Source organism: Orcinus orca, chromosome 4, assembly GCF_937001465.1.
Source record: "Orcinus orca chromosome 4, mOrcOrc1.1, whole genome shotgun sequence".
NCBI classification, from domain to species: Eukaryota; Metazoa; Chordata; class Mammalia; order Artiodactyla; family Delphinidae; genus Orcinus; species Orcinus orca.
Genome location: NC_064562.1, coordinates 126,059,699 through 126,131,787, shown reverse-complemented (window position 1 = coordinate 126,131,787; position 72,089 = coordinate 126,059,699).

Sequence of the window (72,089 nt, the reverse complement as noted above, 5' to 3'; positions counted from 1 at the left end):
ACCAATTAAGGTTTTGGATGTGGTGTGGCACAGGCTTATTTTCCATTGCCAGTTCATGTATGTCTGAGACAGAATGTTGCTCTGAACATGGGCTTAATTTGTCAAATGTTTTGCACCTTTACACTAAGACCTGGAAAATATCTATAAGTATTTTTGTTTTGCTACTCATCAAAAATTTCGGGTTATGTATTTGGGGAGGTACAATATTGTTTTTTATAGATTTTATATGTGAAAGGTGAAAGTTCATAAATCACATGACAGCATTTTTACAAGTTTGTTGAAACTTAAAAAAATTTTTTTGAGTACTATTAAATGAACTTTCCAATTCTTGTTAGTTGTTTTTTTGTTTCCAATTCTTGGCATTCATTAGCAAAGATAAAATAATTTTTTTGGTGGGGGGAGTCAACATTCAAAGTCCTATTACCCTGAGAACAGCTGCTGTGAGACTGTTTAAAAGTCTTCAGCCAGTTAAGATTATATATATATAAAATAGCTGTGTCATTCAAGTCTTTCCATTTATAATTTATATTCTTTGAGCCTCAACCAGTGTCCAACTCTCAGCCAGTCCCTGAGGATAATATTTAGCTTGACTCAGAGTAGCCTAACACACTTATTGTCAGGTATATGTTTTTGCTAATCAAATTTGCACTTCTAATCTAGGGGACTCAAGGGATAAATTTCTTACCCTCTATTTTACTTAGCTTATAACCCCATGGGCAAGAACAATTTCCATTATCTGAATTTTGTTCACGATTAAGCTACAGCAGGAAGAGTAAAGAGCAGAAAAGAAAATTCTCTTTTGCTAATGCATTATAATATACAGAATTATGTTTATAAGGCCTCCTTTAAGAAATCATCATGCTTTGATGGACATTACTCATGGCCTCCACACATTGTAAAAGTTATTTACCCTACGGTTTTAATTTAAATATCTTGAATGTTATTGTTTTTTGTTTTTAGCCATTATTAAACCAAATGCATTTCTTCCCAATTTGTGCATTCTTCTATTAATCACATAGGTTTATTTCATGATTTGAGAAAAATTATTAAAGTACGTAAGATCTGATTCATCTATTTTAATTAATCTTGTTTTGAGTTCTAATGTTCAAATTGTTGTGGTCATGATCTCAAATTATTCTAAAACAACACCAAGGGCATTATTGTGTGTTTTTTTGGCAGACACAAATGTCATGTCTACTGAATTCTTGAACAGCAATTCAAAGATAATGTCCATGTAAATTTGTTCCCTTTGCCAATGATAAAGTTAAATGCTTATAAGAATCTGCCCCTAACCAAAACCTATATAACGAATAGCTGATTCTCCCTTTATATTTACTTATTCAATGTCTTTAAACATACCTACATTTTAATGTATATGAATACATTAATAATTATACAATCTGATTTCTATTCTAATTATTTTAGTCTTAGATAATTTATTTTATTTTTGCCTTCATTCTATGCTTTTATAATAGTTTTTACAGTGGTTTTTCTTTTATAATTTTTAATAATTTTCTAATTTTGACACTTCTCCATTCTTTTTTCTTTCTCTGCTGCTTTTTAAGTTTACTGAAAGTAATGCGTTTCTGGGGTCCTCAGCAAATTCTAATGCCTCCGCTTACTTCTAAATGTTCATTTCGGCTGTTAAATTGTACTCTGTTGCTCTAGGACAGATAATTTTTCTTTGATGACACTAAATAAGATTCACTCAGACAACTCAGTTTATTTTTTCAGCTGTTCTTTCATAATAATTTTAATAAAAACTGTGAAATGATTCTAGTTCAAGGAAGTGGCTAACCCAAGAACAATAGTGTACCAAAAATGCTTTTGTCTGATTTCTCAGATGGGCGTTATCACTGAGACGGCTTTCGTTTCAGCCAGGATGACGATGATAAAGCATGAGCCCTGTGGCTCTGAACTCCCTTTGGATAATGCTTCGTGACATATGGAAAATGTTTCCTGACTTAGGAAAACTAATATCAAGGCAGAATTTACTAAAAGGCTTGGGTCACTGGGGTGAAAGAAGCATTAGCACAATCCTTAAGTACAGTCTTCAAATTAGAAATATCCTACTAATGAAAAGGCATAATTATTTTACCTTTTCTGAGTTAAGAAACTGTAAGCAAAATAAAGATATAATCATATACCTAATAATTAATGGGCAATTTTAAAATAAATAATTCTACTTTCTTGAAAAACAAGTACATGTACTTATGAAGTTAATAAATTTAATACTCAGCATTGATATTTTTGATTTTTTTAATGGAAAGTGTTTTAAAATTTGTTTTTATAAATGAAAAGTTTTAATTAGATTATTTCGTTAGGTAAAAAACTGTAGTACATTTTCAAATGACAGCAAATAAAAAAATGTAATGGCAGGAATTCCCTGGTGGTCCAGTGGTTAGGACTCTGTGCTTTCACTGCCATGGCCCGGGTTCAATCCCTGGTTGGGGAACTAAGATCCTACAAGCCAAAAGAAAAAAAAAAAGGATTGGCTATTTGAGTTGATATATGCTGTACACTAGTGTCACTAAAATCAGGCTGATTAACAAGACATCAGCTAGTAACTCATTTAAAATTCTTGGGACTCTATGTCAGAAATTCAAGGTCGCTGCCACTACATAGTTGCAGTGCCTTATTTAGTCCCCAAAACTGTTTCACCAGCCAGGAAATTTGACATGTTGGAAAGTAAAACTACATTCAGATTTATTTTCCATGTTTGCAAATACAGGGCTTATCACTGACTCAACCGGCCATCATCACTGTCTATAACACATCTCATGCAGATTTCTCCCCAAATGATTGACAATTAAATCCAAAGTGCCTTCAGAATGACAATCTCAAATACTGGGTTATCTACAAGGTTGCCTTACTAGGACAGCTTCAAGGAAGTAATAGTGTGGCTAAACATCTAAACCCTTTGCAAACATTGAAACTTTTTTTGGTTTTTCTATGTTACTTTTCTAGTTAATTCTAATTTAGTTTTATTTATTTCCTCATATAACAAACCTAGTCAGCATTAGCATTGAAAGCGTTTTGCAAACATTAATTAAAGACATCCAAGTTACTGTCTCTGGGTTTTGATCAGAAAAATTCTGGACAGTTTTAGAATTTATGGAACTTTAAAAAATTTCTGCCTCAGAGTGTGGACAAAGTTCCCCAAGTGGTATAGGTGCCAATAAAGTCTTCAGTGGAGGGTCATCTAAGCTACCTGATAGATGGAAGGAGGAACACCAACTAAGAAGGAAGACTTTACCCCGAGATGTCCCCAAACTTTACAATTCTTCTGAAAAAAAGGACAAAGCTACTCCATGCAACAGTTTGCTATAAACCAGGCAGTTTTTTTTTTTTTAGTAAGACTATGGTAGGATTGAAACCCTGATGCCAGACTAAGGCAGCCCAGTTCCGGGGAGTTAACATCTAACTTCAGGATTTCATTGCAATATTAACTTTCAACTGGTGGTCACTAAAATAAAGGCTCAGCATTTGATCATGTCAATTTCATATTTCTTCTTGTTTAATACCTGTTTTATCCACTTATTTTACACACACACACACACACATACATTTCACCTCCTCTTCTTTTTCCTTATACTCACATAAAGTATTTCGACTTTACTTTTGCTTCCTTCTCTCCTATACTTAGACAATTTTTAAATGTTCCCTTTGAGGTCTCTCTTCAATAGATGATAGGTAGATAGATGAATAGATAGATAGGTAGATAGATGATGCTGTCTTGTAACTTTTTTTAAAATTAATTTTTATTGGAGTATAGTTGCTTTACAATGTTGTGTTAGTTTCTTCTGTACAGCAAAATGAATCAGCTATGCGTATATTCCCTCTGTTTTGGATTTCTGTCTTGTAACTTCTTGATGTTTCTCTCCACACTGCTAATAACTAAGCAAGGTTAGCCTACCTAGGTAAACAGATTTTTAGCATAGGGTATCACTTTCTCTGACGGTGTGTGCTATAAGGGGAAGAACATAAGATATGGAATAATAAAACTTGGCATTTGATTTTAACACTTGCTTGCTCTGTGACCTTAATGATGTCATGTCATGTAATCTCTTAGATATAAGTATTTTCTATACGTGAGTGAGGAGTAAGAGTTTCTGTTCTACATGTCTAATAGGGCCACTGAAGAAAATAAATGAGAGCAGTATTTTTCACACCGTTTAAAGGGGAAGGATCAGGCATTAGTGTATGTTCATGTGTGTGTGTGTTTTTATTCTGGTACCTCTCAGACTATACTTTTGTGAAATACAATTCATGAAAGCTAATGACTCTAAAATTTTTTTAAAAAAGAAAGAAAACTCAAAATGTACAAAATTCATCACTTCTTTATAATCGTTAGATTTAAGTGGCATAAAATTACTCTGTTGATTTGCCATAAGAGTTTTTTGTACTCAGTTTTTGTACTTATTTCATTGGAGACTAAAAACAAACAGTTACGGTTACTCTTTTCTGTTTGAACAATGTAATATATAAGCCATACGGTTATTTTCTTAAGGAAGTCTGTGGTTGCTTTTTATTACCAAACAGGGCTTGTTTCCTCCACAAACTTTTAAACATGCAAATATGCACAACATAAAACAGTTTCAACTCTGAAGACTACTCTTAATAGGCTATTAACTGCATCTCTCATTCCAATTTGAGCTCTTAAACTTAGCAATCATCGACGTTCTGTATGTGTAAAAGATTCAAAAAGAAAGCACTATCTGTAAATGAAACTCACAAACAATTAAATATGTCTAATATAATAGAGGAAAGATCTTAATTATGCTCCCCCAAATGTCAACTTTGTAACTACCTTGTATCTTCTACTTTGAGTTTTTTACGTAAGACTCCACTACACCTGGCTGTTTTCAACTAATACGATGGTATATGATAAAATTTAATCCACTAGTTTTATTTTAAGCCTCTGCATCTAAGCATGAATCTGTAATTTGGATAACACGTACATGCCAAGTGGTTTTGGGGGGGAGCATATGAGCACCTTATTGCAACAATATAAGCAGTTATGGGAGTGAGGTGTGAGACATTCTCATAGAACTAAAGGGAATCTGGGCAAAAGAACAATGCTGCTTTCTTAGGAAAAAACAGTATAACGTGATGATAATAATATCCTAATGAGGGAATTGACACCTTCAATTAATTTTTTTCTAAAATAGACATTTTGTAAAATACCATGTGATTCTATGAACCCAAATGCTACACACTAAGGTGGGTTAATATTTCAGTCTGAGTGTGCTTGTCTCTATGAGTCTGAGTGTGCTTGTCTCTATGAGTGTGCTTGTCTCTATGAGTGCTTGTCTCTATGAGTCTCTATTAAATCTACATTTAATCTACATTTATGCAACTTTTGTAGTCAACTAAAATAAAGCACAAAATAATATATTTAAAACTTGAAATAACTCTTAGAGATAGACATTATTTTTTAGTATTTTAGTAGTTTTAAACATGAGCTCAAGTTCACCCCCTCAAGTCTCCAGCTTGTCTGTGGCACAGCAGAATCCTGAGTCCCTTTCTTTCTGTGTGAAGTAGCCTCCTTAAACACTATGCCACATGGTACCCCATGTAATTACAATGCTACCTTGAATTTACACAACAAATTTCTCTAAAGAATTCAGAGAAAATTTCTATCTATTATTCTCTTTATACTTTCTGTTAAGATTTCAAGGAGTTTGAGATTTCCATTAGGCAAGCAATGAAAACTAAAATTAGGCTTACTTTGAAAATGGAGAAGTAGTGATATGGTTATGTAAAGCGATTTGCTCAAGGTCAAAAAGCAAATCAATAAGAGAATTCAAACTACAATAAGTTTTATACTTTTCCTGTTTTATAGTTTTTCATTGGCATATCTCTTACTAGTTCTTTTCTTTCCTAGAGGCTAAAATGTTGCAAACAAATTAGATTGTTTTTAAAGGATTTGTTATATAGCATTCTGGGAAAGTTATAATGTATAAAAAGGTCAGGGATATAAACACTCTTTTATACCATTTAAAAATCATGGATAGAGATAGGTTTAAATTTACTGTTAGAGTATCTCCAGGACCACACACAATCTGCCATGCATTACACATAGCAGATTGTTAATCAGTGCTTGCAGAATAAAGTCATACACGAAGGTGGTCAAGTAATAAAAAAATGATATTTACATAAAATAAAATAAATTGTCATGTTTAAAATTACTCACTCATTTGTTTGTGTACAATACATAGCAGGCAATAAATTAGTTACTCTGAACACAAGGCTCATTTCATGCTCTCCATGAGCTTATAGTCATGCCAGAGAAACACACAATAAAAAGCCAATTTTTTCATAGACTGTAAAGTCCTGTGACCTAGGTAAGCACAGCCCCCCTAGTGGGATGTCCATAGCGTCCTGGAGGAAGCAAAGTCTGCTGGATGTTAGGCTTTCCAGAAAGAGGTAAGTGTGTGTACAGTCCAGAAGAGAGCAGTAGAGGCAGTAATTCACTGTGCAGGGAACCTAAAGTTTGAGAAATATTTATGCCTCATGGACACACGTACATGAAGTATCTTTGCATTTTAATTAACGAAAAGATCTTGAGGAAAATTTTGAGCATTTCAGTATAGGCACAGTTTGTGGCAGATGTGGTGTGCTGGCATGCCACCACTATCCCTATCTTCTTCTAGTGGACATCCCCAGATTCCAAAGTCTGGAAGGATGAGAAGTTTATCTATTTAGAGTCCTTCAAAGGTGGAGCTCAGGATACTAATTAGATCCCACCAGTTTGAACTTGCATGAGATTGTAAAGACAGAACTAAAGGATTCTATTCCCACTGCTTCAGCGGCTGCTGCCAACAGGCATGATCTTGGAGACATTGGGTACCCTTGCCTGAGCGTTCAAGTGTCTAGTCATTAGCTCAGTGGGTGTCAAGGGGCATTGGTAGCTGGGCTGGCGGAACTTCCCTAGTCCAGGAGAACAGCTCTGGCAGAGCCTTCTTGAACACAATTCTCCCCGTGACCCACCCTCCTGAAGACTGTAGGGCATGGCCTCCCGGTGCTGGGGTTCTCCAAGTCTTTCCTGGGGGCCTTGTGGAAATTCCACTCCTCCAGCATTATAGGAGCATGTTCCTGTACTAAATCCTTGTCTACCTTCACTAGCTAGAGTTGTTTATTTCTTGCAACTGGCCAGATACTTAGTTGAGCATGGTTTCATGAAAATAAGAAATAAATGAATCTGTCGCCATTCTGTAGGAAATTTTGATTTATACGTTTTGATTGTTCCTAAACATACCACATCCTAAGCCAGATATATAAAGCAAACTATGGGCTCCTTGAGGGAAAGACTGATATCTTATTACCTCTGGTGTCCCTCATTTTAAATGGCATCTAACTTCTATAGCTGCTTAGGAAATGACTGCTGATTGGGTAATCTAATCAAATAATTTCGTCAATTTGTCCAACTTTTTAAAAATTTTATCTTTTAAAAAGTATACTGATTGGTGTAAGTTAATTATAGCTGTGACTATTTAGGACTTTTCATATTCAAGTTAATAGATTTTTACCTTTAAAATTTCTTAGTATTCTGTGTAACAAATTGACTAGTTAATTCGCTTATTTTAAGTTGTGATATATACACTAAACAACAACAATTTCTGCCATATTAAAGGCAGCCAGGACTTCTCTGGTGGAGCAGTGGTTAAGAATCCACCTGTCAATGCAGGGGACAGGGGTTTGATCCCTGGTCCGGGAAGATCCCACATGCCACAGAGCAACAAAGCCCGTGTGCCACAACTACTGAGCCTGTGCTCTAGAGCTCGTGAGCTGCAACTACTGAAGCCCACACCGCCTAGAGCCCATGCTCCGCAACAAGTCACCACAATGAGAAGCCTGTGCACTGCAACAAAGTGTAGCTCCCGCTCGCCGCAACTAGAGAAAGCCCACCTGCAGCAATGAAGACCCAATGCAGCCAAAAATAAACAAACAATAAAATTTTTTTTAAAAAAGGCAGCCATTCCAGTCAAACTATGAAGAAGACTGCAGAAAGTTCAATAGAAGGTTGAAAATGTTGAGACACTTGCATGTTAACTTATACATAGCTAAATTTGAGTTCCAAGAGCATTAGAGAATGATTACAAGGTAATTGCATCAGAATATTGGCCGAAACGGATGGCGTTTTGTCTTTTCTAGTCCTCTTCACTAACAATTTGAAGTAAAACTGTTTAAGAGGTACCAATTTTGTTATTTTATAAAAAGGAGACTTTAAATCACCACTAGTCTGAGTAATGAATAAACTATTCAGGACAGTCAGCCAAGATTATTTCTATTCATTCTTGATTGTACTATATTATAAATAGAACATAATATAAAAACAGAAAACTAAGCATATAAGACTGCACAGATCATGTTATAATTACTATGGTATCATGGATGAATGACAGGCAAACAATTTTCTGCCCAAAACAAACCTCTATACATGACTCAAGATATAAATATCAAACTAAGATCTAAATTATATCTGTAGATTCACTAACTGGGCTTCAATCTCTTTTCTTTACTAACTTACTCATAACAAAAGTCATATAAATAAAACAAGACACTCTAGGCCTTCAGTGAGAAATGGGCTAAAAACAGCTCTGCCGAGCTCTCTTTCCCTCTCCATAGCTCTCCCTTTATTCTCCACAGAAGTCTCAACTGACATCTTGGCTAGTTTCAACATAGTTTCCTATGGGCACATAACTAACAGCAGCAGCAAAGCCAGCTCCTCAGGCCAGGCTTCACATTTGCTGTGCTGAGCATGACATGCTTAACAAAGTCACAGCCAGTGGGCTGCTTTCATCTCATACCTAGGGAGGCTGGGCTCATTACATGTTTGATGGGGAAAAGATATATTGATGAAAATACATGGGCATTTCTGGGGGAGAAAGTGTCAAGGGCAGTGATATGAAGGGAGTTTAAAAAATGGAAAACACTCTATCTCTCCATTCGATATTTCTGACAGCTTGAGACAATGAGAGCAGACAGTGTCATGGAGAACTGGTATGCTCTGGGAGACTTCTTAAGGACTTGGGTAGAACTGGTTGAGTCTTGCTTATTGGTTGGTGAGAATTATTTGATAACGTTGCACTTTTGTGGTTCTAGCAATTCTATTATTTATCTCTTTCAACATCTCCACCTCATATATTTTATTGATACTCATACATTATAGAATGACCTGAATTAATAAAAAGAAGTTGGCTCCATGGCATTCTCCAGGTGATATGAACTGCCAAAGTCTAGTGAGTCAACTGAAGGTTTTGATTCATGGTGTGATGTTAGTAGCCCAGGATGTCTCTAAGTGAAGAGAAAAGTAGATTAACTACCAAATATTAAGTGTGCATATAAAGACTGAGGCAGAAGAAGTGAGGCTGAGAGTGACCCACTACTTCAGCACAGAGCCGGAAGTTTGAGTTACCACGTTATAGGCAAGTCAATGTTCAAAGATGAGACATCTTCCTTTAGTCAAATAAGATAAGACATAGAGGCATAGCAGGTAAGGAAACAGATTCCAAAGCATCAACAGGCCCTACAAAGTAGCTCTAATTGCGTGTCAAATGACGTCATACTACCGATTGTTGGTATGATAGTCCAGTGTCAATACAATTAGTTGAAATGTGAAAAATGTCATTTGATTTGTCCACATGATGTCAAAGTCTCTTTGCCAGTTTCTCATGGATCTCAATAAATGCCTCATTAAACTATAGACTTCCCAGGCTGTTTCATATAAATAAAATTTTATGGGACTTAGTCTTGAAATTATTCCATCATCTTTAAAAAAACAAGTATTTTTTGGTTCATAAATATTCATGGAAACATAATTATTTTGTCTTCCCCTTAATCAATCATGTTTGGTCTAAGATGAAAATGCACATGAATAAACCAAAAATATCTCCTATAAGTCTTTCATATTTAGTGTTAGGCTTCAACCATATTTTAACACACTTTTAATGTTTCTCTGATACGGGGTCCATCTTATAGCAGACCCACCTGTTTGTTAGATGCTATTATTTTATTTTCCTGATTCAGATGAAATGCTGTTCACAAGATTCAATTTCTAAAATAGCCTTTTGGCAAAAGGTTGGAACCATTTTTATATCTTATCTTGTGTCCATTGCAGCATTGTTATTACACTGTATATGCAATTTATATATGCATTTGTTAGGTGGAGTCCAGCAAAAGGAGGAAAAAAGAGAAAGCTTTAACTGGGCGATTTTCAGGTCCATACTTTCCTTGGAAAGCAATATAGGCAGGGATACAGGCCTCTTCATGAGATTGCATTATGATCTAGTGACCCTGAAAATAGGGTCAGAAGGAGGTCTCCCTGCTAACTGGAAAACTAATCAATATAATTCAATACAAGGACTGGTTCCCCCAAGTCACATAACTTCTCTCCTTTTCTGTTCCCCTCCACTACCAGCCCTGAGACGCCAAGTCTCCTCCACCTCGTGGTTAACCCCCATGGCTCATAGACTCATAGTCCTGCATGTAGGCAAATGCTCACACAAAAAAACGGTAAGAACCTTATATTATTGGTTAGGTGTATAGAGATCAAGAACTTTCAACTGAATGTCATTTTCATATTCGACTTGTTTGGTCTGAGATTTATTTGTTGGAAATGAGATTTAATCTACTTAAAACAATAAATAAATAGGGAACGTAGCTTTCGTTTCAAGGTCAAATAAATGTATAGAATTGTATTTTTCCCTAATACATCAACGTTATTGCTGATACCAAAACCCAGTTATTTAGGTTTGCAGCAGGTTATTAGAGAAACTTTTCTGTGGATCGGTCTGCATTTGATTCAGATCAGGTACAGTTACTGAGAAGAAGAGCAAGACAAAGGGTAAAAGGTCACTGGTGACTAATTTTCTGAAAACTAGCAGCTTGTGTAAGTAATAGAACATTTATTGCCTTTCGATGTTGTCCCGGCAATGAGCTAGAAAATCCATAAGAATTCCCAGCCCTAGCCTTTATTAAGGCATAGCCCTGGATTAGTTTAATGTGCAATTTAAAGTCACTGCCTGCCAATACTTTGCTTAGGTTTCTTAAGTAGGGCCATTTTCTACCCCACTTCCCCAATCAAGTTGTCAAAAAGATTAAAAAAAAAAAAAAGGTGTGCTTTTTTAAATCACTTGAGAGAGAATCTTTTTCCAATCTAAGGTATGCATTTCTTTCTTCTTATATAGTATAGATTCTGATAAAATGACCAACCCCAAGTGAAGCTCTGATTATTCACATAAATTCACGAACATGGAAGGTGAAGCCTGTTTCCTTTGTGCCCATCGGCTACCTGCCCAGGTCTACCAGGTCTTACTCTTCCAGTGTTTATGAAACATTTATAAATCCATGGACTGTTTTATTTAAATATTTTAAGGTATAATTACAATACCAAAGTAATTTTTAAGGCTCAAAATGTTTTTAAACTAGAGAAATTTAAAATATTTAGAAAAGAATGAGTCTTAACATTAACACTATCAGATAAGCGGATAAGAAAGAAAACTAACAGTATTTGATGCTAAGCAGTGTGTATATTTTATCTCTGAATCCACTAAGCAACTTCATAAAGTAGGCTGCATTATCATTTTTTTAAGGATGAGCAAACTGTAATTCTGGAAGTTTAGTAAACTAGCCAAAGTCTCAGAACTAAAAGAATTAATCAATTTTGCTGTAACCCAAATATCCCTAATTCTTTTTACATGACTCTACACTGTCTTGCAGAAGTATGTTGTGGGTCAGAAAATCCTTCGGGCTTCTGATAATGTCTCTTATTAAACTAGATCTTTTCAAACCTCTGAAGCATGTTTAAAAATGCCAAACAATTTTTTTCAAGTATTTAAAACAATGCTGAGTCCAAGCTCATAGAAAGTAAAAAGAGAGTTTTATAAATAGATGGTTTAAAAGGGAAGTTTATTTTCTTTGGTCATTAACCCAAGAAAATGAAGATCAGGGCATGAATGCAGGTATCAAATGAAGAAGAAAAACAAACAAATAAACAAAATTACACTGATGCTTCTTTGCTACTTTTTCCTGATAGAAGTTACTGTTAAATCGTGTTAAAAATTTTAAAGTCAAATATTGTTGAAATAATATTTCAGAGTTAGAGTATTACTCTGGCATTTGTTTTGCCTTCATCATGAAAATAACAATGGGGTAGGAATCTGATTTTAATCATGTTGGCATCCTTGTTACCTCCTATAGTTCTTGGCACATAGAATGTGTTTCATATCTGGGACTGTATGTAATGGCCAATGAAATACATACTCCCATCAAAGTCTTCATACATTTGAAAGACGTAATACAGACTATTAACATAGAACTGTTCCTCCCTTAGCTTGGACTGAGGTGCTGATGAAATAGATATCAGATATCAAAGTAAGAAAAATTTTCAGTACAGACTTTTCAAAAGAAATGTTTTAGAGCTGGGAGGGGTGGAAGGGGGACCCTATCTGAAACAATTTAAGCCTAATGATGGGCTCTTCCTTAGGAAGACTCAGAGAGCTAGATAAATGAATTAAGCGAGACAGTATTTGTGACTTAAAGGCAATGCTGTCTGACATTTAAAAGCTGGACATTTTGAGCAGTGACAAAGGAAGACTGAACCCTCTTGACTCTCAATCCTGGTGGATAGGTTAACATTAGAATACTGTCCCTGCTAGGTTATTTTTTCGACTACTCTGTCAGAGACCACATTTACCAACGGCTCAAGCGTGAAAAAAGTGTTCCTCTCATTTCAGTCTGGAGGAAAGCAGTTCATCTCTGCTCTTCAAGGATGTCCTGTCTATTAGCACTGCGTTTTTATGGTGCATTTCGGGACGGCTTGCTTCCGCTTTCTTATGCCGTCAGCATAAAACATAATGGGAACTCAGATAATGAGAAGATTTTTGCTGCATCAGAGGATATCTAGTGGGGTGACTAACATTTTAGTTAGCTTTACAGTTTGTGTAGATGTTCCTCTGGCTGTGGAGGAACAGTGGGGGACCCAGGAGGTGGTAACAGCATGACAAGATGTCATGGAGACAGACAAGTAGATAAATGTGGTGCTCACTTGGAGAAGACAAGTCTCTCTGGCTTGACTACAAAAGTTATCTGTTCGTAAACTATGCTCCAGCTAACTTAAAAAAAAAAATCTATTCTACTGTTGATGGGTATTTGGATAGTTTCCAGCTTTGGGCTAACGCAGAGAGTGCTGCTCTGAACATTTGAGTCTATGTCTTTAGGTAAACGCATGTACACATTTCTGATGGGTATAAACCTAAGAGTAGCTAGGTCATGGGATGCAGATATGTTCCACCTTACTAGATATATTTATCGACCATTTTGGTGTACTCTTTTGTAGAGTGTATGTTTAGAAAGAACTTTGCCCATTTTCTAATTGTCTTTTCGTTTTTGCTTTTCTTCCTATTGACTTATAGGAGTAGTCCATTGTTAGAGGATTTCTAAAAATTATCTCAGAGGGACTGTAAAAGCTATGGGACCTAGTTGAAATTCTGTGCAGGTCTGGGAAAGAAAGTGTCGACATAGTGAATTCAACAGGGAGTGTCAAGAAAGAATATTTTTTCATGATTGAATCTTATTAAGCCCAACTCATTTAATAAAATAGTTATCCTTGAACACATTTTATCTTTATACTAAACATTTATGTATATATACATGTTTTGTTTATTTACCGAACTGAGTTTGTGTTACAGACACCAATTTCCTTTTCACTTAATTTACATTATTTTATGGACTTCTCCAGGTAAACACATAGACATGCTTCACTATTGTAAATACTTGATGGCCTAGATTTACCATAATTCATGGAAGCATTCTTTTACTGACGGGAGTTTAGGCTGTTGCCAAGTTTTTGTCCTCACAATGTTGCTATAAGTATTCTTGTACCTATATCCCTATATGTAAATGTACATGTACATGTGTGTGTGTATATATATATATATATATATATATATATGTGAAGAATGTTTATAACAGCAGCGTATTTTGTTGTCATTGTTGTTGATAATTGATATAGATTAAATTCCCAAAGTCAGGTTGCTTTATCAAAATTTGTAACAGTGATGAGGCCCTTGGCTCAGATACAGTATTTAAGTACTCTAGTTCCGGGAGCTCACTTAGTCTTTTATATTCTATTAAAAGAATAGATCAAGTAGCTCTCATAATGATCAGTTCTGATGCACTTTCTGATTTTCCTCCACATGCTCATTTTTTATACTTGTCTACGTTTGAAAAGCCCTTTGTGATTGTGCTAAATAGGACTCTTACCAGGGCTAAAGGTGCATGGTTTCCCTGTCCATTAGGAATGCCTTAAGTGTGGTCTGGCAGCAAGTTTACTCTTCTTAAATGATTTCTAGGTGAAACATATAATGACAACAGGTTGCATTTGCTTCTGACTTGACAGCTGGTTCAAGGGAATTGGCTAGGGAATTCACCTTGGAATCAGCTCACTAGGATTTAAAAAAAAATTGCAGGCAAAATATTGCATTAAAAAATCTGTATTACTCATTCTTTAGACATTTTAAATTCAATTTGTATAATATTTAACATAAATTACTTAATAAGCATTATCCCACAGATATTTTTATTTATGCCTTCCTTTCTCTGTATAAAATTTTGATGAGTGATGAAGGAAACATTGTAAAACAAGATATTTAGAATTTTTAAGTAGGTCTCTGTTGAACTCCAGACCAACATATGGGTGATCCGCCCCATTCCTCCTGTATCTGTCTATTCCTCCAATAGCATCTTCCACCAAATCTTCATTTGCTTCTGGTGGTTGTGGCACATTAGTCTTCATTCAGCTTCTTGAACACACCGAACTCTTTGGGTTCAGGGCCTTTGCATATGCTATTTCCACCCACGGAAACTCTCCTTCTTCCTATCTCCCTAAACTCCTTCCATCTGATTAATGCCTACTCATCTTTCAAATCTTTCATATCTTGACTCAGACATTACTTCCAAGGAAGGCTTTCCTAAGCCCCGGAAACTAAGTCAACTTCCTGTCATACTCTTTCAATGCATGCTGACCCTTTTCTTATTAATACTTATCTCAGGTTATAATAGTATCTATTATTTGTGTGATTATTTGATTTATAGCTATTTCCCCCATTGGTTCATAAGCTCACGAGAGGTTTCCATTTTTTCTTATTAATATATCCTAGTAACTTAGTACAGTGTCTCTCATATGGTAAGAATTCAATAAATATTTGCAGAAAAAATAGAATATATTCAGATTTTCTTTGGCTCTCCTAGATCCATTTTGAGGTAATGTGATCTTCTAAATGAAATATGCAAGGCAGGAATTAATGTAGACTTTGTGTTGGGAAATGCTCTTTAAAAAAAATAAGGCAATCAATAGAATATAAGTTTGTATCAAAATAAAATAGGAAAACACTGATATCAGAAAGGTTACTCACATGAATGAAAAACCCTACCTACAACTTAGTTTCTCAGGAATGTTCCAGACGATGGCTAAAGGTAACATATACCAACATTTCACTGGACTTCCTGACCTTGACATCGACTAGGATATTTTAGTTGAAGGGTTGGGATACCATAGAAATCCTATAGCAGCTAGACAGAGAAGGTCTTTCTAAACGTTTTAGTGTCCATGTTTATATTTCAGACATGGGAAGAAGCTTGGTTTGCTGAAGGAAATAAATGCAGGTGGAATGCACTGAACAAGACAGACTGTGCTGTGAGAGGCAACAGAGGCTAGACCACCTGGAGGTGGCAGCCCATTGTAAGAATTCTGAATTTTACCCAAAAGTCCTAGGAAGCCACTAAAGACTTTAAAGTGAGAAGTACATGATAAGACTTACATTTTTCAAAGATCTCCGGTTGCTCTATGAGAATAAGCAACAATTCGTTCAAGGAAGCATGTTAAGTTTTATTGGTTTTCAGGGTGAAAGATGATGGTAGACAGGGCTCGTGTGGCCACAGTAAATATATAGAGAAATGTATATATATTTGAGATGAAAATATCAAGGAGGAATCTTAGATTTATACCTTGAAGAAGTGAGTAGATTAACTGACACCGTTTGTGGCAATGAAAGTGACTCAAGAAGAAATAAGATTAGAGGAAAATCAAGAGTAGATTCTGGACAAGATACTTGTTAGACATCCAAGTGGATCTATGGCTGTGAGGCATAGATGAGCAATCAAGACTGGAGATACAAAGGTAAGTAACACCCAGAGCTGAACATCATTCAGAATGATGGAGCCACATAGGAGACTGGGAAGGGGTTGTCAATGTATTTTGGAGGGAAGGTTAGAAAATAGGGCACCACTAGGAAGGAATGGTCATGTTTGTCAAATGCTGGTAAGTAAAAGGTAAGATGGAAATAGAAAAAAATGAGTTATTTTATTTTGGAACTTGTCTTAGCCTGGGCTGCCATAACAAAATACCATAGACTGAGTGACTGAAACAACAGAAATTTATTTCTCAAAGTTCCAGAGTCTAGAAGTCCAAGATTTCAGCGCTGTTCCTTGTGAAAACTCTCTTCTTGGCTTTCAGATGGCTGTATTCTCATTGCAGTCTCGCATTGCTGAGGGATCATCTTTCTCATGTCTCTTCTACAAGGACACTGAAATTTCATTCATGAGGACTCTTCCCACGTGAACTAATTACCTCTCCCAAACCCCACCTCCAAAACCATAGCATTGAGGATTAGAGTTTCAATATATGGATTTTGGGAAGACATATTCAATCCATAGCAGATCTGGTAGCCTAGATATCATGGATCATTTTCAATTGAATGACAGTGCTTGGAAGAGGATTGCTTAATTATTCTCATTGAAATGAGCTGAATATTCCAGGCATACACTTTACAGTTGTGGTTTTAAATTTTTCAGTCTGTTATGCCACACTCAACTTGCAATATTTTTTTAGCATTTAATTTTAAAAATTGTTGTCAATGATTGAAAATCATATTTCACATAAAAATGTTCCTGAGGAAAAAAAATAACAAGATCTGGCAACCGTGTGTCTATGTTCCTACACGGCAATAATGAGCTGGAGCTGAGTAGCTCACTGTTTACCCCATTGGATGGTTGCCTCTGCTTCCAATTTACTACAGTCCCAACCCCTCCATGTCATTTTACACCACCACCTGCTCCGTGTCACCTTCTGATCTGCATTGCTGCAAGCAACTTAAGGGAGGAACTATGTGCCCCCTTTTTTTGTACTCCAAAATGCCTAACACCACAGGACGTTGTACAGAGTAAGTGCGCAATAAAGTTCTGTTAAATCAAGTCTACTCAAGTTTTATAAAATTGAGTAGCTTCAAGGAGACATTGATAAACTCATAAGAAGAATTTTTAAGGAAGCTTCAAGGAAAAACTAACTTTACAATTTAGTCCACATTTGAGTTGGCCATTTTTACTCTTACAGACAACTCGCTACACAATTCAAATTGTGTATTTTATTTAGTTATTGTTTCAATCTGTGATCATATCTAATATGGTTAATACTTTGAAAATAATTTTTTTGCTTTTAAGTAATTTCTAATTTGTAAAATTTGTCCTTGGTGTATAACATGGTCAGTACAATTTCCAAAGGTTGTGTCAAAGTTTTGCTCCTTCTTATCCTGATAGATAATAGGAGCAAATTTAGTGACTTGAGAGAGTGAGATGGATTCTATGCTTGAGGACCAGAAAGACATGTGGTTCCAACATACATCGGGCAAGAAAGAGGTCTTTTATGTAGCCCATCCTAGTAATGTAATTGATGGGCAGAGGACAAATTCTCAGCATCAAGTTCCTACTACATATGTCCTGGATTTGCTTCTACATTGTGGAAAGAGTATGTATATTTACATCTTTTTCACAAATACTCTGAGAGCTAAAAATTAAAACACATGATATTAGCTTAGTGCCTATCACTACTTTATTTAATGCATATCCTGTCCTTCTTTTAAATTTTACCAGTTAGTCATTGACAACCTTTTATACATAAACCATTTTGGAATGTAATCAGTAACTCTCACATTAGTGTGAATCACATTGTTATTCTCTTGATACCTAACAGCAATATATCTCAATGCTCACTGGAGTAGAGAGCTAAGGCCCAACCCAGAGAACTGAGCCATCATAGAGCAGAAAAGATGAGATGCCAGAAGACTTCAAACTACAGAGGAGCAGAGAAAGAGATGGATGGGCAACAAAGGCAAAAGTGATTATTTCAAATTTCTGTCTTGGTTTGTACATGCCCAGGCTAGAGGACCATCAACTAAAGTCTCTCCACCCTACTATTGTTCATGATTAATCTGTTTCTTTCACATGGAAAATCCAGATGTATTTGTTTCCTTTCTACATCTGATGTGTATTATAGCTTGTATAAATGAACTAACTTCCTAATTCTATAGAGACGCCTACGTTCTAAGATGTGATCCAAGAAGTGTGTGTGTGTGTGCGCGCGCATGCAGTTTGACCTTAAATGGTCAAGTATAGGTGGGATTTTGACAACCTACTCATGTTCTACAGATAATGGTTTGAGTACAATTTTCTTCACATGTGCTATCAATTTTTCACTTCTGATATTGAGATAGGCTTAAGAAACATACAATACAAACCAACCCTACAAATAAAAAAATTCCCAAATAATTTATTTTAAAATGGGCAAAGAGCATAAACTGACAATTTACAGGAGAAGAAACCTAAAGGATTGATAAATATATCAACCAACCTCATTAGTAAATAAAAAATTCACATTAAGCAGCATTATGCCCAATAGATTTAAAAATCTGACAATACCCAATATTGTTAAAATGTAGGGAAAAACATAGTTTCATACTCAGTGGAAGTGAACATTGTTACAACAAATTTGGAGACTTGACTTGCAATATCTGGTAAGACTGAGAATTTGCATCTCTTAAGACACAGCAATTCCACACCTCAGTAAATACCTTAGAGATAGTTTTACTCTTAGAACTATAGACAAGGAAACAAGCAAGAATATTCATAATGGCCTTGTTTGTAATAGCACAAAATTGGAAGCAACTCAATATTCATCATCTGGAAAACTGATTAGTATATAGTGGTATATTCACATAACTAGATGTGTTTCAACAGTGAAAATGAATACACTTTGTGGCAGACTAATCTCTCAAAGATAACGTTGAATGATAAAATAAGTTGTGAACATTTAAAAAAATGCCAGGCTATGATACATGTTTCTCCTTGATATAAACATATGCAGTCAAAGTTTCAAAAACATGCAAAGAATTAATACAACTTCTCTAGATGGTTTATCTTCAGGGAAAGGGGGAAAATGGAATACAAAAAGGAGTTCAAGTTTACTGTAATACTTTATTGAACATATTTGACTCAAAATTTTAGGAATTTCTAATAGATAAACCATAGATAGACTGTGTTGGTAATATTTAGTCTCTATAATTTTCTTTATGTATGAAATACTACACAACAAAAGTATTGTAGAGAGTATTTTCCATGCAGACTTAACATTTCCATGACATGACGCACAAGCGTCTGTTATAGCAGTGATCATGTTCCATTACAGTATATCTCCTTAGGACATTATCGACTCCACAAGCTTAGGACTGTTTCTTATTCAGTTTTTTTTTTATAATGTCTGTGAATTTATTGCCTCTATAATTGTTATTGAGTGTCTATAACAACTTTATTATAATATTAGAAATAGAGGTTACAAAATTGCACAGAAAATTAATAGTATACTGGTCAACATTATAATAAAGAGATTATAAAGAGAACTGTCTCTACATGAAGGTATTCTCCTTCCCCCAGCCTCCATCTCAATTATAGGATGTTATTTCATTACACTGACTTTTGCTGATGGTATGAGATGACTTCACAAAATATCATGTATTTGGTACATATGTATAAATGAATTATGCAATGTAGTCCATAGTCATGGCTATAAATGAATAAGCAAACATTTTAATTGAATTTTATAGTTATATTTTCTCTGAACAAGGCCAATATTTTAGGAGTAGTAAGAAATTAAGGAGTCCTTCAATCACTTTATTCTTAAAATTTTTTTATTTGTTATTGAAGTATAGTTGATTTACAATGTTGTGTTAGTTTCTAATCAATCATTTTATTCTTTATGCCTACATGTAAAATTGAGTTATGGCCATGATAAACCACTCACATCAATTAACCCTTTTATATTCTACATTTCATGTATATCATTTTTGAAGCATTGTAAAACAACTTGTGACAAACACCTCTAGTTAGATTTCAGCTTTTTATGATCAGAAAAGTATTTCATTATGGTGGACTGGCAGTTAGTTTTCGATTTTTAAATCAAGAGAAAAAGACTTAAGGACAACAGCATCATTCCAGAAAATAAAAAACTAAAATGTTTTCTCATGCAAACATTTGATGCATTGGAGTACATATATTGAGAATTTGAATTAGCTAAGAGTGTCCTTCCATAGCCTTAAAGACACTTACTACCACTCCTCATGACCCACCATGCATTGCTGCCACTGGCCTTGATAACTCCAAGATGTTCTAATAAAGGTCAAGCATTTAGAACCAAGCATGGATCAGCAACATTTCTGGATAACCCAGGAGTATAGCAAATGAGCAATGTTCCCACAGGTTCTGCCATAATATGATCTTTGTAAACATATTCAATTAGAAAAATCAGATTAAAAAAAAATTATGTTTCCTAAACTGGAAACTATTCCTGAGACTAGAAACATGATTTTCAGATAGTAGAATATTTTCTTCAAGTAAAATACTAAGAGAAAGATCAATATGTAAATGGAGTAATTTAAAGCTACAGAAATATAAATGGAGGGTAGTAGAACACCTTCTTATCAGATGGTGACATAGCCTTTCTGAATCCTTATGGTTCAAAGAAGTAGGTTTATAGATCACTGGTCCATAGTTTCTGTTTCTGATAATGGTGGAAAAGCTTTTATTGGACTAATTCTCCCACAAAGAATAATTATAAACTCTGGATAAAATATAAAAACAACTCTTTGAAGGTATCAAAATCTGGCAGAAACTGTATTCTGCTTAACTCTTAAAAGAAGAAAAACACAGTGAATGAGACATAGGATGTACATGGCTTTTTCTGTGAAGCACTTCTCAACACACATAAATGAATCAGTTAAAACAGAGAGCCACAGTTTTGTTTTTTTTTTTTTTTTGCTGTACGTGGGCCTCTCACTGTTGTGGCCTCTCCCATTGCGGAGTACAGGCTCCGGACGCGCAGGCTCAGCGGCCATGGCTCACGGGCCCAGCCGCTCCACAGCATGTGGGATCTTCCCATACCGGGGCACGAACCCATGTCCCCTGCATCGGCAGGCGGACTCTCAACCACTGCGCCACCAGGGAAGCCCAGAAAACCAGTTTTAATGGCCATAGAAGTTAAAGGAGATGTTTGCAACTGCAAAAGCAGTTAGATATTAAAGAAGGAAAATCTGGATACAATGGACTTACAGAGGAAAGAGCTCCAAAATGTAAGTATAAGTTTTCTTCAAATCCAAGGCTTCCCCATAAATTATGCTCACTTGGGCAAGGATCCAAGAAGTCCAGATTTTTCAGCAACTGCCTACCATAGAGGAAACACAATTTGAAGTGTGAATTCTGTAGAGAAGCTTGTTTGGCACATTAAGCTTTCTGTTGAAAACTGGGCAGGGCCACACTCTAAATGCAAAAACTATATCCCAGAAATAGAGGGTTTTCCCTAGAACTGTGATCCAAACCCAAGACCCAATTAACAAACTATGAAACCAATATCAACAAGTTCAAGGCCATGTGCCAGTAATTAACTGCCTGTTAGAACAAGATTCTTCAGAGAACAAGAATATAATCAAGAATCTCTACAGTGTATCACCCACAATTTCTTGTACATTATTAATGTCCTGTGTTTGTTGCAAGGCCTAGTGGTAAGGCCGGGTAAGAATCATGGGATTGGAGATATATGAAATGTAGCCAATATTCAATTCATGAATCACTCGGTTTATTGCACACAATTAGCACACAACACAGGTTAGTCAAAATAGGTAGAAAAGAGAGTAACAAATGACTCCAAGGAGAAGTCCAGGAAGGAGGCATCTCAGCAGGAGCAGTGGTCTCCAGTCTGGCAACTGGTCTTGCAAAAACGTGAGTAGGAAGTCACCTTCTGTTCCGACAGAGCATCCAGCGGTGTCTGTCCAGAATAGCCCTCAGCAACCTGGAGTGGGGTCTTCCAGCAAAGAGCCTTCAAGTAGCTTGGCTCAGTGGTGTCACTGTAAGGAATCTGCCAGTAGGGTTAGTGGTTGTGTCCCAGCAGGTCTTGTCTTTATCAGTTACTCCTTCAGTTCCAGTGAAGTCTTTTTACAGATATCACCAAACAAATTCCTTACCTAAAGTAACACTCTTAATTTATCACTCACACACAGTTCTATACTGGGCATTTCAAAACAACTAATATGTAAGTTCACATTGGCCACTTTAACTCCATTTCTAACTACTTAGCATAGCTTAAATTCTATGTGTTTCACACAAGATGAGTAGAAATAATAACACAAAAGAAACTACATCATAATAATATGCAACAAAACAGAAATATGTGAACCATAGTCAAGAAAATAATCAGTTAGTAGAAACAGACCCACAAACATCCCAAATGTTGGAATTGACAGCTAAAGATTTTAAATATTTAAAATATTTTACAAAATATTTTATAAAACCTAGAGTAAAAGATGGTAAAAATATGAAGATTGTCAGGATACATTTGGAAACTATGAAAAAGAAACAAATGAAGATAACTAAACTCAAAAATACAACATATGAAATAAAAAGGGATTGACAGCACATTGAAAAGAACAGAAGGATCAATAAACTCAAAGATAGATTAACAAAAATCATACAAACTGAAGCACAGAAAGATAAAAAGAGTATTAAACTAGAGTCTCAATCAATTGCTTGTCAGGTAATATACATTTATTTTCTAACATTTGTGTAATTGGTGTCCTAGGAGTTGAGAAGACAGAGAACGATGGAGAAAATGTATTGTAATAAATATGGGCCTAAATGTTTCACATTTGCTAAAACTACCATCCCAAGGACCAAGTATCTTGATAAGCCACAGTAGAATAAATACAAAGAAAACCCCAGGTTGACACACTGTAGTCAAATTGCTAAAAATAAAAGATGAGGAAATAAATCTTAAGAGCAGCCAGAAGAAAAGGACAAATTAAATAAAGGGAAACACATCATAGAATTATTGCTGACCTCTCATCAGAAATAACAGCATAAGAAAATGGAATGACATGTTTAAAATGCAGAATAAATAGAACCTATCAGCATAGCGTTGTTTACCCTGAAAAAAGTAACCTTCAAAAAATTAATGTGAAATAAGGAATTTTCGGTATTCAACTGAAAGCTGAGGGGAATTGTCAGCTGCATATATACATGAAAAAATATGCTAGAGGATGTCCTTCAGATAGAAGAAAATGACACCAGATGGAAAACTGGATTTATTAGTAAAAAGGAAGATCACTAGAAATCATAATAAATATCCCTTTTCTAATTTTCTTTTAAAAACTCAATTGCCTATATAAAGCAAACATATAACAAAGCATAGGAGTATATAACATGTAGCGAAATAGAATAAATGACAATAGCAACATAAAAAATGGAAGGCTGTGAAAGGGAAATATAGTACTGCTGTCTTAAGTTTCTTATATTAAACATTTGGTGTTATAATATTATTAAAATATAATACTGTGATAAGTTAGAATTCAGAGTAAAATTTATAGAAAAGTCACTAAAAATAATACAAAGAGATATAATTAAAGAGGTAATAGAGAAATTTAAGTGGAATAGCAAAAAATACTTGATTAATCCAAAAGCAGACAGGAAAGAAAGAACAAAAGAAAAAAAAAAGAATTAAGAGGACAAATGCAAAGAATATTTACAAGAGAGACACTTTAAATTTAAGGACACCACCAAATAAATTAAGATAATACATAAAGATTTATCACAAAAACAATAAGCTTGTGAAAGATGAGTTGCCTATATTTATATCAGAGAAAGTAGTCTTGAAGAAAACATATATAATCAGAAAATATCACTTTATGATTAATAAATAACCTCTTCTTCAATGAGACATGACATTCCTAAATGTGCATATACCTAATCACCAGGCTTCAAAGTACATAAAACAAAAATTTGAAGAAGTAAAGAAAAACAGAGAAATCCACAATGATACAGATTTTAATTTCTGTCACTCAGTTATTATTAGAACAAGCAGAAAAAACTAAATAGAATATTTGAATAAAATATTAATCAACAAGAATTAACTGATGTTTATAGACTTTATATTAAAAAGAAAAAAGAACTATGTAAGAATGTTTATGGCAGGATTAGTCATAATTATCCAAACTCGAAAAAAAGCCAAAACTCTATTAAGGAAATAATGGGGGATAGGAGGGAATGTGGAACACTGCTAAGATGAGGAAATAATAATATTGCTAAGATGCATATCTTTCCCAAAATTATCTATAAATTCAAGACCATCTCAATCAGCAGGACAATTTTTCTGGTAAAAAATGATAATCTGATTCAAAGATTTATATGGAAATACAAAAGAACATCAATAGCTCAAGTAATTTTGAAAAAGGACAAAAAATTGGATGAATTATATTGTTTAGAAGACTTGAAAACCACAATGAAACAGACTGTGTGGTACTGGCCAAAGGAGAGACAAGAAAATCAATGGAATATAGTACAGAGTCTAGAAGCAGATCCACATACATGTGGTCAATTGACTTTCACCCAAAATAATTTCATTGGGAAAAGATAATCTTTTCAACAAATGGTGTTGGAACCACTGAATGTCTCTATATACAGCAAGACCCACAATTCTTGTCTAATACCTCACTAAAAAATTAATTTGAGGGCTTCCCTGGTGGCACAGTGGTTGAGAGTCTGCCTGCCGATGCAGGGGACACGGGTTCGTGCCCCGGTCCGGGAAGATCCCACATGCCGCGGAGGGGCTGGGCCCGTGAGCCATGGCCGCTGAGCCTGCACGTCCGGAGCCTGTGCTCCGCAACGGGAGAGGCCACAACAGTGAGAGGCCCGCGTACCGCAAAAAAAAAAAAAAAAAAAAAAAATTAATTTAAGGTAGATTAGAGACTTAAATATAAAAGCTAAACCATAAATCATCTGGGGAAAAACAGGAAAGAATACCTTAACAAGTAGCCAATATTTCTTAAGACACAAAAGCTCTAACAATTTAGAAAAAAGATAAATTTCAAGTTATTAAAATTAAAAACCTATGCTCTTCTAAAAACTCAATCAGAGAAATGAAATGCGATGCCATAGATTTAGGGAAAATAGTCTCAATAATTATATTTACAAATTACCTCTATCCAGAATACATACAGACCTCTTACAATTCAATAAAAAATTAAAAATCCATAAATTTAATATTAGTAAAATACATGAACAGACTTTTTTTCTAAGAGGTATACAAGTGGCCAATAAGTATATGAAAAGATCTTCTATGTAGGTGACCATGAAGGAATGCAATTTAAAATCACAATTTGAATAAATAAACTAAAAAGATTGACAATATCAAATGTTCATCAGGATGGGGAGAAACTGGAATACTTAAAATATTGTGAAGAGAATGTGAAATGGTACAACCACTTTGGAAAAATATATGACAGTTCCTTGTAACTAAGCAAATATCTAATGACTATTCCGTTACTAGATGATTACTCAAGAGGAATGAAAACTTTGGTCCATAAACATCCCTGTACAAGAATGTTTACAACAATGTTGTTTATAATGCCAAAAACTGAAAAGACTCAAATGTCCATAAACAAGGGAATGGATTAACCAACTGTGCTATATCCGTACGATGCAATACATTCAATAATAAAAAGGTTCAGACTATTGATATATTCAATAATATAGTGAATCTCACAGGTTATGTTAAGCAAAAAGAAGCCAGACACAAAAACTATGCACTGTATAATTCCATCAGGTAAATTTCTAGGAGAGGCAAGACTAAGCTATGATGATGGAAATCAGAAGAATGATATCCTTTTGAAGTGTATGAGAATTAACTGGAAAGCTCTGGAGGGTATCACCTGAAGTGATAAAAATTTTATTTATCTTAACAGGGATAGAGATCTGATAAGTGCACACATTTACCAAAAATCCATGAAGTAAACACTTAACATCCGTGCATTTTGTTGGGATTCAATCATACCTGATTTAAAAAATATTAAATTCAAAAGAAAATAGCACTGGCCCAAGCACCACACTTCACCTCTTTGTGGACCTTGCCTGGCTCCTACTTTTTCAGTGCCTAGCAAGCAAAAACGCAACAAGAGTTTAAAGTGCCTAGAAGCCCAAAGTTCTAAAAGGGACAAAGTCCAAAAATAAGAAGTTACTCCAATGGCCAATGGGGGCTTTCTGATATAATGTGTTTTACAATAACTCTTACTCTTTTTCTCTTTCCTGAAAGGTCCACTTTTAAACATTTGATATTTGTAGCTTAAAAAGAAAGGAGTAGAGAGAAGATCCATTCTTTTCAAATAAAATTGCAATTGCTGAAACCACTGGAATAGTGTTTGAGAGGAATGAAAACACCACAAGGTAAGGGCTGGGAATACCATCGTGTGGTCCTTGGAGTCTTCCTCCCTGCTTGCCTAATAGGACATCTCTTTGGGAGACTGGGGTAAATGAACTGAATTGTACTACTAATAATTTAGGAAATTCAGTCTATTTATAGTTTTTTTACATCCATTATCTTCAGACTTACAATAACTAAATGAAGTCAATTGTGGAGTCTCTATTTTACAAGTGGAGAAACTAAGGTAGCAGTTATGTGTTCTTCATCAAAAGAACTGGGACTATACTTTAACGTTAACACTGTTTTTAACTGTACAAACTATATGGGCACAATTCTGTGAGGCACCCATCTTTTATAAATCTAGAAGCTTTAAGTATCTAGAAATTGCCTAGTAGAGAAATTCAGCAGATCAATTTGTAATTAGAAATTCTTCTCAGGAGTCCAAATTCAATAATAAAGCTTTTAAAGAGCTGCCACCCAAATTTAAAAATATTTTTCCTTAGTTTAAAATTGTATGCTCAACATTTTTATAATGTAACACTATATAAATCAACACACGTTCTGAATTAGTTTAATTAGTATTTCTCCTTTATAAAGAAATCATTCTGTCACTTAACTATTTCTCGTTGATCCATTCATATGTTGATCATGGAATCCCCTGGATTTGAGATCTTTTAACAAAATTAGGACACCAACATAGAACATCACAAATACTTACTCTTATGGGTTGAGTCATGTGCCCTGAAAAAAGATAGATTGAAGTCCTAAACCCAAGTATCTGAGAATTTGAACTTATTTGGAAATAGGATTGTTGCAGCTGTAATTAGTCAAGATGATATCATACTTAGTTATACTCCTAATCCAATATGACTGGTGTCCCTATAAGAAGACAGCCATGTGAAGACAAAGACACACAGGAGAACATCACGTGATGATGAAAGGCAGAGATTGTAGTAATGCAGCTGAGAACCAAGGGACACCAAAAGTGGCTGGATTACGTTTTTCACTTTTCTACTGTTGTTTTGTTTTTTATGAAGTTGTAACTTCTGATTATATGAAAACTTGAAAAATTCTTCCTACTTTGTTTTTTCCCTTAGCATACTAATTATTAGATATAAACCTGATTTCTTCTGTTTTTTAAAAATTTTTGCAAGAGCTCACCTGAAGAAAGCCAGCCTCAGTTCTCTCTTTCTATTAAGCATTTATTTTTTGAATAAGGAGATTATAGGGGTCAAATAGATTTTTCAAAACTTTAATTTTAATCATCCATCTTTGCATGTTTTCATTGCTGAGAAAATTCATCCGTTAACATTTTCTTAGCCCTGCACAGTCTCGTGATGATGTTATGAACTTCTGACCATTGAAAGGAGTCAGCTATTTGGCAAATCTGCTTAGGATCTGTTTTCACAACGTGGAACTTATTTCACACCACCTTTCTTGTTCAGGATTGCACTGAAGCTTCCCTCCCCTTGGGCATGAGTAACAGTGTTATGATACTGGCTTCAATAAGCAACTTTTTATGGTGTCTAATCATGTGCAAATGTGTTAAAATTGGTAGTTTTTAGCAAACAGTTATGGAACATATTACCATAAGGCATTTGTTCATGGCGTGACAATGATTGGCCCTTGGCCACTTAAATGTTTTATTTAATAATGTGGGAATTTCAGTGTGTTTTCCTTTCATTATTTTTAACTTGAAAACAGAAACAGAAAGCCCCTTCTTTAAAGTTAAAACTTTACCGCCTACAGTCTGTCAAAAGCAATATAAGCATCTGGATTTTGGAGAGGGGCTTTTGCAAGATGTTAATTTAATAGACTGGCATATTTCATGCATTATTTTTATATTTTGTATGTTTAAAGCTATCTCTACAGTGACCACCCAGGAATGATAGACTTATTTTCGAGATTGTGCACCGAAGAGCAAAAAACCTTGTCCAAATAGTAGTGCAAATATTGGATTCAGCTTAATTTCCTTCCACTTAACACAGTGCTTGAAATGCCAGATAGCCATCAATGTACACTAAAAAAAAAGGCCATAAATTTTTAATATCAAGCTTTGCTTTTTCACAAACTGCACTAATTTTTGCTTCCCTCTCTCCATGCTATTTCACAGAGATGGTTCTCTATGAAATATTGAAATATAAGATGTCCTGCAGATACTCTATAAAGTGAATTTTCAAATAATTGCTGAAAATAATCTTGTGTTTTTCAATAGAATTTTTAATCAAAATGGAATACTGTAATATTCTGCTTGATGTCTATAGGGGCAGAGCACTATATATTTTAATGTTTACTGAGCTCAAAGAATAAAAATATTCTTTATTTTCAACATAGCTTAGTACTGTTATTTAGTATCCAAAATGCATCTTTCAGCATGACTTCAGAGACTTTTCATGAGATTTAGCTCTTAGGTTTAGACTTAGATCCACTCTATTAAAAATCATGATTAAATATAAGGAACCAAACTTAAGTTTTAATATGCATATTAAACTTGCTTAGTTTCAAATTTTGAGAGGTCTGTTAAAAATTGTTTTCCATGTACAATTTATACAAAGCACAAGTTTGTTTTGGTAGTCTGCAAATTCATTTACAGAGCTAAGCTATCAATCCAAAAGGAACAAATGGGAAAGAAAACATTTACATTGAGGCTATTTGGCTATTTTAAGACTGGCGTACTTAGAGGCCTTGATCCAATTAAGTGTGTGTGTGTGTGTGTGTGTGTGTGTGTGTGTGTGCGCGCATGCCTAGGGTAGGAAGATGACAAGATGAGTTGTGATTATCAGACTGGAGAAGCTGAACACATCTAGAACTCCACATGCAGATCAGCTGCTGGTAGCCTTGGGAGATACCACTTAACACTCTTGACAATTACCCAGGAAGGCCCAACCCACATGACTAATAATCCCTGTAGACAGTCACTGCCAGGAAGATAGAGAGAGGAGCCTCTTAACATCATCCATAGGTAACAACCCCAGAGCTTCCATCTTCAAATGGAAAACAAGGGCTACCTCTGCTAAGTGTAAAATGCAAAACCTAAAATATTATAACCAACTCAGTATATGCATTCTGAGGAATTACTTAAACATTTAAGCCATTGGACTTCTTTATTAGACTTTTAAAGTGATTTTTCTATTGATGCTTTAATAGCAAGATTTTAAATATTATAGAAAATACTACTCAAATGAGACAAATTCTTAGACTAATGTACATATGTTTTTTCAAATATGCATTTTATTGTTTGATAAATTATTATAAAATAATATGTACTAATTTTAGAAAATTTAAAGTCTGTTTTAAAAAGCATGAGGAATAAAATAAAAGTCACTTTTAATCTTATCACTCAGATTGAATAATGATAACATTTTGGTATGCTATAAAATACAATATGTATATAAATGTAAAAGTTACAAATATATTATAATGTGTATTTCATAATATACCAACATGTTATATATGTGCATACATGTCTCTACTCATGTATATGTAAATATGCCTCTATATTACAGGACTAATGAATTTTTAATGCAAACTATGTGTTTCTGTTTTTAGAAATCCCTGGTTCCTAGTTTTCTTACTACATTGGTAATAAGAGAAGCACTTATCTGATAGGCATATGCTCTTTCCGTCATTAAGGGCAAACTGTGAGCTCTAATGCCCCAAAGGAAGAGGAAATGCCCTTTTTAGAGAGGAGGAGAGACTCTAAGTCCTACCTCTTCTGACCTAGAGTAGTACAGAAAGAAGAAATAAAGAGTCAAGAGGAATCAGGTGTTAGCATTTTATTCCCATCCCACCTTGGACTAACTTTGAAGGTGGATGCCATTGAACCATCCAAATACGTGTGGGGTGATCTTGAGAACACTGGAGCTACTGTCCACTTCCCTGGGCAAATATGGGGAAAAAGGTAAGTGGCTAGAAGAAGCCCAACTCCAGTTTGGTACCACAACCAACAAGGTAAATGACCAGTAGCATAGCACTGACAGTGGGAGGTGAGCCTGACACAGAACTTCTGGTTCCCCATGGCCTTTGGGGAGTCAGAAATCCCAGTGAGCTTCCTTGAAGGGATGCATAATTATAAGGTTGGCTGGGGGACCAGCAGAAGCAAGGTGTATGGACAAAGAGGCCATGGTGATCAGGGACTTTGAAACTTGACATGAGCAGCCAAGGCTGTGAACATGAATGGCAGGTAACAGTGTGAAACCCCAAGAGGACAGGTGGGGCTAGTGTCTCCTTTATGAACACCAGAGCAAGGGCAGGAAGAAATGAGCTGCAGAGACTAGTACAGAGAAAAAGCCATTGTGTGGAAAGGAGGTCTTTCTACTCAACAGCCAGAAAGTCATATAATTTTCCATCTACCCATATGTCACCTACAGAGCATCAGTGCACATGGGTATGTGAGGGAGAAGGGGGAAATTCCAAAAACTAAGCATTTCCCCCATAGATACTGGAACTTTTGAATGGACAATTAAGCTGGAAAAACCTGACTGTTACTAGCAAGTAAATTTATCCCCAATCTATCTATCTCTTCCAGCCCAGCAGCACGGGAAATAGTGAGGAAATTAGATCAGTTGTAGAAAATAAAGAAGCTATATTTATTTTCCATCTGTGAAGCGGAGTTAAAATATGCAAGCCTGGGGCTTCCCTGGTGGCGCAGTGGTTGAGAGTCCGCCTGCCGATGCAGGGGACACGGGTTCGTGCCCCGGTCCAGGAATATCCCACATGCCGCGGGGCGGCTGGGCCCGTGAGCCATGGCCGCTGAGCCTGCATGTCCGGAGTCTGTGCTCCGCAGCGGGAGAGGCCACAACAGTGAGAGGCCCGCGTACCTCAAAAAAAAAAAAAAAAATTTATATATATATATATATATATATATATATATATATATATATATGCAAGCCTGGTACATGTATGTGAGTCTTTCAGTCATCTGTGTGTGTATGTAAAACAGAAACTAATAGAACATATTATTTTCAATTTGTAAATTATCAGTCTTTCCATGTCTCTAGCTTTATACGATCATATATTAAATGTGCCATAACTTATTTAACCAATCCTACTTTATTATACAGTTATATTATTTACTTTTTTGTTTTATAAATGTGAACATTCTAAAATCAGCATTTTTCAAAGGCTAAATTAGGTGGTGATATTTCACAATGTAAAAGGATTAGATGCATAAAAGCTTCTTACTTAAAATAATGGTTAATGTTTTAGCATTGTGGTATAAATTCAGATTTCCATAAGATCCCACTATTACCCTGTCCTCCAAATCCTTGACCAGCAATGCCTTAAATGAAAACGTCCTCTCAGAACTTTAGAAAGTAGTCTCATTGAATAGCGTCCCGAATAGACATGGATTATAGCGTACTTCACTATAATAGCAGAAATACTTTTGTACTAAAGATACATTTTAGCAATAAGGAGGATGGGAAATTGAAAGTAAGGTGTTGGTCATTATCAGAAGAAGGAAAGGATGGTAGGATATTTAAAGGCAAAAGTGGAAGAGTTGCTATCATTTTCAGTGAGCATAGCTCTAAGGGCAATTCTTAGATCAGGTTTCTAATAGCTAAAATAAAGGGGGACTAGATACTCAGGGAAAACTTGTTTATACATACATAATTTCTATGCTTCAGTTTCAAAGAGGAGATGTCTTTTGCATATCTTTTTTCCTGCCTTTTCTTTTACTACATTGCATATCAACTGTCTTAATTTACCCCAGAGATAGTCAGTGGCCACATGGGAAGCATTGCTTTGATTCATGCACTTTAATTCTCATTAAAGCAAGTGTCAGTTTGGTTACGGCACATTGCTTTGAAAGCAGTTGGGATGGTGGGGGACAATGAGAGAGTGTGTAAAAGAAACAACTGGTTCATATTCTGGGAACACTGCCAGCGTTTGATTCAAAACCAGAACAAGTGCTGGCTGTCAGCTGAATCTGTGCTTAAAATAAAAGGAGGCCCATAAGAGCCTAGATTAACAGGAAGGAGGAACAATGTGATGCTGAAATCTTAGTACAAGTAGCTGAAAATGGTGGGTGCTATCCCTACATATTTTTTGCCTTTTAATATGATTGCAGAAGACTTAGCTGATAAAATAGGATATAGGATTTCCCTATCCCAAGTGCCCTACGAAATATTTATTTGATAGTATTTATGAAAACTGAATTTATGAAAATGAAGAAGGACCACAAATAAAATTATCATAAAACATGTAAAATTAGCTCAGAAATGGGTGCAAAGCCATGTCTCATATTAATTCACTGCATACAAAATCGATGAATTGTAGGTGGCCAGTAACGACATTTTAAGAATTTGCTATAACCTCGTTAATTCTGATGTTTGAGGGTTAAGACATGAGCTGGGCTCAGGTTCTCTTATATACTCTTCAGTAAGAAATCAGTTTGCTACACCAGTTAATTTTTTCGTAAGCAAGTCTGTAAAGGGAATAATTAATTCACACAAGAGAATAATAAATTATTTTTAACATTTTACATAATAGGTATATAAAATTGAGAAAATAATTACAAATCATTATGTGGATGCATGAAAACGGGCACAAAGGAACATATATCTGACCATATCTTGCTAGATTATTTTAGGTTGTTAAGTATATATACTTGGAAATAATAGATATGCATTTCTTTAAAAATATTTTTATTGAGATATAATTGACATTATATTAGTTTCGGGTGTGCAACATAAAGATTCATTATATTTATATGTTGTGAAATGATCACCACAATAAGTTTAGTTTGCATCCATCACCAACCACACATAGTTACAAATTTTTTTTTCTTGTGATAAGAATTTTTAAGATCTACTCTTTAAGCAACTTCCAAATACATAATACAACATTGTTAACTACAGTCTCCATTCTGTATGTTACATCCCTGAGACTTTTTGTTTTGTTACGGGAAGTTTGTAAGTTTTGACCACCGTCACCCATTTCTTTTAAAATATTATGTAAATCAATTTCTCTAATTCAGATCGTCTCCCCAAGTCCCAGCTACTAAAGATTTACAGTGTCAGTTAGAAGATACCTGCCTTATTTGATTTCATAGACCTTCACTGGTACAGCAAAGGTCTTTATTACCAAAGTAATAAGTTCTTTATTACCAAAGAGTCCTTTATTACCAAAGAAAGCAATGAGAAGGGTCACCCCTTCTTATTCCTAAGGGTCGTATTCAGTGATTCACATATTCAATGATTCAAACTAGCTTGTGGGTGGGTGGGAAATCCCACACAATTCAGCCATCACAAAGTTGACCAAGATGCAGAATTGCTTTGTACTGTTCTGCTTTAAATAAATACAGATAATTAAATAAACCTTTGCAGCAGTAGAATAAAGCATAAATCCAAACTTTGCCCAGCCGAAGGCTTCCTTGGCCACTAGCCAGGAGCCAGAGGGCTAGGGCTAATTTGCATAAAATTGAACAGATTGCTGCAGCTGCCGTCCTTATTAATACCAAGGCGTAATCATAATCAGGAGACATTCCATCCACAGCAGAGCCAACTCCTGTGCAGTGCCACCCATTGCTTTGTGGGACCTATAGACGCAGATATGTGATCCCACTTTAAAGAGAAAAGCAATTTCTAAAAAAACAAAACAAAACTTTTTTCGATTTGCTTAAAAAATATCCCCAGCTCTTTCACTGAGTAGACTTACCAAGTGTCTTGGTCCTTTGACTTATCAATGTAAAACATTACAGATATTTCTGTACGTTGTCACTACTTGGCTAAAATCAGTGTGTGGAAATTAGTGAAACGGTTGATTTCAAATTTTCTTCAATGGGATCGTGGTGAACTTTTCACAATTTCATTTTTTTTACATGTCTGCAAAATATTATTTATGATACAGTGACTGCTACCAGTTGCTGATGATGTCACACTTGGCTTTTTAAATTCTGTCACCCAGATTTCAACTGCAGGAAACTCTACACGGCAGTGAAATGCAGAGAGATGTCAAAAAGCATGTGCTATGACTTATCACGCCTCAAACATGCTGAGAACACAGACACTATGTAATGCCTGATAGAGTGCTTTTGCATCAGGATATCAACAGCTCTCTCTTTGTCAGAACTACCAAATGAATCGGAAGATTGCTGTTCTACAGTTTCTCAGTCAGAAGGGCTGTCAGCAGCTTCATAAGGGCCATCTGGGGAAAACAAACTCTTGGCCCACAGAAAGATGACGTAGCAGACAAGGAGCACTGACAAGGACGGGGTGGATTATATTAAAAATCTATCATATTTGTTAGCTAACTGTGGATGACAGCGGTGGAGCATACAAAAAAAAGCTTTTATGGTGCTCTGAAAATCCCATGAGTTTACCACACGAGAATACATCTTGAGCTCATCTATTGGTTTGGACACAGTAGAAGTAGAGTGTTGTTTTTCTCTGATCATGTAATATGCATCTATATACTAAAAGAAACTCTAAATACCCATTTAGCACAAAATTTTGTTGGTAAAGTTTTAAAATTTCCCCATCCTTTCCCAATCCCTATTATTTGAGCATGTTTGATTTTACAGTTAGGATTCTATATTCACCACCATGGAATTCTCAGTGTGCAGAGGGCTATATCTCTATGCTAATCCCTAAACCAAGGATTAGGGATTTCTTTTTAGCCATTCTCAAATAAATGATTAAAATATAAATACATAATCCACATCCTATTAGAGAGAAATAAAATATCATATAGTTTTTTTCTCTTTCCACTCAACATCATTCTTTCCTATGTCTTCTATTATCTATATGTGACTAATTCTTACATTTACATCTCCAGTTCTAAATCCCCACTTTTTTATTCCTTATGCATATTTCTATTTTGATATTGGAATTTCCCCATGAATATCATGGAAAGACATCATCTTTTGATCTCCCAAAACTCTACCTTGAATTCCAATGACATCTCCATTTTTTAAGTTTTTGCCTTAATCCTCTACATTTGAGCCTGTCTGTATCCCCATGGTCTTTGCTCTGGGTGTCAATAAAAATGAGCTCAAATACTATGTCTGCACTTACAGTCACTTGCTTCTCTTTGATGTGCTTCTGACTTGATTAGACTTCTCTCTGGCTTGTGCCCACTACTCTTTGGATTTATCAGCTTGAACTTGGAAGCTTAAACTCAAAAACTTTCTGAAGATTGTAAGCCGTGTTTGTACCGTTGGCTTTCCCCTTCCCAGGTGCCTGGGGATAGGGAAGCACAATATAGTTTTAGCTCAGATCTTAGGACTTTTAAGAGGGAAGGCTCTTATCATATAAAGAGAAGGTATACTGATCTGCAGAGGGATGAAAGTCAAGCAACTGTTAAGCCACAGTATTGGTATTGGAACTTGATTCTGATTTTTTTTTTTTAAAAAGTATTAAAAGGCTCTTGCAGCCATTTATCAATGTGTCTTTATTCACTTCTTTGGGTCTGCTCTGCTTTTTGTCTTTGTTGTTTATTTTCTATTCTAATTCTCCCTTCAGAAACTATGTACAGTTAAGATGACGAGACAAACTTGGAGATAATTCCCACTCAGGACAAGTTTCCACTCTGAGACATTTGAAGTGTGACTCCAAATTAATGCATAATCATGTAAGCAATTTAGGCTTGTGGTTAATGTAGGCAAACCTAGAGAATGCCATTGGTTTACACAAATCCTATAGCTATTTTTCACCTAAGGGTTTGAGCCCAATCTGATCCAGTAACAAGTAACAACTTTAGCTGGTCTTGTTTTTTTGTTTGTCTACCTCCATCAGAAAACGTGAGTATGATGGAAATTATGCCAAGTGGTCTATACAGATTCAAAGACCTGGCAATTATCATACTAGCAATATTCATTAGAGCTAGATGATCTCTTGATCATCACAAGATCAAGACAGTGTTTTGCTCAGACCTGCCTCAAAATACAATGCACTTTTCTCCACACCAACCAGACAAACTCATGAGAGTGGATTCCAGTCCCCCAGGTGACCTTGTAGTCATCGTCATCTTCTGCCCTTTCTTCAACCCCCATACCTATCTAAGTACTACGGATATCATTTCTGAAATTTGATCATTAGCTAATTTTTATTATCTGGATTATTGCAATAGACTCCTAATTATTCTTCTGGCCTCCAATCCATCTTCTGAAAACCTCAACCTTCCACTAAGAATAGACATTCTTCCTAAAATCCAAATTTTCACACTTGCCAAGTCAAAGATCTTTGAAATGCCCTGCTACCAACAATATTAATTTTGAAGTACCTGGGAAGGTAGTCAAGCAACTATATGATCTGATTTTAGCCAACTTTTTCAACACGAGCTTGTCTTCTTTGTGACCAATGTTCAGATAATGAGACAGTTTGCTGTTACCCAAACACAACTCTGTGTCTCTTCATCCTTTGCACTTGCACCTCCCTCAGCCTATTACCTCCCTTCTTTGTCTAGTTGTGAAAATTTGTTAAATATAAATATCACTCAGAGTAGGCATTACATATCCCTCCCTGATTTGATAATTAATCATTCTCTAATGTGCTAAACTTAGAGCTCTATGTTGATAGGAGGTTTTGTGCTGGAAGTTATGTAGCCTAAACCCTCATTCTGCAAGTGAGGAAACATTCTGGAAACACTAGGTAGCTGAGATCAGACAACTCACAGTTCATACCATTTGCACTTAGATGCACTTATCACATCATAGTTTATGGTAAAGTTAAATAGCTATAAACTTGAAATTCACTTAAACACCCAGGCCTATATTTCACTGACTCATTAGTCCCCGCTGCATGACTTCAGGGCTTCAAGTCCCTCCCAACCCACAGAGTTTCTCCATTTATCTCTGAGAGCTCATGGCTGGGGGGCGGAGGGGTGGGGGGGCTCTGTGGGCTCTGCAGTACACTTAGACCTTTAAGCTCTCCTGTTTGTCCGCTAAGTTTCTGCAGATGTGCCATGTCAGCTTGTTAACAGGCCTATTGTGACTAACCTCTGAGGAAGCCAAGTCTAGGGGTTCCCTACTATATGTAGCCTATCCCATTTGGGCCCACTGAATGAATGGACAGATTCATAATATTCCAAGGTAAAAGACACTGACTCTTCCTAACTCTGGATCACATCTTTACATCTGTGCTTTGAAGCAACATTACGTTGTCCTAAACTCTCTAAGTCTCTTGAAAATATTTCCTTTGGCTTCTTTCTGTAGTCTTCATCTCCACAGGGACTCAAAATCAGCCCCTGGTATCAACAGGTAATCAACAAGTAAGCTACCTTCCAGTGCTTTATTTTCCTCTGTCCCCCAGGCATTTGTGTATCAATATTCCTTTCACTCTCATTCAGTCAAAAAATAAGCCCTCAAACATATTAACTCATAGAGATAGACACCTAGAGCATTGTAGCTGGGCATGTTTCTTTGGAGAATGAGTGTTTCATACATGGTCTCCTCCACAAAACTGCTGGCTAAGTGTAGGTCATGACCATGTCATATTCACCTTTGTATTCCCCAAGGCACCTGAGAATACATAGCAGATAGTTGGAGCTGAACAAATATTTGTAGTTTGAATGAGGAACAAATGAAACAATATTATAGATTCTAAAGGTAAGTGATCTAATATAAAGCATTGGATTATCTCACAGGAATAATGCAATGTTTTAAATTAAACAGGTTTTATTAAGTAACCACATGTAAAACTAGAGTACCCCTACAAAAAAGGCACACACTAAGTGGTAAGTGACCTAGAATAACATTTTTAGTCATTCTGGTTTAGTCCTTGATTTAACCGTGACTTAATAAATTCCAATCCTTCTATATGTGTAAAATGAATCCAAAAAATTAATTATAACATTAATCCTCTGGGGATATATTCTCAGTCTAAAATATCCTCAAAATCCATTTCTTCCATATATTATTTTGCCTTGATTTCTTTTTATTTTTTAAAGTCATTTTTCCATTTTCTTTTAATATTATTTCTCTCTTTAATGTCCTGTGTGGTTCTTTCTGCATCAAGAACAGAGTGTTGGGGATGAACATGCCAAATATTTTCCATTCTATGATTTAAAATAATGTTTTTTACAAGAAAGGTGTTTTATGGTCTACCGTTATAAATTTGCACCTGCTTGCCCTTAAACCGTTCTGCAAAAAAGTAAGTATATCCTCAGAAGGCCTTTCCTCAGTCTCTTCATTCATCTTAAATGAGCACCAGGACTTGGTAAGTATTCTGTGGCTCACCAAACCTCTCTGAATGCCAAGAGGGGCCTCTGGCTCAAGTCTATATTTCCTTATATTAAAAAGGTGAACTGCAAAGTAGACTCTGAAAAGTTAATCCTTATAATTTAAGCCCTTATTTGTTCCACATGAACTAACTTCCAGATTGTTACTGAAACAAATTTTCTTTTATTTGTGTATTCAAATAAGTATGATTCACTTAAAAAGCAGTCCCACTGAACCACATTTGCATATCCTAATTAATTTAGCATGTTCATTTTCCATTCACATGTTTTTCAAATAAATGCTTTTGAAGAATAGTAAAACTTAACTAACATCTGAGGCTGCAAGTTCACAAAAAGAAAAAAAGAGAAAGAGCTGACATTCATATTAGCTAAAAAAGGGCAAGAATTTCAATGTGTGGCACAGAGGATGTGGATTTGATTCCTGTTTCATAATGGAGGCTTGATTTGCGTTTAGCATGTACCAGGATGTGGGTGGCTTCAAGGCTAGCTCATTTGTATATTCATATAACCAACACAGGGTAGAAATCAAAGTAATAGTCTAAGACTCTAATGCATATTAAGAATTTATCAATTTTTGAAGAATATTTTTTATAATCTAAAATAAGCTAAGGATAAAAAGTTAAGATACATCAGTAAGAAACCTCTGGGAGAGAAAGCTATCTGTCAAAAGAAAACACCAAATTCTGAAACATTCTGTCACAAACATAGGCACACATTTTATATCTTATGAAAATGCATGCCACTGATTTGGAAGAAATTTCTCTACATGGAGTATGGACTGTGTTTGGCTTTCAATAAATGGAAGAGGAGGCGAAAAAAAGCTTTTGTGTCACAAGCATGGTTTCAAATACACAATTATCTGCCTAAATTGATTCCTAAATCCCACTCATTCCTACAAATTAAAAAAACAAAACAAAACAGGGCTTCCCTGGTGGCGCAGTGGTTGAGAGTCCGCATGCCGATGCAGGGGACGCGGGTTCATGCCCCGGTCCGGGAAGATCCCACATGCCGCGGAGCGGCTGGGCCCATGAGCCATGGCCGCTGAGCCTGCGCGTCCGGAGCCTGTACTCGGCAACGGAAGAGGCCACAGCGGTGAGAAGCCCGCGTACCGCAAAACAAACAAACAAACAAACACGAAATAGAATGATGTCAGTTATGTTTCTTAGCCCTGTTACATAGCATTATGTTGCTGAACGCAGATTCTTATGTGAGTGTTCACAGGTAATTTTGGAAATTGTTGCGATTTAAACCTACCCACTTAGCCACTCTTATATCTTCTTCCCCTCACTTATAAGAAGCGTGGGAAACATACTCCTTACCTCTTCATTCCAATCTAGGTCATAGATCAAATCTGGGGTCATAGATCAATCTAGGTCATAGATCAACCTCCTGCTCACATATTTCTTTCCACTCACTAGTACTGCATCTTTGGATATGAGTAATTATTTAATTTAATGTATCTATCTAGTCTGAAATAGTTAATAATACTTTCCTAATACTTGATTCCAGAAAGCAGTTGTCACTAGAAGGCTATGATACATTATCCCTCATTTAAAAGACAAAGGTAGGAAAGTCATTGTAAAAAAGCTACAAAAGCTATTTTGTATTGAGTAGTTTAGTGTTCTATTGGCTATTTTATTATTATTATTTTTTTTTTGCGGTATGCGGGCCTCTCACTGTTGTGGCCTCTCCCATTGCGGGGCACAGGCTCCGGACGCGCAGGCTCAGTGGCCATGGCTCACGGGCCCAGCCGCTCCGCGGCATGTGGGATCTTCCCGGACCGGGGCATGAACCCGTGTCCCCTGCATCGGCAGGCGGACTCTCAACCACTGCGCCACCAGGGAAGCCCTCTATTGGCTATTTTAAATTGTAAAGGTAGTCAACAAATGAAATCAACAACACAGATTCATATCATATAGTGTCCTAGGTATTAGGGATGAAAAACTGATTTACATAGATTTGGAGTGTTCTTGCCCATGAGGACACTTTGCTAGACTACTTCCAAGACTGCACAGGTGACTTACTATATCTGGAAGAGCAATTCTACTCAATAGCAAAAATAATCTTGGCTTTGGGAGACAAAAAGGAAGGTTTGAGACTAAAGAAGGCTCACTTTCCCTTTAGGATCAGAGTGAATTGGGTAGACCCAACACTAATAAGAAATCATCGAGAGTTATAGATTCATAAATAAATCGCATAATACATATTTAGTGAAACATCTTTTTTCACAATCAAAAGCAAACCCACCCGAACAATACACAACATGATATTTTGTCTTCTTTGTGCAAGTCCACTCATATTTTATTTTATGCACTAGAATGTTTAAAAACCAATAAAGAGAGATACCCCAAACTCCAACAGAAATCTGAGTTTTAGTATGGAATGGATGACATATGTTTAAAATGGTGTCACAGCCACACATTTCTTATTTTATTTGCATTTCCTAGAACTAGAGGAATGTTGAAAAAAATCTGGGATTTAGCTAAGAGGGGACAAATGGAAGAGTATCTGTGCTCCAGCTGAAAAAAGTATAAGCGGTGTCATGTTGGAGATGGTTTCCAACTCTCTGTCACTTTCTTGTGTGAGAAACGAAGTCGAGGTGCCTGGCAGTTCTTGTCAACAATATGTCCAGGCAGTGACTGTACAATGCTGTGGCAGCAGAGCTTTCAAACAAAAACACCAGAACCTGAGAAGTATGTGTCTGTGATTAGTACCTGATGCTATGCACTGAGGATGTCCCAGCTCATGTTTTTAGTGGAATATCTTCTGTATAAAGCTAATGATGGCTTCGTTCTCTGTTCATCACATCAATGTGGAAAAGATCATATGGCTGCAATCAATTCTTCAGCATGAAAAAGTTTGTTTCTTCCCTTTCCAGATCCATCAACAAAAACACATGAAATGAAATGCCATTTTTGCCTAGCTCTAGACACCAATTTTCACAACAAACAGAAATAATATATACACATTGAGGAGTAAAACAGAAATGGTTAGTGTCCCTTGACTCAAAATAGCAAGAAGTATGCCACTTCACCCCACAACTTAGAATCCTTCCAGAAAGATTATAAATTTTAAGAAGGCAAACTACAATCTATAATAATAGCTTCTTTTAAATTTATTTTCCAAGTGAATACCAGATGCATCCTTCCCATCCTACTCCCAAACATATATACCCTAATTGTCCAAACATATATACCCTAATTGTACACTTCTAGTTACAAGAACATGTACTTTGGTTCTGTATAGAGCATATTTAGTTATGTCATATCCACAAGGTACTTACGTGATTGGCAGTCTTGATCGTGTTCCTCAATAATTCATGTAGCTCTGAAGAAAGACTGTTACCTGGTAAAACCATTTATGAAAAGAACAGCTGATGTATAAAGCATGGTGAGGAAACTCAAGGGAAAAAACTTATTCCTTATCAATGTTTTGAACTGTGTGTGTGTGTGTGTGTGTGTGTGTGTGTGTGTATGTGTGTATTTGGGGGTATGTAGATTATATATTAGGTTCATAGGTTCTGCATATGTTTTTTACATATATTTAGTACTTACGAATTTGTAGTGTTTATACAAACACCAACAGGCAATAGAGAATGATATGAATTTCAAGATATTAAAAAGGCAGTACTATTTATTTCAATGAGAGGCAGTGTTTCTGTCAACAAAGCATTAATTCTAATTTCTGGTGAATACAAAAATTAAGCAAACAAAGGCATACATATCTTTCCTCAAGGAAATTACAATCCATCAGAAGAAGCAAACATATGTAGAAACAGTTATTGGATGTCACATGCCCTCTTTGCTCTGCCTAGTCTAAAACTCAAATCTGTGTCCGTAGATAGGAAACATATAGGACTTGAGGGCTTAAGCTTCACTTACGGCTTCTTTTTTATTTTTCTTCCACTTCATATTCTTTATTTTTTAATGTTTTCTTTTTATGTGTTTCTGTGATGTATCTTAAATCATCTTTGAACAACAAATAAAATCTACTTAAAATATGTAGGGGATTATTAAATATAAAACTCACATAATTAAAGCTATGTTTTAGGGAGATAATTCCAGCAGCATTGGAGAATATGGACTAGAAAGAGGAGACAGGTGACATTTGAGATGCTGTTTTTATGGTCCGATGAAAACAATGAGGACCTAATCAGGGGCAAAGGCAATGAAACTAGAGAGATATTTAGAAAGTAGTTTCTGTAGGGCTCGCAGACCACGGGGAGAAGAAAAAAGGGAGAAATCAAAGGTATCCATTCAGTTTCCTATCTAAGTGACTTGGCAAATATTATTTTCTTAGAATAGACAAGGAACACTAGAATAGGAGGCATGGGTGGGAGAGCGTAGCAAGATAATGAGCTGAGTTTTAGACGGTGGAACGTTGAGTGCTCGAGGGAGCTTCAGGTAGAGGTATCTAAAAACAATCAGAAATCCCGATTTCGTAGGTTAGGAATATAGTTAAGGACCAGTAAAGAGGTTTACGTCAGCAGAGGAGAAAAGAAGCTGGAACAGAATCCTGAAGACAATGGCAACATTTAAGGGCTGGGCAGAGGAAGAGGTGATAGTGAAAAAGTCTGAGAAAAAGATATAAATAAAGTGAACAATGGGAAGATGTGTCAACAGGAGAGAGAACTGGACCTCTAAAAGTCAGCGACCATGGCTTCTTGTGTATCTCCAATGTTTATCATGGGATTGGGAAAATAAAAGGAGCTCAAACTATTTGATGAATGATAAAAAAGGGGTAAAAACTTCAAACACAAAGCAAAGTTTAGTGAAGAAATGATTATGAAGGAAATGTTGACTTAGCAATTAATGTGTTATTAATAACTTTTGTAAGAACAATTTGGAAGTTCGGGAGAGGGTGATGATTTAAAGGAGAAATATATGGACATAAGAAAAAGGAGAGTTTCAGTTGAGTGACAAGGGCAGAGCTGCCTGAATAATTAAACAATGTTGCATTGTATTTTGAGGATAACGATGTTGATATATAAAATAAAAGAAAGGCCAGATGGGAGTAACTTTAAGGCCGAAATGGGTATTGAGAATTGTGCCAGAGAGGGGTTGATAGGGTGGCATGCAGGATATTCATAGTGGAAAAAGTGCTGGACAGGAAATCAGTAGGCCTAGGGTCTGATTCGGGACCTGTAAGCAACTAACTAGAATCTTCAGGAAAACAATCTTTCTAAGCTCATCTGTATAATGAAGAGTTTGGATTAGAAGGGAAGTTCTTGCTCTGGGGAATCTAGATATGCACTTTCAGCCCTATGTCTCTATAATTCTTGGATTCCATGGCTAGGGGAAGAGAAAAGAAGTGTTACATATAGAGACTCTGATAATCAGGAGGATTTAGAAACATTCCTATTCAACCCACACAAAAAAAGATTGTATGTGCCTTTCAATCAGGAAGAGAAATAAAGAAAAAGTGATACATTTATCAGATGCAGTGGACAAAAAGTAAGAGTAATGTGCTGAAGCCCATTCAGCTCATCAATCTCCTATCCCCTTTGCTAAGGAAGAAAGTAATCATGGTCCAGGGACACCCCCTCAGGAGCAACATGGTGAGGATATTGGATGCAAAGTCTTGTGACCCTGATTGGCCAATGAATTTATTGCTCTGCTAAGACTCTTGTGGGAGAAAATCAAAGCAATCCAGCTGAGTCTCATGGTAGCCTTTAAACAGGTCCCAACTTGACTAGGGATTGGTTAGTCCCCTAAGATGCCCTTCCCACCCTCTTCTTACTCCTTGTGCTAGTAGTTTGGAGGCAGGTCCTGGTCCTCAAAGCTCCTTTTCCCCACAGGTTGTTACCTCAGATGCAGAAACTTCATGCTGGTGGCTTATTTACACATCAGACATATTAATTAAAAGTTTAGACCTTATTGTGATTGGCTCAACTACTCTATCCTGCCTAGGGAGAAAAAGTTTAGTAATACCAGAAATTAAAACATTTTGCAGCAGTCTTGCTGATTAATACAACATGTTAAACTTTTGCTTTTTTTTTTTTTTTTTTAAGTGAGTTCATTTTGGTTCATCTAAAACAGACACTTGCTATCTTTTCCTTATCTTTCAATGTGAGATAACCACAAACAGCTTTTAGAAATCTCCCTTGCAAGGGGATACAGGCCAGACGATTGTGTGATGTGGCCCAAGACACTAGAAACACTGGCTGGAAGCCAAGGAACTTGCACCTTGAAGTTCAACAGGGGAAAATAGTAATTTTTTCAAAGGTATAAAGATGACTAAAGTTGGGAGGCCCCAGGACTGATCAGTGGAAGCCGCCTGCCTATGACTGCAACACAAGAATAGTACTTTTCTTTTTTACTTTTTAAATGTATTTATCTGTGAATATTTTCCTTTGAAATAAAGACACATTGTAACAAGGATATCTGGAAGGGATTATTTCATACTTTAAATATATGCATGGATCTTTGACTGAGTGATGGGTCATACCTGTGAGTCACTTCAACTGTACAGAGATTGTATCTGAGAAATTTCTTACCTTATATTACCGAAAGTCTCCTTGGATAATGTTGATTAACCCCCCTGTATAAGATGAGAAAATGGTGTTGCCAAAAATTTAGAGTAAAATAATGTTTCTCAAACTTGTTTTCATCACTGACCCTTAAGGAGACTTTTTAGACTTTTTTTTTTTTTCAAATCTCCCTCTGCCTGGCATTAAATAACACAAACACACTATGTATCTGTTTATGTATTTAAGATATTTCTGCCCCTCAAAAACAGTTTTCACAACTTTGAGGATGATATTTCTCCTGTTAAAATGTTTGAAGTAGCTAGCATCTAGACACACAGCTTTTGATGTATAAATAATTTCCCCTTTAAACTGGTGGGTGTTGCCTACATAACAACTCAAAAGATAAAACTACAACCCATCTTGGAGTGTGGTGAATACTCCATTTTGCTGTAAAGCCTTTACTTTGGATCCTTTTTTTAAACATGTTATGGACTTAACGCTTTGCTTTCTCCCCGTCTGTAAATACTTGCAGAAGAGCAACATCCCAGATGGAGAAGGAGGTCAAGTGCAGAAGGAAAGCTGCCCTTGCAACTAGAAGCTCCATAACGAATGCAAACTCTTCTTACTGAATCCTTGCTATGGATTGTCAGAAATCCTAAATTATTAAATCCAGGTTATCAAGTTTGTATATGTAAATAATATATGTATTAATGTATATTTTATTCATTTTTTAAAGTGTTGATTTGGGCCCAGACCATGTTCTGGAGGCACAGAGAGTAACATTGCAAAGCACTTGCCCTTGTAGATGCTCACATTATGTCAGAACCCGATGTGCAAACAAGTCATTTTAGCAACATGATAAGAACTACAAGAGAGGCGTTAATCTGGCCACAGAGTAGCATGGAGAGTGAAGTGGGCAACTTGGCATGAGGTGACACTTGAGCTAGCGGTCTAGGAAGGGACAGAATGAGGAAGGTCAATTAGGGAGGAAGAGCAGACCAGGGATAAGACAGGGCTTACTGTCTGCTTTTAGGGGATGAGAGAGATGTAAACATGCTATAAGAGTGACAGGAAAAATTTGATAGAAAAAAGAGATTGAAACCTACAACATAGGGCATAATAATAGAATAACCTATGTGAGGGAAAAAATACCCAACAATTACCTAATAGGACTCAGGAATTTAGGTTCTAATATGTCTTTGCCAATTTTTTTACAATTTGTTTTTTATTGTGGTGAAAATACACATAAAATTTACCATTCAGACAGTTTTAAGTATACAGTTTGGTGGTATTAAGTGTATTCATATTATTGTGCAAACACCACCATCCATCTCCTGAACTCTTTTTAGCCTGCAAAACTGAAACTATATACCCATTAAGCAATATCTCCTCATTCTCCCTGTCCCTCTGCCCCTGGCAACCACCCTTCTATTTTCTATTTTTATGATTTGATTACTGTAAGTACTTCATGTAAGTGTATCACACAGTGTTTGTCTTTTGTGACTGACTTATTTCACTTAGCATAAGTCCTCAAGGTTCATCCATGTTGCAGCAGGTATCAGAATTTCCTCACTTTTTAAGGTTGAATAATATTTTATACAATGTATATACTACATTTTTCTTATCCATTAATTCACCAATAGACATGAATTGCTTCAACATTTTTGATATTGTGAATAATGCTCCTATGAACTGGAGTGTACAAATATCTGTTTGATACCCCACTTTCAATTCTTTTGGTATATACCCAGAAGTGGAATTGCTGGATTTTATGACATTTCTATATTTAATTTTTTGAAGAACAATCACACTGTTTTCAGCATCTGCACCATCTTACATTCCCATCAACAGGGCACAAAAATTCCAGTTTCTCCATATCCTCACCAGTACTTGTTATTTTCTGATTTTTGTTTTTGTTTTGATAGTAGCTATACTATTGAGTATGAAGGTGTATCTCATTGTCATTTTGATTAACATTTCCCTAATGATTAGTAATGTTGAGTATCTTTTCTTGTGCTTATTGGCCATTATTTATGTTCTTTGGAGTAATGTCTATACAAGTCCTTTGCCATTTTTAAATCAAGTTGCTTAATTTTTGCTGTTGAGTTTTAGGAGTTCTCCATATATTTGGGATATTAATTCCTTTTCAGATATATGATTTGTAAATATTACTCCCTTCTATAAGTTGCCATTTTACTTTGTTTTTGTTGGTTTCTAAGTATTTTCTAATTTCCTTTATGATTTCTTCTTTTATCCATTATTTATTTGAGTGTGTTTTTTAAATATCTACAGATTTGTGAATTTTTCAGTTTTCCTTCTGTTATTTATTTCTAAAATTATCACATTGGGTTGGAGAAATATTTTGTATTATACCTATTATTTAAAATCTATTAAGACTTTATTTGTGGATTAACTTATGATCTATCTAGAAGACGTCTCATGTTTACCTGAGAAGAATATGTTATCTATTGTTGTTGGGTAGAGTGTTCTGTACATGTCTGCTAGATCTAGTTGGTTTACTGTGTTGCTCAAGACTTCTATTTCCTTACTTATCTTCCATCCATGATTGGGAGTTGAATATTGCAGTCTCTAATTATTAGTGTAAAACTCTCTCTTTCTGCTTTTAGTTCTATCAGCTTCTGCTTCATATATTTTGAGGGTCTGTGTGTAAATGTTTATTATTGTTATATATTATTACTGTATTGAACCTTTTATTTATATGTAATGTCCTTTGTCTTGTGCTATTGGTATTCAATATGCCTTGAAGCTTTTTACATCCCTCATTTCCTACATTACTATTTACTTTTATGTTTAGTTGATTTTTTGTAGTGTAATGTTTCAATTTCATTCTCATTTCCTCTTGTGTATATTCTATAGCTATTTTCTTTACGGATACCTCTTTACATCCTAGTTATAACACTCTAATTGAATTTATACCACCTTAACTAAAATAACATAGAAAATTATATAGAAGAGAAAATATGGAGTTACAGTTATTGTAATTTTCAGCTCCAGAATTTCCTTTTGGTTTCTTTTCAAGTTTTCTATCTTTTTATTGATATTTGCATTTTGTTCATACATTGATTTCTTGACTTTGTCCATGTCTTCCATTAGCTCTTCAGGTATCTTTAAGTCTTTGTTATTTTTCAGAGGTAGAGTTTGAGGGTACTGATGCTTACTAAAGTCAGTTTTCTTTATCTGTAAAATGGGGATGATAAAATAATCCTCATGGGGCTTTTATTGAACATTTAGGATTTCCAAGAGATAATTAATAGGGATTATTGATGAATATTTAAGTGTATGTCTGTGCATGCACTACCACATCTTGATTTTTTTTAAGATGATGTTATCGACAGTAATCATAATCCAGCAGGATGCATTGGACTAAAGAGGTGATTGTCAATAATCTTTTTGTGACTATCACCACATTCAGATACTCTCTTTCTGTACATAAAGAAGTCTAGATTTTCAGATTTTTCTACAAGACATGTGATTTCCCAAGAATTCATCTTAAGCAAAACTTTCCTTTCAAGTTACTACTTGCTAAGGCAGACTTCTAAATGTGTGCTCAGTGTTAGCCACCACAGTAAGAATTAAGCTCTGTTTTCCTTTTGTTCCACTAAGCCGTGACCCAAGCACGTTATGTTAACTCCTGCGGAAAGATCGGGAGTATCCAATCCTTAACTGTTGAATACATTATTCCCTTGCCTATTTATAGTTGTAAACCATCTGTCAAATTGCACTGTATGGGCACTTGCCATTGTGCCATCATCATGGGTTGCTTACTTGTTTAAAATTATAGAGAGTTTAATTTTATGTTTATTAACATAAATTATGAGACTCTAGAGACTCTCATATCGAGGGCCCAATTGAGATGAGGAGGTAACAGGGAAAGCATTTTAAATGGTACAGCAGAAGCCACGATTATCAAAATGAGTCCAAAGTAAGTTATGCTGATAGTTGTTATTCTAGTGCTTGGAATAGTAGCAGTGACTTCACTTAAAAAACCCAAAGGCAAAAGATATGTAAACATGAAATATATATGTTTATTCTTACACACATTTTTCTCCTTGTTACCCTCCAGCTGGCAGAGGTTATAATGCATAGGCTTTCCTGGCAGAAGACAGCTGTTGGATATGCCTCAGTGTAGAGTGCTATTTTACACTCTACAGCAAGAATATTAAAACCAATCTTTTTGCTACAATTGTTTCTTGGTAAAGGTACATTAATTAAAGACAGTGACTAAATTAGTTCTATAAAACTGCGTTATTATTTCTTTACTTTAAAAAAATCAGATACTTTTAAAAATAAATTTTATGTAATGTATATGAAGAATGAAAAGTAAATAATATAGAGTCTAGTATACAATGTAAATAGTATATATCATGTAAATGCTGGATAAAAATCTGCAAAAGTAAATATGAAATGAATTGATATGAAGTTGAGCAAATATCACAATCAACATACTCTTCTTTAATTTTCTGAAATATTTGGTTTTTTCATTTTAAAATGCACCCCTATTTTAAAGAATTAATAGGAAACATTATTTTCCATAATTTTAAATATATATTTTTAAAGTACAATGTATTGCACTATGTACAAGGTAACCCACCTCATTTTAAAAACAATTTGTGGCACCTTACAGAAGAACATACACATAACAGGATAAAGAGAAAATAAGGACATTAGGAAGAAGGAAAAACAATGATGGAAAAATTAAGTGAAATAAAGGGCAAGGTTACTACATGTATATTGAAAGACATTTCTGTTTATTTGCCTGTGAACATTCTATAGACCAAAACAAAGAATAAAACATGATCAGTCGCAAAAATCAGTGTAAATGGAATTAAAACACAACAAAGGATCTATAGAGTAACTTTTCTGAGTGTTGAGGCCATAAATATGTCAGTGAGTGGAATAAAGATTTCAAGCTGAACACCACTTTTTTTGTGTGTGGCACGCTAGCCTCTCGCTGCTGTGGCCTCTCCTGTCGCGGAGCACAGGCTCCGGACGCGTAGGCCCAGCGGCCATGGCCCACGGGCCCAGCCGCTCCGCGGCATGTGAGATCTTCCTAGACCGGGGCACAAGCCCGTGTCCCCTGCATCGGCAGGCGGACTCTCAACCACTGCGCCACCAGGGAAGCCCTGAACACCATTTTTATAAAAGTACTGCAGTACATTATAAGATTTCATAGACCCATCTCTTAAAATAGTCCTCAATCTACCAAAGTATAATAGATTAAAACTAATTCTATGAGGAGATCCAAATAAGAGTAGTTAGCTGCCTGATGGTCCATCTTAGTCAAAAGGTGAAACATCTAGTATAGAGGATGGAGGGTGGGGAGTAGGAATTAGTAGCAAAATTACTTTTTTGAATAAAGCCTTGCAAGGATTCTTGTTTATTGTAGCCAAAAGATCTTAACTAGCACAATCATGAAGGCAAACATTATATTATAGTAGTGATCTCACAATAATAAGTTGACTATTTATTACAACCACATTTAGTGTTGAGACATGATAACAATGTCTTTTTCAATTAAAAGTCTCGTTACCAACAAACTACTCTTTTAAGATATTTTATGGCTAGAATTTTTTTCTTTAAACAAAATTTATTGATATATTTATTTTTCTTAGTTCCAATGTCTGTCTGTAACCATTTGCTATGCCTAGTGATAAAAGTATTTACTTGAAAAAATATGAGGTAAAACAATAATTTTTTAAATGTTGTTTTTTTATTCAATATGTTCTCCTTATCCTCCCCCTGTCTGACTTCTTTAATTTTATTGTCCATTTAGGATTTATTCCCTCAGAGAGAAATGGCAGAGCAGAAAGCAGAAATAACCTCAAAGTCACTATTTTAAATTTCCAAATCCTAATGGCATTAAATTCATTATGTTAGTTGTCTCTGAGGCAATATAAAACAAATCAAAACAAGCAAAGGAAGAAACCAACCAAAAAACACTGGAAGTAGCAGAGTACCTCTAAGGGAAAAGTAGGAGGTTAATGGGGGAAGAAATTTCTTCTGAGATGATACATATATAAAATAAATATATGTATATATTATAAATAGTATATGTAGTCGAGGTGGTGGAGTAGGCAAACTCTGAAATTCTTTAACCAGTTTCTGCTTCTGTATTTTTAGGATTAAGTTACCTGGCAGAACCATTAGATGCATGAGTTTGGACAGTAATTTAGGTAACAAATAATAACAAATTCTAACAGCTGGCTCCTAAGCCCATTTGATCAGGTTATAGGGTCTCTAGAACTTTTTTGAGCATCAGATGGGTAAGTGGTGGGAACAGTGGCTCTACTTAACTCAGATGACCACATAATTTATCATCCAAACTGGGACACTTATGAAAGTGAAAAAGGATGCTACTAATAATCACACCAGGAAAATTGATGTAACAGGACTTTTCACACAAACTGAGATGTCTGTTCATACCTACTTTTAACAAAAATGAAAAAAAAAAGAAGGAAAGTTAAATTTGGCAAGTGAAGTACTCATATTCAGTGATAAGAATACTTGTTTTAACATGATATTTTGAGGTTTTTTTCAACTCGGAAATCAGACCTAGATTAATAGCTTCCTTCAGATATGTGATTTCAAATTATTTCCAGATTTAATTTTCCTTGTGGGAACAAATAAAATGTAACATGATAAACATGTAGTATTAAAATCTGTCCCCAATAATTTAAGACAACATCATTCCAAAAACTGGAGAGAATTTGCTGTAGGGAATTTGGTTTTTGTCTTTCAAAGACAAAATGGATAAAGAAAAACATAATCTCTAACATATTGTGTCAAATGAATGAAAACTGAAGTGAAGTCAAAGTCCAAGGAACGGTTTTATGGAAAGAATGTGGATGTCATTTTATCCCATGCTTATTGTTTGAACCTTGAATCTAGTGCAAACTTCTTGAAGGTTTTTAATTTCACGATATATAATATAAATTTTCTTAAATCTACAGTGTAGGTCATGGTTTTAATGCATTTTTAAAAAGTGAATTAGTGCAATTTTATGAAGTTTAAATTGGTAGATTTGATATATAGAAATAGAGATATATAAGCATATGCTATATGGTAAGTAATACATATAAATAAATAAATATTACCATATATTGTAATCTACTTAACTCATGAACAAAATTTCCTTTTAAATCTTTTGTATGTGTCATTTTTAATGACTGTCTAGTGTTTTGTTGTTTCCATGTGCTACAGGTTATTAAACTTGATTTTATCCAAATGTGTCCTGCAAAAACATTAGCCCATAAGGTGTTCTGGAAAAAAAGAGGAGGAGATATATTCTGTGGTTACATACATTTGGAAAAATAACGTAGTATATCCGTTTCTTAAGGATTCACAGGATACAAATTAACTTATCCATGTAGCTGGGGGTGAAGAAATCTTCTAAATTTTGATAACCCAGACTTCCTCAAACTTATTTTGTCAACAACTCTTTGTCTCATGTAAGCCCTTTTAATGTCCAATAGAATTAATAATTTCATGGGAACACATGTTAGGTAACACCGATTTTTAAAACTTCCTGTAGTTGAACATTTGGGCAATTTTCTATTACCTTTAATGAGCCAGTATTCACATTTCATGGTATTTAAAATGGTAAGGATAGATAGCTAACAATGTTATAGTGTTTAGTAATGATTTACTAAGAATATATTAAGTCTGGAGATGTAAGAGTGGGCAAACTGATTTTCCAATTTTCTTCTAACTGTAATAGTCTATAACTTGTCCTATTATTTTTATCTGCAATGGAAGAGGTAATTTTAAAGGATCATATATCCATAAGGAATATATACTGAGATATATAAAGATTTTTTTCTTACTGCTTATTTCACTATTTTAATTGGTCAGTGAGGAAAGAATTGAATTTTATAGTTTATATGTAATTATGATTAAATTAATTAATATTAAAATTCCATGTTTTGTCCAGATACTAAGTTGACCTAAAATATATATACATGGAGAAATTTAGACTTAGATCTTGATGTAAGAATATATTTATTTCTACTTCAAAACCAGTTAAGGTATTTTGGAAACCACAAATAGCTCTAAAATGAGCTTACTTTGAAATCTGAGAAATGTCATGGGTCTTATCTGTAAAATAGAAGAAATCCCTGGATGACGAAGGCAAACTATTTTTTTTAAGTCTTAATAATTGAAAAATTACTTTTCAGTGCATTCAGGAAATTTGGTGTTTCAGCTTTAGAATTATGTATTTCTTTGATCATAAATTATTGTAAGTACTCTTTTAGTCGATTGTATGGGTGAATTGGTTTGCTTTTGTGGTTCCAGAGTGATGAAAAATAAGGTAGATATTTGGGTCCTTCTTGCCTACGTTTTGTTTTTTAAGATGAAACTAACGAAGGTGAGAAGTAAAACAAGAATTGAGCCTATACATACCATAGAAACCAACATAATTTTTCATGTTTTTGAGGATCTAGTAACATTTCATGAATTTCTAATTTCTCAATGTTATTTAGATTTTCCAATGAGTCCTTTACATTTCCTGTTATGACAGTTTTGGTCTTGCATTCTTTGGTTTATTTACATTTATAACCTCTATACTGTACTGTTTAGTTTATGTAGTCTAAAACCTGTCAGGTTTCTCTGATATTGATGCCCTGGTTGTATCAAAAAGATTTACTTTAAAAAAATTATTTTGTATAACAAAAGTGTTCTCCATATTTAAGCTAATAAATATTATTGTCCCTCTACATTCTGCTTGGTTATGATGTGGATTATTTTATAAGAAAATTCTCATTCCAAGTGACTCATATGTTGTACATTCTTTTCATAGAAATTTCCCTCCTGCATTAATATATAGCTACTTCTAGGTTGAAAGAAATAACTGTTCAAAAGTGCAAAGCTGCAGATCTACAAGGCCAATATCTATTTCTTTCCAGATCAGATGACTTTTGTATGGAAGTCACATTTTCATTATCTTTTTTCTATTAATCTCAAGTAGAATTCCATTTCAGCCTCATGTTTCTTAAATAGAATGAGCAGGTAGGGTTATATTAGCAATCTGAAGACTTGCACATATACATTATAGATAATATTTCAGAAAGATGAAAAAATTCTGCTCTCATAGAATGCTTCACACGTTTATTAGTGGTCTGATCATGGCACTTTCCCCCTCCCTAACAAATGTTATGTTTGTATAGTTTTCTATCTCTTCAAGAATCTTGTTTATGGTGTGAGTACTATATGCAAATTAATCAAATGTATAATATTTAACATATTATTTATGACATTTTTTGCTGCTCAAAAGTGAGATATTTGAACAAGACACTCTAATATCAAATGCTTTCTTCCCTGCCCTCTTGGTAAACCTTCATATGTCACAGTAGTTGTTTTCCTCTGGCCAAATGATGTCAGTCAGTCAAAGTGCATAGGACTAATTTTCCAGCTCAGATGTTCAGAAGGATATTTTATAAATCATGCTTTAGATATTTTCTCTGCTTGAATAACAGGTCATAGAGGAAAATCATTTTATGTTGTTGCAAAATAGTTTTGTCATGTTATATACTTATAGAATTGGGAGCAATATTCTTATACTCAAATCCTGGCTATATTACTTATTTCTTATAATTACATATGATCCTAAACAAGTGCTGAACCTTTTTAATGTATGTTTTCTCATCTAAAATAAAGTTAAAATATGGAATTGAGTATTTTGCAGCCTATAGAGGGCAACTGATACCTACTTCATAGTTTTATTTTAATGAGTATTAAAGGAGACAATAGTATGAAATACAAATTGGAATGTTACATAGCAAACACTACGAATGTGATAACTATTAATTAACATCATTTCTCTTTTACCAGAAATCTTCAAAATCTATCCAAAGTATGAAGATAAATTCCTCTTTTAGACTTGATTTCTCCTTGGTTAGTAATTATGAAATGATGCTGTAACAGAACACTGATAGTCCTTGACTTGGATTATACATAAATTGAATACTAGAAATTTTATTTCAACTTGCAGAAAAAAATAAAAGCATTAGAATTTCTCAATGATTTTTGTGCATATTTTACTCTTAAACTTATTCCATTTCTTAATGCTTGATTTTTAGTAATATTTAATAGACGAGTAAATGAGCAAACGAGTGGCAAAAACCAAGAGGAAAACTGCAGAACATCTGAAAACATCTGAACATTCTCAGTTGAAGCTTTCCCCTCTGTTTACATGTAGTTGCTTGAATTTTATATTCCACATTGATAATAACCATACTTTTGCTAGAAAACTATTCCTCGTTCATTCAGTGGAGATATACACATTTTATATGTTCTTCTGCCCAGTACCTGGAACAGAACAATATCTGGAAAATAGTAAGTACTCAGTATATATCTATTGAATGAATGAGTAAATAATTGAATGCTTTTAAGAACTACACTCTCCTGATACTTGCAGACTTGTCTAAGATGCAATGTAGGATGGTAAAATAACTTAGCAGGTGTATTGTCATCACAGAGAGGGACAGCAGCCTTATCTAATAGTCCACTAATGAGAAACTGAGTTTCAAAGCCGGGGGAGTAGAACAGAGTTTTAAGAACTTAGGCTTTAATTAATTAATTTAAACAATATCAAATCTTTCTTGTCCTTGCTAAATGAAATTAATATTATACATTATAGAATTATTATACATTATTATATATTATAGAATTTTAAGATTAAATGAGTTAAAGTATTAAAAGATATAGATCAGTACTTAGCATATATTAAGCACTTTTTTAATAGCATCCATTATTAATATTATTACTATATATTCAACACTTTAGACCTACTTGGTTAATACTGTGAAATTATTTAGCCTGCCAATGATTTTTCTCAATTAAGATAGGACGTAAACAACCGTTTAAATTCTGACAGAAAAGTGAAATTATTAGTATATGGAGGCATCCCCATTTGTCTAGTTCATTCAGGCTACTATAACAAAGTACCACAGACTAGGTGGCTTATAAACAACAGAGATTTATTTCTCACAGTACTGGAGGCTGGAAGTCTGAGATCCAAGGGCCAGCATGGTTGCTTGAGGACCCTCTTCCAGGTTGTAAACTTCTTGTTGTATTTTCATGTGGTGGAATGGCCTTGGGAGTCTCTGTAGAATCTCCTTTATAAGAGCACTAATCACATTCATGAGGGCACCAGTCTCATGATCTAATCACCCTGGAAAGCAATCGCCCCCCAACTACTAATATCATCACCTTTGAAGGTCAGTATTTCACGTATGAATTTTGGGAAGACACAAACATTCAGACCACAGCACCATAGGATGGTGGGCTTGAAAACCCATAACTTCTGTGATGCTTATGATGCTCGTACAAGTGAATTTGCATCTCCAGTTGTGCAGTCATTAAGTCTTTTGGAACTCAGTTGTATCCATAGTGGCACAGCCATTTGGGTAATTTCATTTCTATATTCTCAATCATCTCCCTCTGCTTCTTGGTTCAATGCTTTATTTTATTTCATTTTTGCACAGTTTTAAATGCTGAGAAAATTGGAATAGGACATCTAATTTTATCACTAATCCAAGCTTTTGGGTTTTTACCTAGGTTTTAAAAGTGAAAGTATGGACAGATGACAATATACAGCTGTTATTCAGCTTGCTATCTCACACAGCATTGGATGTGCACTGTGTGTAGTATTTCCTATTACCTAAAGCACAGATATTACAGGTCCTGCTACTAAGAGTATTCAGTTTGCAGACATGAATGCTGCATTCATGAAAAAATGAAAAGGAACTTTGCAAGTTAGGATATTAGCAAACAGGGGTGCTGTTCAAAGCGATTCAGATGAGTTTGGAGAGGGTACTAGTGGGTGACGATAGGATACTTTTGGAAGGAAAATTAGACCAAAAAAAGGGAAAAAAAATAAAGTGCATCTGGTATTTTTTAAAGTTGAATCATATAAAGAATAATCAAATTCTTCCCCTAAATTTCTATGTTAAGGCTCCAGATTTCAGGTTGGTACTTCTGTCGTAAGGGTAAAGAATAGCTGTTAAACTACACATAAATCATCTCTGTGACTTCTGCCCAGAACAGCATGGGATAATTCAACTCCCTGGTATTCAGTTGCTCCTGTGTCTACACCTGGGTCAGACACTGAGGATAAAAGATGACTAAGGCTGCAAAGGACAATGTTTACAGAATGAGACAACAAGCTACAGGCTGGGAGGAAGTATTTGCAGAAGACAAATCTCATAAAATACTGTTTTATTCAAAATGTATAAAGCACCCTTAAAATTCAACAATCTGTAAATAAACAGTCCAATTAGAAAAATGGCCAAAGACCTTCAAAAGACACCTCACCAAAGAAGATATAAATATGGCAAATAAGCACATAAAAAGATACTCTGTATTCTATGTCATGAGGGAAATGAAAATTAAACCCAGAAGTCGCCACTATACACCTATTAGAACAGCCATAATCCAGAACACTGACAACACCAAATGCTGGTGGAGATGTGGAGCAACAGGAAGTCTCATTCACTGTTGGTGGGAATGCAAAATGGTACAGCCACTTTGGGAGACGGTTTAGAAATTTCTAACAAATCTAAACATATCCCTACCACATGATCCAGAAGTTGAATTCAGTATTTATGCAAAGAGGTTGGAAACGTACATACACACAAAAACCTGCATGCAGATGTTTATAGCAGCTTCATTCATAACTCCCAAACTTGGGAACAATCAAGATGTCCCTCAGTAGGTGATTGGATAAATGAACTGTGGCGCATCCAGACAATAAAGTATTATTCAGCACTAAAAATAAATGAGCTATCAAGCCATGAAAAGACATGGAGGAAACTTAAATGCACATTTCTAAGTAAAAGAAGCCAATCTGAAAAGGCTGTTTCAGACTGATTCTGAAATAGAATAAATACTGTTTGATTCCAACCGTATGACATTCTGGAAAAAACAAAACTTTGGAGATAATAAAAGTGTCAGTGGTTGCTAAGTGTTGCGGGGAGACAGAGATATACTGGTTGAGCACAGAAGATTTTTAAGACAGTGAAATTACTGTGTATGATAACTACAATTGTGGATACATTTATCCAAACCCATGGAATGCACAACACCTAGAGTGAACCCCAATGTAAAGTCAGGGCTTTGGATGATAATGCATCAGTGTAGGTTCATCAGCTGTAACAAATGTACCAGTCTGGTGAGGGATACTTATAATGAGCAAGGCTATGCAGGGGCAGGGAGTCTATAGGAAATCTCTGTATCTACTGCTCAATTTTGCCCAATTTTGCCATAAACTTAAAACTGCTCTAAAAATAAAATCAATTAATAAAAATTAGTAAAAAAATGATGAGCAATGTATAGTCTTCAATTTTGAGGAGCTTCCCATTAATATAATGGAAAGACCACTGGTCCTGGAGCCAGCTCTGGGCATTAGTTTTATTTCCACGACTGTCTTGCAGGATCTCATATAAATCATTTAATCACTCTGAGAATTTTTTAGTATAATCCAATACATCATCATCATTATCATCATCATCATATCTATCATCATCACCTTAATTCAATCCCTCCCTCATTGACAACTGCAGTTATGCCATTTACATGCCTCCTGCACTCAAATTCATTTTATATCCCACTGCCAGAGCAATTCTAAGCAACACTCTTCTGTTTAAATCCTTTAATAGCATCCCATATCTTCGGTAACAATATGATATCCGTAACACATTCTTAAAAGTCCTATAGGATCTGGCCACTGCACTCTTAGCTTTCCACCACTTTATGATGGTGTTCCAGGCATCCTGAATTCCTTCCTTACATATCCTGGACCATGCCATGCCTTTTCACATGCCTGGGTCTGGGCACATGTGCATTCCTTTGCCTGAAATGCCCCCTTGTACTTTGTCTTCAAACCCTCCTTTACCGAAAAACTCCCCAAAGGAGTTTTGAAAGACTTCTTTGATCCCAGCAATCTGAATTACTTGGACTTCTTTTGCCTCTAGGCAGAGGATTTATCACACTGTGTTTTCAAAATGTACTCTGAGCTAATTTAGCTATCCACCTTTTCATCGCCTGCACCCAAACAGCTAATCATGGCTGGAGAAAAATCACACAACCAAGTCTAAAGTTTTCACTTTGAGTTTATAATCAGTAGCCTCACATGGTCAGTCTCTCAACATAGCCTAGAAGTCCAAAAGCTCAATTACATTTCTCTAGAAAGGTCATTTTTCTCTTACAGTGATAACTATTCATTACATTTTTTCTTCTATTCCAACTTTTTTTTTTTTTAGGTTTGAAAACTTTCTAAGTCTTTTTTTTTATTGGAGTATAGTTGATTTACAATGTTGTGTTAGCTTCAGGTGTACAACAAAGTGATTCAGTTATGCATATACATACAGCTATTCTTCTTCAGATTCTTTTCCCATCTAGGTTATTAAGGAATATTGAGTAGAGTTCCCTGTGCTATACAGTAGGTCATTGTTGATTATCTATTTTATTTATAGCAGTGTGTATATGTTAATCCCAAACTTCTAATTTATCCCTCGCTCCCACCTTTCCCCTTTGGTAACCATAAGTTTGTTTTCTAAGTCTGTGAGTCTATTTCTGTTTTGTAAATAAGTTCATTTGTATTATTTTTTTTAGATTTCATATGTAAGTGATATCATATGATATTTGTCTATTCTAGCATCTTAAACCTGCTGTATTCCTCTCACTAGCCTTGCACTTCATAGAACCTATAGAGGCTCTGAGACTCTTGTATTAAAATCTAGCCCTCCACTTAGGCTTGAAATGAAATACACTCTCTGGTCTTGATCTCAAGGACTTTATTCCCTCTTTTCTTTTTAATAATACATTTTCTTATCTATCTATCCCACCAATCTGAACCCTTAGTGTGTAGATGCAATTTCTTTTGTCTATGTGTCCCTGGCAAATATTACTTGAGAATTTATTATATAATCGATTTATAGTAGATTCTGATAATACAATTCTTGATTTCAAGGACTACTGATGGAAGAAAGTTGTTTAAACAATAAATAAAAATAAAGTGTAATATGATCTATGTAAAATCTATGTAAAATGTTGGGTCAGGAAAATCTTGTTCTTTTTTTTGTAGTTAGGATGGACAAGAAGTTTCATTTTATTGGAGTATTAATGCAGTTATTTATAAAACAGGAACAGACTCACAGATTTCAAAAACAAACTTTCAGTTACCAAAGGGGAAATGTGGCAGGGGAGGGATAAATTAGGAGCTTGGGATTATCATACACACACTACTATGTATAAAATAGATAACCAACAGGGACCTACGGTATAGCATAGGGAACTATACTCAGTATTCTGTAATAACCTATACGGGTGAAGAATCCAAAAAATAGTGAATATATGTGTATGTATAGCTGAATCACTTTGCTATACACCTAAAACTTACACAACATTGTAAATCAACTGTACTCCAATAAAATAAAATCTTGTTCTTAAATTAACATTTAAGCTGAAATCTTAGAGATGCCTCGGAGTTACCTAGAAGAAGAAGTAAAATTGTGTGGTTCCATGAGAGGGAACAATATGTACAAATGTCCAGAGGCCTTAGGATGTATTCATTATTCAAGGAGCTGAAAGAATCAACATAATCCATACTATATGTTTCGGGAGGAATTGATTTAGAGTATTAAGGTGGTGAGATTTCCAAAGACTACTTAGGGAATTTAGATTTTTATCTAAGATCAATGAGAACTCATTTAAGGATTTTAATATCATACTCAGATTTCATTTTTGAAAAATCACTTTTATCACATGAGCTGAATTGCTTGTATCAGATCAAAAGTGATGTATGTACATCAGGTGACAGTTTACTACAATAATGCAGGCCAAAGATAATGACCCATCAGTATGGAATTGAGATTCTTCCACACTTAGAGGGCACCAGAAGCCATGAAGTAGAGAAGATATTCTAAGGAGAGGATAATGATAAGACATTTAGGACCATTCCATATGGGAGAGTCAAAGAAGAGAAATTTGGAAAGTAAACTGAGAAGGGGCACATAAAATTAGGAGAGTATCTTATCAGGAGAGTAGATGTTACTGAATCCTAGAGAAGATGTTTCAAGAACAAGAGACTGATAGGGTCATATGGCTTCAAGAGAATTCATAAGACCCCAAAGAAAGTGATTTTACATAGAGAGGTAGTCAAAAGACTAAATTCTCAAACACACCAACATACAGAGTTCAAGAAAATGCGGAGTACCAGCATCTTTCAGGGATGTCAACTTATTGAACACCAACACTATGTTGAGTTGTAGGTGTAGACATTTACAGAAGGAAGATAAGATATTCAACATCCTCTGGGTTTTCTGAGAATAAATGGGATAGTAGATGCGGAAATTACTTGTTATGATTATTATAGGTCTTTTGCATATTTGGTGTTACAAAGCTGATTGATATTACTTCACTCATGAGGAGAACACTTAATTCCCTAAGAAATAATGTTTAAAAACACAGTGTGTATTTTTAAAAGCCTTCCTTTATTTTACAATTTACCAAATTACCCTTAAGGTAAATGAATTCTTTTTTTTTTCAATTATGGAGAGCCTGTGAATTCTGAAAACAAATGGACCCCTTTGAAACTTACATAATGTTTAAGCAATGGCTTTTGGTTTGATATAAAGAACATGAGAATTAGTTTTGGCCTTACTCAAAAAAATGGAATAAAAATGATCAGATAAGAAAGCTTCAGCAACATGGTCATGATGTGAATGTTTATGAAGAAACATACCTAAGAGATGACTATTTAATAATAAATAATTTATACTAAAAGTCCCTCTATCTGTAGGAGGAATAGCTAAATAAATTCAGTGTCTGTGTTGCTAATGATGACTTAATGGGCAGAGCCATTTCCACCTAACAGTTTCATATACATTTGGTGACTATAGTGCAGGATTAGGGTATCTTTTAGCGTGCTGACTTACTGCTGTGCCTGAATGGTCAGGCTTAGTAAAAAAAGGCTACTGACTCATACATCTATGGTTTATGTGTAATTAGAGCAATGCCAACCAGATGCCCTAGAGATTCTTGAGCCAAGCAAGTTATAGGACAGAAAGCGGAGGCAAAAACAGTTGAAAGACATCAGAGAGGCCCTGAGGAAGTCACTCCAGTTTCACGAGCACTGACATTTCAGAGTGAACATTTCTAAAATGTATACTTCCTAGGCCATTTGGAGCCAGTACAAAGACGTGGTAGGTTTCAAAACCTCATTCAAAGGGGAGAAAAGATATTTTGCCAATTACATCAAATTTTTACTAGTTTTGCACAGCTTTAATTTAGGCCAGCCGAAAGTAACACCACGCTAATCCCATACACCCACTATATTAAAGTCGCTGAATAAAATAATTGCTTCTAAAATACATTAATATAAAATACCAATTTACCAAACAGCTGAATACCGTATTTCTTTTTTCTTCTAGAGTAAGGGTTGCTTTACCACAAACATCTTGGAAGAACATGGGTTCTCCCATCTGCTACAAATTAATGTGAATAGATCCTAGTAGTCATATTGCCTTTTGTCTATTCTGGGTGCATAAAACATACAATCCGAAGTGAAGGTAAATAAGATGCGCTGCCATTCTCTGTATGCTAAGAAGCTCGCTCTGTTAAATAGACTGCAGTGCACCCTGGGAAATGTTGGATCTGTGCCTGCGGTTCTATTTGTTCAAGTAGCTCATCTTGAAAGCCTGCCCAACCTCAGCTGTAGACTTGGAAGATACAAAGCAAGCAATTTGGATTTTCCAAATCATCAGTCCCTGCAAAGGCAGGAAGGAGTCCAGTAATGACAAACACTCCTCTAATTCTTAAGTAACCAAACCCCATGAGGCCGGGATCATCAGAAGAAACTCAGCTTCTTCTGCAAGCTCACTTGAGAGAGAGAGTGTGTGTGTGTGTGTGTGTGTGTGTGTGTGTTGTCGCCATCTCCATAAGGGTGACTGAAGAATGTTTGCTGTCATATCGGCAACATCTGTGCAGATTACTGCCTCTCCAACACAGACTTCCAGATTTTGTGTCACAGCTGCGGTGAAGCTGGCAATTAGCATGGCAGGAGATTCCCCCCACCTCGTGAGCACTGCGTAAAGCTTCCAGTACTGGTGCTTAGAATTCAAAACCTCTCACAAAAGTAAATTTTCACAGGCAATGCCACGATGTATCCAAACAGGTTTAATAACACCGAAAATCTGGTCCATCCTACATGGATGTATGGAGACATCTGAAATAAAAGCAACCACACATACACACACACACACACAAAAAGCATTTTGGGGACCAGTGTAAACTGAGATAATAGGACAAGAAATATTTATTTGGTGGGATTTATATCTATATTTGGAAACTGTAACAGAGATTTGTTAGGTACAATTATTCTATATCAAAATATGTTAATCGTAGGAAAATTTCCACCATTTAGTGGGATAACTCAGGATGTTCTTTATTTCTAAGATTTCATAGATGTGACTGGAGTCTGGATTAGTAAGACAAAAATAGATTTGCCCTACTGCGTGTTAAAACATATATCAAAGATATGTTAAATTATTTTAAAATAAATGTTTGAATAAGGATATTAATAATTTTTAGGTGTGTTTTGAGAAAATATTTTTAAAAGTCAGCTAAATTTTATTCTGTGTGTGGACTGCATTCAAATCATTATTCAACATGAACCCAGAGAATATGAAACAAACAAACAAGTTTTCTCTATTCTATTATTTTTACTCTTCCCTTATTTAAGAACTGTGTTTGGATTTGCATAAAATGAATAAGAAAAGTGATGGATACACTGAAGAAAAATTTTTACAGCTGAGCTATTAATCAATTCCAAATATGTACACTGACTCTCAGTGCAAAGTATTTTGTTATACGGCAGGTGAGTTTTTAAGAGAAATCAAACATACATCTGGCCCTCAAGCAGTTTAAAGTCTAGATGTAGTAGAAAATAAGCACATAAATTATTATACAGGAAAGGTTCAGAATTTTGAGGATGGCCAATTTATTTTTTTGAAAGATGATAGACTTTACAGTCATAATTAGCGTGTCCAACTCACATTCTGCGACTATCAGCTATGTAATTGTAGGAAAGCTGGTAGGCATTTATCATCAAGAGAATAGCCCTTTCTCTGGTTTTGTGTAAATGCTCTTCTTGTGATTTACAATATACAGCCTTGCAATCTTAGGAAACTTGTGTCTCCAGTCACTGGGGTGGGTGCATGACCTAGCTGGGACAAAAAAGAATAATTTCCTGATATTTTTTTCTCAGTTGAATGGATAGGATTCCTTTTTTATAGGCAAGACACCATAAGGATTAGAATCATAGCCACTTAAAAGTCTCAGTTGCAAACGTATAGGGATAGCTAGCATGAACAAAATAAGCCAGTATTTAGAAAGAAGAAATGAGAGAGAATTCTGACAGTATGCCGGTCCCTGGTTACAGTTATTTCTAAGCTAGTTTTCTTCAGCCTTTCACAAATTTTAACAATGTGACCAATTGTCACTTTTTTCCCCATTAGGTTTGTTTTAGTTATGTTTCTGTCACATCTACTTAAAGGATTTTGACTAATACAGGCAAGTTACTTGTATGTCCTGATTATAATAGGTTATGTTTCATTTTTAATTATTACTTGAATAAAACACACACACACTTATTTTTTAACTTGAAAAAAGCAACCCACTGGCAGAGAGAAAAACGGAACACATGATTCCCAGATGCTGCTGTGAAACAGTCAAGTTCAACAGAACAAACAGAAGTCATGTATCAAAACAGGATAATGAGGAAGCAGAGCAAGAAGGAAAGTCAGAGATTATATAACAAGATGATCTTGGTAAGGCCAAACATAAGCATTTTAGCTAAATGTCAGTCAGCAAAAATCTAACAGAAAAAAAGCTTAATTTGGGCAAAAATACCAAAATCCCACTACCATATTCTATTCATATTAAAGTCACCTAACATATAAATATAAGATGATTAAAACACATGCACTTACCTCCCTAATGACATGTATTTTTATTGAATGGACTAAGAAATATAAAATTTCTTTTCAAAGAAAAATTTTATATTGGTTATGAGAAGTGGAAAATAATACCATTAATATGTCAGAAACTTCAATTTCTGCAAGAAAAGGTGAGACTGAGGACAAGATCAATTAAACCTCATCTGAGAAGCAAGCACTCGTTTTTGTAGCGTGAACCTACTAAGACTTTCAGAGTAGGAAGCAGCACTTTTGTGCTGAGGTAGTTGGAGGACATTCAAAAATGCTCAAGGTTTCACAAAATATAGTAATACTACTCACATAACCCTCTTGAAAAAGAAGGCCAGAAAAAAAATTAAATCATAATTAAGGAAGAAGAATGCCATGGAGTCCCAATGGAGTGGTACCTCAACCACTTGTTACCAAATCCATGCTCCTACTGCTGGCTACATGACAGGCCAATAAATCAAGAGACCAGGTGTCAGGGCAAGGAATAGAGACTTTATTCCGAAAGCCTGTAGACTGAGAAGATGGCAGACTAGTGTATGTGTCCCAAAGAACCATCTTACCCAAGTGAGAATTCAGGCTTCTTTTATACTAAAAGGAGAAGGGGGTGTGGCAGGTCTTTGCAAACTTCTTTGTGCCCACAAGACCCCAGAGGGGATGTGATAATCCTTTGTTCTTGCAGCTGTCCATGTAGTTCTGTTCAAGATATTCCTGTGAACCACCAACAAGACAAATGATATTATCTGTTCTGAAACTTTTTATCTCTATATGAATGAAAAGTGCTATACCTTTAAAGGTCAAGCCTGTGAGGCAGAAGTTGAGAAAGGGCTATTATGTTTATTTCAGGCCATAGCAATATTCCTTTACAAAGGTGCAGAGCCAGAATGACTAAGCACAAGCAGCAGAGCACAAAGGTTAGAGCTAAAGAAAGAGATCCAGTATGGAGTCAGATTTGCTCTTCTCTGTTACAAGCTCACAGAAATTCCCCTTTCTCTGCAATGGGCCTGAGACATAGATAGGGTATTCTGAGACTCTTCTCTGTGTTTTGTAATTCTAACCCCTTTGGTCATGTGATAGTCACCTGATTCAATTTAGACAAAATGTAGCATTTGAACTGGAACTATGAAAAGAAAGACTGGTGCCCTCTCTAGTAGCCAAAGGCCCTAAATAGGCTCAGATTTGTTGATGGTATTGGTTTATCCTCTTTGGAGAAAGCCAGTCTTTGGTATTAGAGAATATAGATAATCCAGAAAAAGGATAGAAAAAAGTGAGAGAGTCACACTTTCCTCCAAGTCGCTATAGATATTCACTTGCCTTATGCTGACTAAGGCATAAGCAGCTGGCCCTAGCAGTTACAATAGTTTCTTCTTTGTGCAATAGTTTCTTTTTTGTACAATAGTTTCTTCTTCTTTTTCTTCTTTCCAATTTTATAATTGAAGGCATCATCATCATCCTTCTGGTAATAAGTGCACAAGAAATAGTATAACAAAATCATCCTATATTGTGTAACAAAGATTTCTGTTCTTTCAGCCTAAGATTTCATACCAAAAATGTGTTCAATGTACATGGTTGTTTGAAATTCAAGATTTTCCTTTTACTTTTTGCCCCTTGGCAAGCTAAAGGTGACAGTCCCAGGAAATCTCCTGTATCATAATCATTTCAGCATCAGTTTTCTGGAAAAAGGAAAAAAGAAAAAAGGGGAAGATAGAAGAGAAAAAAAGGAGAGGAGAAGGAGAAAGTAGCAGAAAATATATAAGAAAAAAACTCATAGAATGACTTAAATAGAATCTTTTACTATTGGTAGGTATAAGCCATGACAGAAAATATATGCAGGTAGTTTTGAGCATTTACTCAGAACTGCTTTTTAAACATTCTTTATTTGTGAACACTAGCATCATTAACTTTTGTTACAGGAAACTTTGAGATGAACTCAAATGGTTTTAATAGTCTGTGTATAAATGAAATACCTATCATACTGGTAATATATTTGTCTTTCAAAAGCTGGCTAACAGTGCCAGAAAATTCAAATAAATTTATACTAGGGTCACTGAGACTTTCAAAATTTTATCCAGAAAAGTTCATGTGAATAATTTTTGTAGGACTGTATTTTGTACCATGGTTATTTTTTTGGATTTTGCAAGATTCCTCTAATGAAAGACACCTGCTCATTTGAATAATTGCACATATTGGTTTTAATTCCATTATTTCCCTCAACCCACCTCCAATAACTTTCTAGTAATTTTTAACCATTTTTTAAATCAATTTTGACAGGGAGAGTATTTACGTATACACACAAGCGCACACACATACACCCTGAAATAGTGATTTATATAATAACTATAGAAATCTTCAAGGCAAGTATCCAAGTATTTTGTAAATCAAACCATTTCATTCTCAATTTCATTTATATCACTACAGATAATCACAGCCACTTTCTTGTTGGGTAGAACCCAATAAGATCTCTTTGTCTCCCTGAGTTCTGCTCTTGGCTCCTTGGGTGACACTATGTTAAATCTTAACTCTTTTTTTCAGACACATTTTTATATGCATCTTGCAACCTTTAGATCTGAGGTCAATTTAACCAGGCCTACACAGGGACGTATTACTCTTTTGCGCAAATATTTTATACACACAAAATAAGGATAAAAAGAAACACGGAAGTGGAAACAATTCACAAGTTCTAGATAAATGGGAATGGGAGGAATAGAACCAATTATCTGTGGCAGTTTTCATGAGAAAGACATGGAGAACAATGATTCCCAAGGTGATTAATCTGATTTGCCAAATCCTAGCTATAAAATCATAAAATGCAATTATAGCTAAATGAGGAGTTAAACGTTTATAAAATGACTGTAGAGTATGAGAGTGAGAGCTAAAGTAGCTGGGTTCAGATCCTGTTTCTACTCTATGACTAATTACAGTTGTGTGACCTCCAGGATGGTGCCTCACAGCTGTGTCTCTCTTATTCTCATCTGTGAAATGAGGATAAAAACTGTACCTTCTTCATAGGGTTGTTTTGAAGATAAAAGCAAATAACACACATAAAGTGCTTACAATAGCAGGTGGAAAGTACTCAAAAAAGCTAAGAATGCATTTATCATTTAGATATTTGCAATGATAACCACATATTGTATTGTTAAAAGGTATTTGGCTCAGTAATAAGTGTGTTACACTTAGCCAATGAAACTCATACTGCTTTAATTAATAAGTGTACCTAATGCTTAATAAGTTTACACAAGATTCAAACATAATGATACAGAAATAAACATAATTCGACCAAGGCACAAATGAAAAAGGTCTCAATCATCAGACAGGCTATTATAAATATTTAACATCTAACCAAGCAGAGCACGTGCCAAGCACTTCATCAGAGGGTGGCAAATGGCTGGTAGGCTCCTGCCCATAATTAATGAAAGATACTGAACTGTAAATGAAGAGATCTGTGATGAAAAACAAGAATGAACAGAAGAATAATCAAAGTGAAGTGTGTGTATGTGTATGTATATACACACATATACATACACATATGATTAATTTAAGTGCTATGCAAGTTCCTTGGTATCCTGACCAAAGTGCCTGAAGTGCACCAGAAATCAAATAAACAGGGGGCTTCCCTGGTGGCGCAGTGGTTAAGAGTCCGCCTGCCGAGGGAGGGGACACGGGTTCGTGCCCCGGTCCGGGAAGATCCCACATTCCGCGGAGCGGCTGGGCTCGTGAGCCATGGCCGCTGAGCCTGCGCGTCCGGAGCCTGTACTCCGCAACGGGAGAGGCCACAACGGTGAGAGACCCGCGTACCGCATAAAAAAAAAAAAAAAAGAAATCAAATAAACAGCTCAGCTCTCCCAGTCACCTTCAGTTCCTTCAGCACTCCAGGCTCCTTCCCCCTTCATGGCCTTCACACATGCTGTTTTCTACCCAAAGTAATTTCTACTTATTTCTCAGAGCTCACTTCAAATGCCACTTCCTATAGGAAGTCTTCTCTGATTTCTAATCCCCAAGTGCCAAAACTCCCCCAGAAATTCCTCTGCTGAGATCAGCATGGTATAAAACATCCTCTCATAAGGATACTTTTGACACCATGGGCATTCTCCTTCTTGTAAGAGTGCACCACTCCTGGTGGTAGGGGCCTTTGGAATATGCTGGAGCAAGAGCGATTATTGAATTTCACATGTCTGCGTGTTAGCGAGGCTAGAGTCCTCTGAACAGGGAAACATGCTGAGTCCATAACACCATGAGTTCAAACTTCACATCTGATTTTAAACTTTATAGTATAATACACCATATCACATCTCCTGCCACCTGTTTTTGCAAGTAAAGTTTAACTGACATGCTCATCTGTTTATGCGTTATCTATGGCTGCTTTCATGTGATAATAGCAGAGTTAAGCAGTTATGACGGAGTCCACCACGTGGTCCTTGAAGCCTAAAATGTTTACCATCTGGACCGTTACAGAAAAACTCACAAACCCCTTCCTTAAGCCATCATAGAAACTCTCTGGTTCTTTGACTTAAACTGAGAACGTAAAGTCTTGAGTTTATCGTGTTCTTTCTGAGAACTCTCCAGTGCAGACAAAAGCAACCATGTCACTTGTGTGTTTGAGGAATTCATTTTCACTATTGTAGCAACCACCCTATTTACCAAAGCCCTGCTATCAATAGGCACTTACTTCATCTCTGATAGTCACAGATAATAATGTTTTTGCCACAGTACGCCATAGGATGTCATTATCACATTTTCCATTCGTAATGAAATGCATTCAAATCCAATTAGACAAAAGGTCCCAAATTTCAATCATCAAGATTTAGTTTCCTGGGATAGCTCTTAGACCCAAGTACTATATCAGTCAGGGTCTCCTTAAGGCAAAAAAAAAAAAAAAAAAAAAGACTAGGTATTTTTGACTAGATACATACACTAAGCCAATTTCACATTTTTGGTTCTGTTATTTTCAGCATCTAACTCTTATTACCAAATTCTGCATCAATTAGGATTTTGTTTGGCTGCTTGTAATATGCACCTCTACTAAACAGTGGCTTAAACTCATTACGGGGTTATTTTTCTCACAAAATAAAGAACCCAGAGGTAGGCAGCCCAGGGCTCATATAGTAGTTCCCTGATGCCATCAGGAATCCAGGCTGCTTCTAGCTGTTTGTCATTCTTTGATCTGCCATACTGAGATTTTTAACCTTATGGCTAGTTCATGGACATGAGCTTCATGAATCATGTCTACCTTCTATTAGGAAAAAGAGGGAGACTAAAGAACAAAAAGTGCTTTTTTTTTTAATGTGCTCGCTAAATCTAACCTTCCATGTTATAAAGTTTCCACAGACGTTTCTCTCAGCAACTTGTACTCATGTCTCTTTGGCTAGGACTGTGTATAATGGCTGCCTATTAGTACAAGGAAGACGGGACAATTGCTACCCTAGACAAAATCAAAGTTCTTCCAGCAAGAAGGAAGGAAAATGTCTCATGTTCTAACTGTACTGTTTCCTCTCTTATTCACCCCAATTCATTCTCCACTAAGCAGTAAGAGTATGCTTTCTAAAAGAAAATCTTTTCATATCAGTCCTCTTATAAAACTCTTCAATATAATCTTATTGATCTTAGTATTAAAAAATTTCAAAATCCTTACTGTAGCTGTCAGACGTTATGTACACTGTCCCCTGCTTCATTCCCAAGACTCATTTCATGTCCTATTTCTTACCCTCCATGTTTCAGTCACATGGGCCTCCTGTAGTTCATTTAGGTGAGGTTGGCCTGGTATAGTCTTGCCCTCACTCTTCACCTGAATAACTTCTCATTTTTGAGATATTTATTTTAATATCATTTACTTAGAGAAGGTCTGCAAAGCCCCAGATTAAACCAACCCCCCATTTCAATCTCTTATGATACCCTTTATTTCTAATTTATAGCACTTGCAAAAATGCGTTATCATATGCTTCTTATTTTATGCCTGAAAAAACCTTAAGGGCACCTTGTTTCTATCTCCTAAGAATCTAACAGATGAAGAAGTGAGTCATTTGTACAGCTAGTCTTTTCTGTAAGTTTTAAATACACATACAGCATAGCTTTGAGCTTGCCTTAGAAAGCTAGAACACTGTGAGATGTTTATTTCCTCTCAATCAGTACAGAAGCAGGAGATCAGACACCTTTGCTGTAGTCCCTTCCAAGCTGTCCCTGATTCTGTGATCTGTGAGCCAGCCATTTTTCTTCTCCTGAGGGTCTGCTTTCCATTATAAAAGCTCTGTCAGCACTGGGAAGTGGTGTTCAAACAGGGTATACCCTCTGGTCTTCTTACCCAGTTCTGTCCCTGTATAATTTGCAAGGTTGGTGTGAATCACAGTTGAGCTGTGTTTTTGTTGCCCTGAATCCTTTCTCAACTTTGTAGCCCTGTATAAAGATAAATTTGAAACATTTACGAACCTTCTCTAAAGATTTCTTCTCTGACCATGCTATAACTCCACGTTTTGAGGGTCTAATTCAACTGACTGCTGCTGTGAGGTTAAGTGCAATTTTCACCAAAGGTTTTCTGGTATATAAATCCTCTCTGCTACATAGATGAGAAGCAGTACATACTGAGTGAAACGATCTATGATTTCATGATTTTTTTCTAATGGAGTACTGGCCAGAGGAGTAGAGATTGGGTTGAATCATGTAAAGACAGTGGAGATCTTTGGTTGACTCTATAATTTCTGAGCTATCTTACCCTATTTTGTGTCCCTAGTGAGGAAGAAAAGGAACAAAAGAAATCCTAACAATAAGAATATATTTACTGATGTATTTTCTATTTTAAAAATGGTAAAAATAAAACTAATTTTATAGAATTTGTGTAAATTAATCAAAAACTATTAAATTGTTGGGTACACGTTAA